The 72,089-nt window shown below is 41.0% G+C and overlaps 4 protein-coding genes across 5 annotated transcripts in view; 2 read left to right on the plus strand and 2 right to left on the minus strand.

The window, feature by feature from the left end:
• Positions 1-5,786: 5,786 nt before the first annotated feature.
• On the minus strand, positions 5,787-23,825 carry LOC311062956 (solute carrier family 22 member 6-A; the record flags this gene model as incomplete). The annotated part of the gene is made up of 10 exons (XM_084082176.1): positions 5,787-5,838; positions 7,411-7,623; positions 9,941-10,049; positions 11,026-11,237; positions 12,866-12,972; positions 13,934-14,057; positions 16,387-16,555; positions 17,156-17,310; positions 21,962-22,065; positions 23,472-23,825. The coding sequence occupies 10 exons, from the start codon at positions 23,823-23,825 to the stop codon at positions 5,787-5,789; spliced, it is 1,599 nt and encodes a 532-aa protein (XP_083938302.1).
• A 14,258-nt stretch (positions 23,826-38,083) lies between these two features.
• ccn6 (cellular communication network factor 6) lies at positions 38,084-47,337 on the plus strand. Of its 2 annotated transcripts, none has more exons than XM_084083528.1 (5): positions 38,084-38,210; positions 41,657-41,936; positions 42,861-43,103; positions 44,640-44,833; positions 45,832-47,337. In XM_084083528.1, exons 1-5 carry the CDS (start codon positions 38,163-38,165, stop codon positions 46,111-46,113), a joined length of 1,047 nt encoding a protein of 348 aa, XP_083939654.1. In that variant the 5' UTR covers positions 38,084-38,162; the 3' UTR covers positions 46,114-47,337. The 2 variants fall into 2 exon arrangements, with proteins under 2 accessions (XP_083939654.1, XP_083939655.1); XM_084083529.1 differs by having other exon boundaries at positions 44,661-44,833.
• A 333-nt stretch (positions 47,338-47,670) lies between these two features.
• On the minus strand, positions 47,671-59,612 carry tube1 (tubulin, epsilon 1). The gene is made up of 12 exons (XM_084083526.1): positions 59,483-59,612; positions 58,760-58,833; positions 57,116-57,168; positions 56,837-56,897; positions 55,747-55,862; positions 54,918-55,039; positions 54,228-54,415; positions 53,228-53,391; positions 52,430-52,570; positions 51,748-51,888; positions 50,593-50,767; positions 47,671-47,962 (listed from the first exon to the last, which is right to left on the minus strand). Exons 1-12 carry the CDS (start codon positions 59,505-59,507, stop codon positions 47,804-47,806), a joined length of 1,419 nt encoding a protein of 472 aa, XP_083939652.1. The 5' UTR covers positions 59,508-59,612; the 3' UTR covers positions 47,671-47,803.
• A 1,207-nt stretch (positions 59,613-60,819) lies between these two features.
• Positions 60,820-72,089, plus strand: part of LOC311062957 (cytosolic phospholipase A2 gamma-like) — a gene marked incomplete at both ends in the record, with an annotated part of 12,435 nt that continues 1,165 nt past the window's right edge. The window contains 11 exons of the mRNA XM_084082177.1: positions 60,820-60,869; positions 62,768-62,960; positions 63,885-63,989; positions 64,237-64,379; positions 65,034-65,247; positions 65,516-65,624; positions 66,569-66,709; positions 67,628-67,720; positions 68,590-68,709; positions 69,930-70,070; positions 71,426-71,616. Of these exons, the coding sequence (XP_083938303.1) occupies positions 60,820-60,869; positions 62,768-62,960; positions 63,885-63,989; positions 64,237-64,379; positions 65,034-65,247; positions 65,516-65,624; positions 66,569-66,709; positions 67,628-67,720; positions 68,590-68,709; positions 69,930-70,070; positions 71,426-71,616 (1,500 nt within the window). The remainder of the gene's footprint in view (positions 60,870-62,767; positions 62,961-63,884; positions 63,990-64,236; positions 64,380-65,033; positions 65,248-65,515; positions 65,625-66,568; positions 66,710-67,627; positions 67,721-68,589; positions 68,710-69,929; positions 70,071-71,425; positions 71,617-72,089) is intronic.

Raw genomic sequence — 72,089 nt, forward strand, 5'->3', positions numbered from 1 at the left:
TTTTCCACCACTGTATACCCCACATTCGGTTTGCCTCTATGGGTGGCGCATCGAGCTGCCAGCAAGTCATCTTTATTTTCCTTTAGAGTAGAGCGCCACCTGCTGTCTAAATAGCTACATAACATTATTCACAAAGATGGAATAATGTTAGAACACAAAACCAGTCATTCTTCTGCTAAGAAAATGTCTTGAGATCATTTTCATTTGAGTAACCATGTTCAACTGTACATAGATAAACTTTATTTCATAAAAAAGAGATACAAAACAGACGATAACACGATAGCCTGAGTTTCACTACATAAAGCCCAGATCAATTAAATGATGCTATATATATAATATATATAATATTGCAACACAACTGACAATACAAAGTTTAGAAAAAAGAACAGGCCTACATAATACAGACAGCCCGTTTTATTGATATTTGTACATTAGGCCTATATGTTGTATTGCACGTATCTATTATTTACTTACAGATTCAATGAACTGCACATGAAATAAAATGTTATACTTGTTCAAATATTTGTATTTGAAATGTTTAAACATGATATGATATGATACTGCACATGTAATCCACAAGACCACAAACAACAAGAATAAACAAAAAACTGCACAATAATAAAATAACATACAAGTTATTGCATATATTATTAGACTATGGAAAGCCTGTTGATGCGAGTTTAAGTTTAATGGTGAGTAGATACTATACCAAATAACTAAAGTAATTAGCTTCTCAGAAGCAAAGAATAATTCAAGCTGCACTATGTAACTTTTCTCTTCTAACCCCGGATTTGTATCTGGTTTCCTGCGCAAGTGCTGACATTTTTACCATTGAGCTAATAGAGCCTGCCTGCTTGCTCAGGGGAGAAATTGATCATCAGGTCAAAATTCGTGTCAGATCCTGTGTCTAAAGGTGAGACATGATATTTGACACGATCTAAAATGTCAAAATGCAACCACCCCAATTTTATAAGTTATATTGAGTTAACATACTCTACCATACAGATTGGATTGGATTAAAATTACATTTTAAAAAATGTAGACAAGTTACATAGTTCTGCTTTAAATTCAAGAAGAATAAACAAGACATTATAAACAAACATTTTAAAACAACTGTCAGAACCTCTTGTCAGGGAGAACCCGGGACCCGCATCATTTGGTTCCCAAAATAAAAATTCCACAATGCCATTTATTTATTTAAATATAGGATTGTCACTATTTTAGACAGGCCTAACATTTGCCTATAAAACAGTAGCTCGGTTGATGCTAGTATCAGTTATTGAGCATGAGCAGCAGATATGTTTGTGTCAGACAACTTGCTTGGCTATCAAACATTCTAGAGTTGGACCCCACTGTACTGAAAGGGTTAAACGTAAGTCTTTGACAACAAACTTGATGACAGGCCTGTGGCATTATGCCTTCCAGATAAGTCGGCCATCCCCACCCAGCCAGCACCCACTGAAAGTAAGCAATGTGAGACGCCAAAAAAAAAAAAAAAATCTTCAAGGTGGCGTTGTAGGGCGTCATTTTTGTAAAAGTAAATTCGTTGCCACGGTCTGGTTACACTTACACTATTCAAATTGTATGAATTTATGCTCTGCATTAGAGGTCCTCTTGTCTAGTTTGGGGATTGAGAGTTAACTGTCACTTCAGCGATCAGATGATACCAGCTTTCTCCAGATGGTGGCAGTGTTCTGTAACAGGTTATGCCTCTGTGCCTTGTGAAAAATACCAAACCTACATTAGTTGGGGCAGCAGAGGGTCAGGAGGTAGGAGCGGCTGCTTGGGATTCGGAAGGTTCCCGCCCGGTTCAATGCCCAGCTCTCCCTGGGTTAGTAAGGGTTGGGTTGTAAAGTACTAAAATAAGCAGTTTAAAAATTCTGGCATTAAACTCCATTTCCAACGCAGAGCATCATTCTATGTACTGTATGCTTGGAGCCAACATAAAAGGGCCATTGAAAGCAACTCTGTGTTAGATGTCATGAAAGAGAACCGGAAAAAGTGTACGAAAACTGTACATTTATGAAAACTATTGCAGATGTGTTCCTATTAACTGCCTGCCACTCCAAAAGAAATTGTGCAGAGAGGTCATCAAGAGTCTGATGACTCTCAGAAGGTTTATTTCTTTGGGACAATCTTAGAATAAATAGTAAAGGATCACACTCTCATGGAGAAAAGGATTAACGCATGAGACAATGCCAAGTACACAAGCTACCGAATCCAGAGCAAAATTATTGAGGGCTTAGCTGGGATGTACTAAGTGAAAAAGAAAGAAGAACTACATAGGATCCATTGGAACACATGTTTCTTTTCCCCCATTTGCTGAAAAATAACTATTTTGGACAAGGTTGCCACCTAACAGCAATGATATTATGCTGTACAATCACAAAAAAAGCTGCTGGATGCCTTTGAGAACCGCCAGCAGGCTCAACAAGCAGCTGCCTTCCCGCGGGCGCGGCAGAGCACTTAAGTCCTGATGACTCCAGAACCACCAAAGTTCTATTCTCATGTGCCCATGAGCCCTAAGGAGAGGCCCTGCTTCGCCCTTATGGATGAACCAATGAGTCTCTTTCCAGGGTTAAAAGACGAGCTCTCGTGTGCCCATGAACCCTGTCAGTACCAGAGCGCACTGTGGTAGGGCTGATTTCGCCCATCTGGTGTCTATGCTGTCCCTGTCGCTGACATCTCACCCACAATGCTAAACCTGACAGGGTAATTATACAACACTGCACGCAAGTCAATCGTCACATATTAAATGCAACAATACAGGGGCGTACAAATAGAAATGCTCACGTGTTGCTTTGAGGCGCGTTGGGAGTTACTGTTATTGTTTCACATCTAATTTTGGCATGAAACGCACAGTGGCGTAGCGCAAAATCGCGGGGCCCCAACGCAAGGACGGGGACGGGGCTTTCGCAAACGGCAATGGAGATGGTGCTGGGTACGCTGCGGTAAATGGGCCCCCCCGCAGTGGGCCCCCCCCCCGTGCGTCGCTTGCTACCCTTCCGCTACGCCACTGGAAACTCATCAATGTACAGAGCCAACCTTTGGAGACAGAGCAGAGACTAGGTCAGTCTGAAAGTAGGATCTTCAAACCCCCACTTGGGTTTTGCAGACTGTCACCTCTGCTCTGTGACAGTGCTTTGTCTCGGAGCAGCAAGGCAGTCAGTCTTTCATGTACTCCAGAGACTCCAACAGAAAAGTGTCATCCGATGACAAATACCAGAGCAGCTATTCTATTTTTAAAAGAGGGGTGAGTGACATAAGGCCCTGTACTAGTTCATAGGCTGGTAGTGAGTTACTGCCCAGTGTGACGGCTTTAAGTCAAGTTAGGTAAAACTGCCCAGTGGTAGGAAATAGACTCCACTCGAGGCGTTCTGATAGGCCTACTGTAGATTTCCACCATGTCTTACAGCTATTCCTGATAGATTACACTGTTCATTTATTTTGTACTGTATGTGTCATTTTGTATGTCCTCCTGCAAACAAAGCAAAAATGATTTTGAAGTTTAGGGTGACTTAAAATGTATCGTTTCAGCTGGGTCCTAAAATGGTATGAGATGTGTTTTAAGGAGGCCCGGGTTCTGAAGGCTAATTTATACTTTGGCGGTTTGTCAGGTTTTGTTAAAAGGTTACGGCTTCTATAGCAGGCAAACCCACAATGCAAGGCTTTGTTTTCAAGAGTATTGCGCGCAGGGGTCATCAACATGTCCGTACATGGACAAACATGCCCGTGGCACTTTTTTCCCGTATTCACGATGTAATCTTAAAACATGCGTTTGTACGTGATACCTGCACGTACAGTACCACGTACGGTATGTGAGTCAAGTCAACGGTATGACCACAGTGGAAAAGAGCAAAAACATGGCATGTCATCTGTTGAGAAGGAGCACCAAGGCAGAGGAGGGAAGAACTTCAAAGTGTACAATAATAACAATAACAGCTAAATTATAATAGCACTCAACAAGCATAATCCATGGAAACCCTTGATCCACAGTCTCACCATCAGACCTCCTCACCTCTGATCAAACTTAGGCACCTTTGCATCAAACTATTGCGACACTGCATTCCTTTAAATCTCGTCATGCCCTTCATCAATGACTCATCATGTACATAATCATCTGTTTTAAGTCTTTTTCCACTGTGCCATCGGCATACTTTCTCATCAACATAGACTTGGCCTACTGTACCCGTTCACCTTAATGGAAACCACAACTATAGACGCTATACGTTGCCAGACAAAAAACTAGTTTAGCTGGAAATTCCTTTCCTCGAGTTACACGGTCCTCTGAAAAGCCATCTGTCTATATACTGTAATAACCATAATTATGAGGTAATACGCACCCACTCACCGTTAAAGCTAAGTGGCCCTTTTGCTCCTGCAATGTACTGTAAGATGGAAGCACCACCTGCCAGTATACAGTGGATAACTTCCCTGTCTCCAGGTTTTCTAAAGTATAGGCTAGCTAACCACTTTAAGCCTGACATCCACATTTTGGGCATTCCATTATAGGCTAGAAATAAAAGTGAATTGCTGATCTACAAGGCTCACAACATGCTGTGATGTGTTGTGAGCTTGTAGATCCCCAAAATTATTTACATTTTATTTCACTTTTCTTTTGATAATTGGCTTGTTTTAAAATGTGTAGTGCAATGGAATAGAGTAGACACTATGGCACATCAAGAGTCCCTTAGTACTGTATACATTTAGGGCTAGGCCTACGTGTTTCTGGTAATATTATTGATCACTTTGTTTTGCATGTAAAAATAAAATATTGATGGAAATGTCCATCACAAGCTGGCATGGTGATGACCCGTGGTTACGTGCAAACGTCAGTAGCATTACAAAGTTATATCAAAATATGCGAGCGCAGAACCCGAAACCCTACCAATTCCATACAGAATGGGAGGAAGACTCCACCCCCCTCACCATTTCCCATTCCAAGTGCTTTTGTCTTACTATGCAATGCGAGCAATGGGATAATATATATTTTTTGGGGTAGATCCTGTTGAGCTGGTCATTTTGAAAGTAGTTCTCAAGTCAAAAAAGTGTCAGCACTCCTGCGTTAGAGTGTTTGTTCAGTCACAGGGCTCTACCTGTCTCTCTAGCTCTTTAATAAACAGAAAATTCATTTTCTGGTAGGTGACACAATTTCAGCCAATCAGAAGAGACTACCCATTTATCGGCTTCATTTTTATAGTGTTCCATTTCCAAATTTGTCTGCTCATTTCTTTGTGTCATCACTTCCAATTTCACTTGTTTAATCTGTATCCTGTTTGAGGTCTCGATCCTGATTTGGTATCCCGACCTGAAAATGCATTTTCTGTTTTTTCCTACCTTTTAAGATGAACAACATCACAAAACAATACTTACAGTACTAATATTTACTAATACTATTTCATTATAAGCTAAACCAAACATGGTGACAAACTGATTATACTGTATATATAGTACATCGTAACACATCAAAGTAAAAAAACAAAGAGATAATACTAAAGCAAGTTTGTACCACAAATTGTCAACTGTTTGACATTTTCTCTAATGTAGAAAGAGGATGAAGTATTTGGATCGCTGGATTCAGTAAAGCAGCCATTTCAGTGTTGTTGTCTGAGCTGAGGGAGGGGGTGGGGGGAGAATACCTGGTTTGACCTCATGAGAGCATGGGCATTTCCTTCTGAAATAGCCTCGAAGACGCTGCCCTGGCTTCAGCTTGGAGACAGTCCGGTGCTGCTTTCCGCGCCGATGGCATCCATCACTCTGTGATGTCTGTGATCCTCAGACAGGGCTCATAGAAGACTGGTTTCAGAGGGCCTCCTCTCCTCCTCCTCCTCCTCCTCACTGCAGTGTGAGAATGAGACAGTATAGCACCTTCACGCCTCTATGATACAACTGTGGAAGACTCAGGTTTGAACAACTGTACATCTACATATGTCTTCTAAATCCGATTCTACATATGTCTTCTAAATCCCAACAGTATTCTGAAAAACGTCTATATCAGTGGTTCTCAAACTTTTTCATGTCAAGGACCCCCAAAATGATATGTATTTGGCCGACCCCCATCTAAATATATTTTGTTCCAGGGACCCCCAGAAGCTTTTTTTTGCTTTAAAAGAATATATATATATATATATATATATATATATATATATATATATATATATATATATATATATATATATATATATATATATATATATATATATATATATATATATATATATACAAGCTACAAGCTCATAGTGCGGCACTATGAGCTTGCAGATCTTCTATTTTTGAATAGCCAAAGTGTAAAATAATGCTTTTTAGCTCAAATCTAAAAATGACACAGATGCTTCTCCAGGTCTAAACGAACCTGAGTTACAATTGTACTTGGACTTCTATAACTGGAAGGTCACAGATGCAATCCTTGCACTATTAACCAAGCACCCTGTTAAAGTGTGGTTGTGTGAAAGTGAGTTTGAACTGTTGGCAGGTGCTGCTCAGTCTGCCTTTACACACACACACACACACACACACACACACACACACACACACACACACACACACACACACACACACACACACACACACACACACACACACACACACACACACACACACACACACACACACACACACACACACACACACACACACACACACACATAAATATACTTTATAACTCATATCCAGTCAATGCAACCTTGCATATCGACACAGTAAAACCCCTAGTGTTCATTTTGTATCCATTTGTAACTCAGTGTATACATATACATGTTCCATTTGGTTCCATGTGTACACTCTGAGTTAAATAACACTTAACCACTTAAACCCTGTAGTCTTAGTGAAACGGACCCGAGTTACAACTGTACTTGGACCGTTTTTTTTTCAGTCTACACCAAATACAGCCGATCTACAAGCTCACAGCTTGTAGATCTGCTATTTTAAGCGGACGTTCCCCTTAGAACAGGGGTCTTCAACGTTTTCAGCCCAAGGACCCCCTAGCTGAGAGAGAGATAAAGCAAGGGTGCAGATTCAACTTTTTCTTTTTCTTGGTCTGCTCTTTTTTCCCCCTCTACACGATATACCTCTTTGCCAAAAACAGCAGATCTACAAGCTCACAACGTCTCGCAGCACGAGGCGTTGTGAGCTTGTAGATCTGCTATTTTTTGGCAAAAATTCTCCTCAGAAAAGGAATGCTAGAGTTTAAGTGGTTAATGTAAAAAAGAAAGTTCCTATCACACAAAGATGTGGCGGACCCCCTATAGTAGGTCTGAGGACCCCCTAGGGGTCCCGGACCCCCTGTTGAAGACCCCTGCCATAGAATATGGATGCTGGGGTTCAAGTGGTTAAGATTTTCTATGTGCCAGATCACCAATATGGTCCTTTGAAGAAAAAAAAAGGACAGAAAAATATAGTAATAATTCAGACCTGGGCTTGGATTGTTCCACATCCGCGATAGTGTCCGGTAGACGCATGTTGGCCGTTTCAGGCAGGAGGAGGGTGAGAAGAGAGCCCAGTATGGTGCCCAGGCCAAACAGAACCATGGGGGCCTTCTCACTGACCTTCCTCAGGAGGTAGATGATGGGAGCCAACACTCCCCCAACCCGGGCACACATGGAGCACAGGCCAATACCATTCTGTCTGTCAGAGAGAAAGACAAAGAAAGACAGAAAAACACAGACAGACAATATGAAATGTATGCAGAAGTAGCTGTGTAGTTCCGATTATTACATTGCAGACCATCGTCCCACCATTCAGATTGGGTAAAATAACCCATTAAGACCTGAGGCCGATTCTACGAAATGTCTTCTAAATACTAACAGTTTTCTGAAAAAACTATGTTTCTATTTCAGTGGTGCTCAAACCTTTTCATGTCAAGGACCACCCAACATTATGCATTTGGCCGCCGACCCCCATCTGAAAATATGTTGTTCCAGGGAAAAGTACTTACAATACAATGGACAAAACCAACAGCAGTGAACCCGTGGCTTAAATTTATATATTCACTCCTTTAAACTAGAAGTCTTCTGGTTATGCCTTCCTCTTGATTCTGAATGAGTTGCACCTGCCTACAATACCACTTAGAGGAGGAAGGCGGAATAGTCCAAGTAGTACTTGCCTTTTTTTATACTGGGGATGTGCAGTGCATGATCACCCAAAGCGATTTCACCAAAATGCCTTTAAATATTCAGTAGCAATTTCTCTGCTTTAAAGTTTGCCAAGTATGAGCAATAAGCTCTCATTTGTGTTTGTTCAGAAGAGGGCTGCACTCCTGACCAACATGCCAAAGGGAGACCAAAGACACTCCATTATAAGTGTAATAAAAGGGGCATTTGAATCAGCAAAGACAACCCAGGCTTTTTTAGATTACATTCTGTGTATTAAAGACCATGTAACAAACTCAGATACAGTATATAGTACAGCAGTAAATTATGGACAGCCACGTGCGCTGAGTGTCATTTGAGGGAAGGAGGACAATACTGGCTCAGTTCATAATGTTTTTGCCTGTCACCCTTCATTTAGCTACATAATAACCACAGTCCATTTAATGTCAAATTACCACGGAGAACAGCACACAGCCATAATTAACTGAAAACCACACTTTCTATCTCCAGAGGACCTTCTTGGAATAGCACCAGCGGTCAGAAGGGGACAATTCTGCCACACGGAGCCCCTAGAGTATACCAGGGGCTCCCAATCTTTTCCATGCCAAGCACCCCCTCAATAGCCATAACCTCTGGCTGCAGACCTGTTACACCTATATGTTATTATACCTTTCCAGCTGGGAACGCCTCTGTCATTTTAGTTGTTGCTATATATCACTGTTGTCGGGCAGAAACCTCTTATCTCCATATTCGAACTTTGTGTTTTTTCATAAATGAATGCCCAGCTTGAAAAAGTAGCAGATCTGCGAGCTCGAAACGTGGGGCAAAGCTTGTAGATCTGCTACTTTTGCTGTTTTTGAATTTGAATCCTGAAAAGTAACTGTTTTGGAGACATGAGGTTTCCACCCGACAGAGGCGAGACAGAGGCGAGACAGTTTTTCAAAGGATTCAGAGGGCGTTTTCAGAATCGGCCTGAGGTCTAAATGGGTTAAAAGTAAAAACAACTTAACAAATTAGAAAGGTGCGCTTGTCTGAGCTCATTAGCTCCACCAGGCCTGTGTAAGTCGTGGGTTGTAGCCGCCAGGGTGCAAAGCTGCTGCTGGAATAACATTTCTAAATCATACTGTACAGTGCAACATAACATATTTGTGGCACCCCCCCCCCCTATGGGCAGAAGTGAAAGTGCTTTTGGAGGTGTGCTATAGAGGCCCCTCAAATTTGAATCACACATTGAGGGGCCTCTATACTTTAGAGGCCCCTCAATGTATGATTAACATTTGGGGTAGATCAGACACAAGGTTGATTTTTTTTTACCAAAAATGGAAGGCCATCCCCTTTGTGGTCCCCCCCTGAGGCTGGAACGCATCTGTGTCGCTTTTTGATTTGAGCTAAAAAGCATTATTTTACACTTTGGCTATTCAAAAATAGCAGATATACAGGCTCATAGCGTGGCACTGAGTGCCGCACTATGAGAAATTTTGAGATATTTTTGAAAAATCGTGAAAATGTGTGCAAATCTTTGAATATATATTGTTTTTTTTTAAAAATCTCAAATCTTTGCTTCTGGGGGTCCCTGGAACAACATATTTTGAGCTGGGGGTCGGCAGCCAAATACGTATCATTTTGGGGGTCCTTGACATGAAAAAGTTTGAGCACCACTGATATAGAAACCTACGTTTTTTTCAGAATACTTTAGATTTAGAAGACATTTGTAGAATCGACTTCGGTCTTAATGGGTTAAAGGGATGTCGACTGATATGGTATGTACAGTATGCTATAGCTTCACCTGCTATGTTAGAGCAGACGGGTTGGACTTGCATGTCTGTCTCAAGGAGTCTTTTTAAGATGCTCACCTGACAACAGTGGGGAAGAGCTCAGCCGAGAAGACGTACACGATGGACAGAGAGGCAGTCACTCCAAACTTCCCAACCATGGCCAGGACAGTTCTTATGATGGAAAGGTCTACAAGAAAGATTCATGGTTGCCTTAATACAGTGTTTCCCAAGCAATGCGGAGGGACCCATTTTTGGGCCACAGAGTGACTCATTTTGTGGGGGTCACGAGTAAATATCACCTTTATATCACCTTTTTCACGCTACCTATATAAAACAAAAACATACATATTTCAAAAGATATAAAAAAATGATATAATCGTTGCTGTCCGGCAGGAACCAGCTAACTCCATTTTTCAGCTTTTGCATTCTTTTCCATAAATCAGGGCCATTGAACACCCTTTACGTCTGTGTGTTGATACAAAAATATTGAACCAATGAAAAGTATTAAAAAGCACTTCTGACAAAACCATCTAACTCCATTGGAACCTCAAACTTTCTGCTAAACCGCTGCTAAAGTTGACCAAAGGGGGGTGGAGTTAGCTAGTTTAGCTGACTTCAGGCTCCACCCCCTTTTGACCTCCAACCTCATTGTGAGCTTGGAGGTCCATTCAGCTGCTCTTATCAATGATGAACAAAACCTCCTAACTTTTTTTTGTTTTAGTCATTTCCTGAAAAATTGACATTTTGGTTCACTGGTTGCTGCCAGACAGAAGAGAAATATATCTTAAACTCACTGAGTGCCATTAACGTGTTTCACGTGTTTTACCGCTATTGCGCAACGTGCCATTAACGTGTTTCACGTGTTTTACCGCTATTGCGCAACGTGCCATTAACGTGTTTCACGGGGTTTTTTTTTTAAATGTTCAGAACCCAAGATATCATTCCTGAAGATGTGCAGCTCCATCCACTCCTTGTTTAACTTAGAACTAAAAAAGGCTATATCTCTCTTCCTAAGCACTTTTTGTTTTCTGTGAAAAAAACTCTGGCACTTTTCAGAATCAATTCTGAAATAATTCTGGCAATCCTGGCACTCAGTGAGTTAAAAACTTTTTAAAAATTGTGAAAATAGACAACGACTGAGCTGGTCCGTCGCCTGCCCATACCATCGGGAATGAAGACGGTGAGCAGGCAGGCGATGCCAGCCACGGCTAGGAAGGCCAGCTGGGAGAACTTGCGGGAACGGTTGAGGGTGAAGAGGGTGATGGTGCGGGCGGGCATCTCCACCAGACCAAAGATCATCTGAGTGAGGTAGATGTTCATCCCAAAGTCTGAGATGTTGAGGGACAAGCCGTAGTAGACCAGAATATTGATGAACCTGAGGCAGAAGGAAAGAGACGCAGGGTGAGGAATGAAAGCAGTGATGAAGAGGTTAACCGCTTTCAACTTGGCGTCCCTATATTGGGGCACGTCATTATAGGTGAATTCTTTCAAAGCGTAGATATTCCACCCCCCTCCCACATTTAAACACTTAAAAGTCATACTCTACGCCTATAGCTCCGTTGTCATTACAGCATTTAGATACGGAAGTACAGTTCAAAAATAAATGATGCAGGGTCCGAGCACTAGATATCTGGGAATGCAACAAGTTGTCAGAAACTGTATTAATTTGTGTTAAAATACATAAATAAATAAATACATTTCCATTACATATTCCGGTGTCTATGTCAAGTGTCAAGACACTTATAGTATTTAATAGTGTTTAGAGTTATTGTGAATTATGTACACCAGTGAAAGATTAAATCAATAGCTGTTCTTTAATTGAAAACGTTACACAGTATAAACCCTATACTTAGTTGACTGTGTTCTCCACTGGGATGTATTAAATTCCAACTATATTCCAGACACACAGGGGGTCCATAGAGTAAATACAAATCATCAACATCACACAACAAATTAAACAATAAATAAAAAAATCATATATACTAAATATCTTCCCCAAAAATCACCGATTTACAAGCTCACAATGCGTCGCGGTGCGCTCTGAGCTTGTAGATCTGCTATTTTCTGCAAATGTTCCTTCCAGAATAGGAATGCTATGATTCAAGTGGTTAAAAAAACTGAAATGCCGCATTGTGGTTGTACGTATGCCTCTACCAACCAGTTGATTACATTCGTGTCAGTCCAGACTAGTACAGTATGTTTTTTTTAATGAAGACTTTGAAGGAATTTAATGAACATGTTTTGTGAGGTCACAGTGACCGTGACCTTTGATATCTGATCAGTGGCGTGCACAGACATTTTGAGGGGCAGGTGCTCAAGTAAATTATACTTTTTTTTGTTTACTTGGTCTGCTCTTTTTTCCCCTCTACACCTATACCTCTTTGCCAAAAATAGCAGATCTACAAGCCCACAACGCCTCGCGCTGCGAGGCGTTGTGGGCTTGTAGATCTGCTATTTTTGGCTAAAGTTCTCCTCAGAAAAGGCATGCTAGGTTTCGAGTGGTTATGGTAAAAAGAAAAATCATATCACATAAAGATTTTTCGGACCCCCTAGTAACTCTGAGGACCCCCTAGGGATCCCAGACCCCCTGTTGAAGACTAAAAAAAAAAAAAAAAATCCCTTTTTTCAAAAGGGCACTTCTGGTCAAGAGGGCAAAGGGCAGATGCTCTAGCGCCACCTAGAGTCTATCTGTGCACGTCCCTGTATCTGATCACCATCAAATACAGAGAGATCTCCATATGGAGCATATCAGTCAGATTGCCTGGCCCGAACTCTAGATGTGAGGGTTACATAGCGGCCCCAAACTCCAGTTTTCTAAAATAGCTACGAGCACAACACGTATGCTATTCCGCCGTACGATGAAGTATATAGGGCTTAAGTGGTTAAAAGGTCGGCCGCTCGATGTTTACCAGGCTAACTTTAACAAGAGGGTCCTTGTTGCCTCTGGTTTGCTGGAGCCCGCCACAGCCTCGCAAACCTCCAGTAAACAGATACTGTACTCACCATAAGTAAAACAGTATCAGCGACTGCTTCCTCATATTTGGAGTTCGGACAAGGTCAATCACAGTGTGCTTTCTCCTCCCTTCAATTTTCACTTCGTCGTTACAGCCCTGTGAAAAGAAAAAAAGCACCTTTTGCATAAGAAGAACCCTGCAGTCAGGGTTTAAAAATGATAATAACTACCGTAATTCTCAGTATACCTAGAGTACTCTATTTTATACTTCAGGCCAACAGTAGGTACATGATAACTTAACCACATGAACCCTACCCTAGCATCCCTATTCTGGGGCAAACATTCTGCGAGATCTACAGGCTAATTGGGCATGTTGGCAGCAGTGTTGATTTTGTACGATGAAAAATGTTCGTCGACTACCTTTTTACACTGATGAAAACTAAATAAAAACTAAGCTATGATGACTAAAACTAAGACTAAATACATTGACAATTTCATCAACAAATATAAACTTGACTAAGATGTTAGTGAGGGATGAGTGGAGAGGAGATCCAGTAGAACTAAAATACGTAATTTTAAGTTTGGTTGCTCGTGGGTGTTGCGCTCTGAAAATAGCAGATCTACAAGCTCACAACGCGTCGTGCTGCGATGCGTTGTGAGCTTGTAGATCGGCTATTTTCAGAATGCAACCAAGTGTAAAATCAGCCATTGCGACGCCATCAAGGCACCACCAAAATACATTTTAGACTAAAACTAGACAAAAACTAAACCATTTTAGATGACTAAAATATGACTAAAACTAGATGGATTTGATTCAAAAGACTACGACTAAAACTAAATTAAAATTTGCTGTCAAAATCAACACTGGTTGGCAGCCTGTCTCGATTCAAAATTCCAATACAAAAACATGTAAGCACACTCTTCCTTGTTGCCTGGACACTGCTGCTGATCGGGAGTGCACCCCGACATCTGTAGGAGGACCATTATGTCAATACCTTTATATTTGTGATAAGACGTTGGAAAATAGGTCATAAATGGGTGAGGTTACAGAGGGTAGGCTATCCTGCCTGTAGCCCACAGCTACATCAAAATCCATAACCACAAATTGACCAGCCTACCTGGCATAGCTCCAGATCCTTCTGGAGCGGCTTTCCGTTCATCCGGGCAGCTTTCCGGATCAGCTCCCATGCTTCCTCATTCCTGTCGTTGGCCATCAACCAGCGAGCTGACTCGGGTACAACCCTGACAATGTAGAGAAGAGGTGTTCTGGTGAGCCACTCATGCACCTTAATCTCATGTACAACGCGCTGATATTCTTCTCGCACCTTAAAAGGGATAGTTCACCCAAAAAATGACTTATTTCAATAATTTGATGACCAGCGAACCGGTAGACAGCGGTTCCGGTAGGAGACACAAAGGAGACTTAGTGTCTCCTACCGGAACCGCTGCCGGTCATCACATTATTTGCTTAGGAATGCGACAAAAACTAAATAAATATCCATGAATTCAAGTGTCCATGGGGTGACTAATCGATAGAAAAAAAGTCATTTTGGGGGCGACTACCTGCTGCTAGGTACATACACTGTACTGTACCGGATGGATAGGCTACAGATGTGTAAATATGTAGATACCTTTATTTAATATTGTTCTTTTTGCTCCCCCTTGCTCTCCCCCCCTCGTTGTGGGCTTGTAGATTTGGTATTTTCAATTTAAGAATAAATGATAATCGATTAACCGTATTCGAGGCAAAAGTTTAAAAAAATCATAATCACTCATAAACACGCCCATATGACCCGTAGGGGATCACTGGTACACCACAGTGGCAAGATATTTACATAGACAAACATACATTCCATCATGAGGCCAGGTTGTTTCTGTCACATTTGATAAGAAGTGTGAGACGAATTTGGAATTTGGAAATTATTTTATCATTTCGTTTGTTTCTTTTTCCCAAAAAGATTATAAAAAAGAAATGAAAAAAAGTAATTGAAAAAACACGGCCGCCTCACACATTAGAAGGACATCAGACACAAGAACCAAGGACATTTGTTTTCAATGAATCTAACATGGTTAAAATGGAGTTTGAAGTTACAATGGGTTTGTACAGGAAGGGGGCGTGTCTGATCAAATTAATATCAAATATCTAAATACTGAATTAAGCCACTTACAAACTGTCACACAAAAGCCATAGAAGATAATAAAATGACCTCAAACATGTTTGAACGTGAAATGTCCCTTTCACACTATTTTAGGCATGTCAATGCATGCTTTTATCACTAGCAGGATAGACTTTTGTAATGCTCTCCTATCTGGTGTGCCGAAAAAAAAAAGAAGTTGTCCAGAACGCAGCAGCACGCGTACTTACTAAGACCAGATGGAGAGCTCACATCACGCCCATTCTAAAGTCCCTCCACTGCCTGCCTGTTAGATTTTAAAAGGTCCCTCGGTTTTTAAATCACTAAATGAAATGCACCTGCCTAATTATCTGCAATGGTCTCTGGTATGTGCCTGGTAGAGCTCTCAGGTCCTCTGGCACTGGTCTCTTAAATGTTCCAGATGCTAGAATCAAAAGGCACGGAGAAGCAGCCTTGAGCCATTAACCATTAAGACCGGGGACGCATCTGCGTCTCATTTTAAGATTTCTTTAGGCTATCTCGGTGCCGCGCTACGAGCTTGTAGATCTGCTATTTTTGAAAAATCTTGAAAAAATATTTTCCAGATTATTTTCAAAAAACTGTTGAGATTTAGAACATTTTTAAGAATCGCCTCAGGTCTTAATGGGTTAAGGTCCTAAGATGTGGAACAGCCTGCCTGTGAACCTGCAGCTCTCCGAATCCATGGACAGTTTTTAAATAAATCTTAAGACACACCTTTTTAGCAGTGCCTTTACCTAGGTTTTAGCATTACTCAATTCTATTGTATTTTTTATTTTCTCCTTTGTGTGTGTTCTTTTTTTAATTGGTTGTCCTTTTTCCTTTCATTAAAAAGGTAGGTTAAGTGATTTACTTTGGTTAAAATAAGTGTTAAATAGCTCTATATTCTGATAGTACTCATTGCTATAGAGTGTTTGTTCAGTAAAAGGAGTCTCTCATGTCTCTCCAGCTCTTCATTAAACAGAAAATGCATTTTCAGTGCCCTTTCCTGATTGGCTTAAATTTTGTCACCTACCTGAAAATGTACCATATTCTGTTTACTAAAGAGCTGGAGAGACCCCTGTGACCGAACAAACGCTCTGTAGCAATGATTACTATCAGAATATAGTACTTTAACCTTTTTAACAAATAAAAACAAATACCCAAAAATATCACTTACCCTACCTTTAATGTTTTTTAAATGTTTTTCTTCTTTTGATCTGTGAGGCGCATTGGGTTGCACTTGCTGTATGAAATGTGCTATATAAAGTTGATCGATTAATTATAGGCAAAAAATAAAACGAAAACCTTCAACTTTAAAAAATAGCAAAACATTGCAGATCGAACTGGTTAAACTAAAAAGTATCATCCATCTACTGGCAAATCTTCCATTACATTTTCCCCATCTCTCTTTTAGTCTCATGTCACAGACGACTCACCAGATGTAGAAAAAGAAGAGGAAGCCTGGTGCTGAGATGGCCAGCTGGAGTTTGCGCCAGTCTCTGATGAGATATGCCACTCCTGCCAGCATGATGTAGCCAAATCCGAAGAAGTAGTCCGTAATGATACCAGCCAGCATCCGCTGCTTAGATCCTGTCCACTCAGTGCCTTCACATGAGGTCAACCACACAGGGACACATGAACTTTTATTGCTCGTGTATAAATATACCATGAAACTATGTGAAGAGCTTGATTCCTCTTCTCAATCAAGATCATCGTTTTAATTATCAACTTTCAACCTCATATCTATGTCATTATAGGCAGAAAGGCTTTTATTTTTTAAATCTTCAAAGATCTTCAAAAATAGTAGATGTACAAGCTCACAATGCAAGCCCAAAACGTGTCAGTGGTTAAAGTGGTTAAAATTTGAAACAAGCTCAGTGCTTTTATGAGTCTTCCAGTTTAGTAGACCTCGTATTGTGAATTTGTACTTCCATGTACTGTTGTTCTCATGTCTTACTAAATAAAGTACATCAATCAATCAATCAATCAATCAATCAATCAAAGCAAACAATATTAGTTCTTCAAGTTTAAGTCATCTTTAAACAGTTTCTTGCACAAAACTATAGATCTATTTTTGAGGATCCTGTAGAAGCATTTGTGTTCTTTGGGTAACATAACCTGAAAATACAGTATATAAATTAAGACTTTCAAATAATACCAATACCAATATTGATATCATTTTATATATGTTTTAGTTGGACTGACCTAAGACGAATGCATTCATGATGACACCAGAGATGGACATTCCAACCACAAAGCGTAGCAGTATGTAGATGTAGTAGTTGGGGGCGAAAGCAGCACCAACCCCGAAGACTGCCTGTATGGTCAGACTGAAGAGGATAACGGGCCTGCGTCCATACCTGCAACAGGAGGTGAAGTATATAGGGCTTAAGTGGTTAAAAGGTCGGCTGCTCGATGTTTACCAGACTAACTTTAACAAGAGGGTCCTTGTTGAGGTGTTTAAAAAAGTTAACACTAACACTAACGTACAGTAGTAGTTGAATGGACAAAAGCAGCACCAATTTACAAATAAGAATTTCACCCACTTCTTCACACCTGTAAACCTGTGATGCAACAATAACATATTACGTGCCCTTCACACAGGACGCGGAAGGGCGGAAACATTACTGCTACCGTGCTACGGTCATTGTAAGCAGAGGGCAAAGTGCCGAGATTTTCTTTTTTAAATTGGCTGTTGTAGATGTGAAACTTATCAAGATTGAGCATGGCCTATTCCTTACCTAAAATGTATTGTTTACAAATAAGCTGGCAAACTGCATCGAGTGTCAGCATTTCTTCTTGTCTGTGTGCTCTGCTTTTGGGCGCAGTTTAGTCCATGGGCCAGACCAGAAGTCAGGGACACGAAAGGTGGCAAAATCTCTTTGGCACCATTTTGTTTGTAGGGTCCATATAAGTACTTTGAAACATGATAGCCTTTTCAAATGAGTAGCTTTAATACTTTTTTAGGATATTCATTTTATTGCCATTATCTCCCCACATTATCTGCACAGTAGTCCTGTACCTGGCCTACAGACCCGTTCGCAATTTGGTGGTAGGATAATTTCTCACTTGAACAATGGGTACCTAGACATGAGAAATCACAGAGGTGCTTGTCCACCATAGTGCCACGAATGGCGCAATGGCCAAATCAAATATGGCTGCCATCGGCTATGATGAAAATCCAACTTCTTTGTTTCTGAGTGTATATACACATGCAATACCTCCATTTTGACTAATTGTGGGGTGGGGAATTCATTTCTGATATTGTTATGACCACTTTGGGTGATGTTGACCTTGAAAGGTCCTTGGCCATAACTTGCCCAGTGTTAGGACTAAAAACAGGTGCAATAAGACTAATTCAACTAATTCTGACATTTATAATTCCTTTCTGAAATAGTTTTGACCATTAAGGAGCATCTTGTCATTGAAATATCAAAGTCAATGTAATTTTTCAATAACCCAGTTACTCAATAATTGTGTTCTTCACAATCACTTTCATTGTATTTTTTTTCAATAATGATTTGTTTTATTTATAACAAAAGACATACAGATGAGACATATAACAATTAGAAATATCCCCTTTAAATTTTATTTCAATTTGGAAATGATAAGAGTGTTATAGACCTACAAAATGAAATACAAATAAAATCATAACACAAAATCAAACTAGAAAAAGTGCTCCTCGGAGCTCAAGTCTCCGCCAGGTCAGGTAGGTTATTATGGCCTCCTGGTAGCGCTATAACAGGCCAATGTGAAAAAGAGGGCATTTCTTCCTTGGCAAAGTGGGAATCTATGCGGAAAATGTAATGGAAATCGCATGCTGCGTTCAGGATTTGAGGCATTTTGTTCAAAACGAACCAATCCTGCAAACTTTGGCAGGTGTGTGTTTATGACGAGGAGCACCCGCGGGATCGGTATCTACGACATCATGTGTGTGTGTTGTGCCTTGGGATATTTAGCTATGCACACTTCTCTGGGGCATGAGATGATCTGTTTTTTCTTTTTTTAACTTTTTTTTATCCCCGATTTTGTAACCCTTTTTTCACCCGGTGCCAATTTGCTAAGTGATCCTGGGCACTACACTCCCCCCACCAGCCTAGGGAGTCCAGGGCCGAGCTCATGCCTCCTTCAATGCATGAGAGCCAACTGACCTTCTTGTCACCTGACAGGGGGGAGTTTCCCTGGTTGGACGTAGCGCGTGGAAGGAACACGTTATTCCAACCAGTTCCCTTCCCCTCCATCAGGCGCCCCGGCTGACCAGGGGGCATGAGATGATCTGTTTACTGGGTTGTAAAAAGAAAAACTCACAAAATGTGGAGGAGAGGATAAAAAGCTAATATGCAGATTATTATATAAAGCGCGAGAACTGAACCCGATCACTCCCTGATGAAGACCATGACACTTGTGTGACGGCATAAAGTCCACCTACCACACAGATGGACTTTTGGTCAAATTGACCTTTTTTTCCTACGTTATCATTGGCCACTGTCTCCCCTCGGGGCTCCACACACGTCCTAACACCTTCTTCCCCACGCAGCGGGGATACCATAGTCTTATAAATATTATTTCAATCCCACTCACATCTCACAGGTATACTACACTTCATTTGGCTTAGAGACAGAAAACTAAATCTGATATATAACTTCAGTTACACGTATTAACTTTTCAAAAAACAAAAAATACAAACATATACCACACACTGTAGGCCTACAGTAGTAGTCACTACAACACTCACTTCTACTGTACAGTACTGTATGTCACAGGAGCAATCCATATGAATTCAACAGTTAAAGCATTATTCCTTTTCACATTGGCAAAGTAATCACCGAAAATCATTATTCAATATACCAACAGTCACACAAAAGTTCTACATCCAGTCCAGTGCTTTTCTATTCCGTACATACAACATACCATCATGTCAACAAAATGTTTCCCTCAATACAACAGTCACAACAGGACTCCTAAAATAATGCTATACTATGGTATTATGAAAACATGGCATCTCTCTACCTAACATGCTATCTAAATTACATTTTAGCCTTTGCATAATCCTGCAAGGTCGTCAAGGCTAGGGAAAGTGCTACAGGCTTTTTAGACAAGTATACGTACAACCCATACAGTAAACAGATCCCGTCATGCCCCAGAGAAGTGTACATAGTTAATATCACAAGGTACAACACACACCTGAGGTCATAGGCGCCGATGCTGTGGGTGCTCCTTGTCATAAACACACACCTGAGGTGGTGCTCAGGGGTGCACTGGGCGCTTCGCGTGACACCACGGCGTTCCGCCAGTTTTCTGAACAAACATATGTTGCTGCCAGTGGTGTAAAGTAACTAACTACATTTACTCAAGTACTGTACTTAAATACACTTTTGAGGAATTTTTACTTTACTGGAGTATTTCCAATTTGCAGTACTTTTACTTCTACTCAGGGGCAAATGTTGTACTTTTACTCTACTACATTTTTTTGCAAACTTTAGTTACCAGTTACTTTGTAGATTTTGATTATTATTACAAAACATACAGTAACCACTTAAACCCACATTTCGGCCATTTGAAATTAGCCGATCTACAAGCTCGATCTACAAGCCGATCTACAAGCTCACAATGCGTCGCTTCGTGACGCATTGTGAGCTTGTAGATCGGCATTCCTGTACAGTAGGCTACCCTTTGATTGTTTGTTATTCTGAAGGAAATGTGCTCAAACGCAACAGATTATTGAGAAACCATTACGCACGCTGCATGCGTTCAATGCTCAAATGGTAATAGGTAATTCATGTATTTGTGCAAGACGACCCAGCTGTAAAATGTGTATATTACTAATTATGTTCAATCCAAAATATCATGCTGTAAGTGTTAGGCTGCATTTACACACCTGCTTGTCATTAATGCTTAAAAATATCTATGACCATTATTTTTATCAGATGTCCGATACATTTTAATCATGCCGGACATTGGGGCCAGCCACCAAAAATCCTAGCGCGACCTCTGAATATCTGATATGATATCTGAATCACTGGCATTATAGCAACACACATATATATATATATATACACACACACATACATACTGTGTACCGATTTGCGTGATTTTTGGACAGAATCTGAAGGAGTAAGAGCAAAAGAATTGTTTTACAAAACTCAGCCTCCTGGTGGCGCTCCAAAAGGCATATGTGAAAAATGCAGGGCAAAGGTGTTTCCTTGGCCTGAGATTGTAGACATGCCATTTGCTGAATGTTCGCCCCAGAATAGGCATGCTAGGGTTCATGTGGTTAAATAAGTGAATGAAAGAGATTGAATAATGTTTTTTTTCCCTCTGTATGACATGTTCTATTCAAAAAAAGTTCGAGATTTTTTTCATTCTTTGGAACTATGGTTGGTGTCATTGAAGGCTGATAACTGGGACAAAGCTACTACTTGGGAAGGGCTATCATGTCGAAATATTATCTAGATAAATAGACCTTTTCAAAATACCAAACTAGAGTTTGCCACCTTGAGTGTCCCTGATTAGTGAAAATTCTGGCCTGGGCCCATGGACTAGTTGCTCGCTTTGAGTCGTTTGGAGCAGCGGAGCTCTTGCTGGACCGCAACTCACTTATTTACGCGAAGGGTTCATTTATACCTCAGACACACCCATTTTTATTACATTTTGCGATAAAACGGAGCCATAGAAATCGCTGCAGCGGCAGTTTAGTCACATTCACTGGTGCGCAATGGTTTACACTGCAACACGATTTGAAGGAATTCAAATTTTACCGATGCAAACTACGGTAACAAGGCATGTATACACCACCTTGCTTATCCAACAAAAGATTGAATATACAAATTACAGTGAACAAATTGATATACTTAGTTGACCGGGGTCCCCTTGGGTTCTAAATTTGATCCTCTCCTTTTTTTGTAGATGTTATATTTTCACCTAATGTTCGCCCCCAAATCAGGTACGCTACAGTTCATGTGGTAAAAAAAAAAGAAAATCCATTCAGAAATAATCTTAAGACAAACTTACTTGTCAGCTAAGGCACCAAAGGCAACAGCCCCAACGAGGAGACCAAACATGTAGATGGAGGACCCGATGTGATTCAAGCTGGCTTTATCACACACCAGATCCCACTGTCAGGAACAGAGGAAAGAACATCATACAAGTGTGAAGCTTTTACAACAACAACAACTGTGCAACCACTTTTCTAATACATTTTTTCTAATACAATTACATTTTTGTCAATATTCACAATGGGAAAAAAATCGTTTTGAATTTCCAGAGGCAACTGTCTGTTGTGAATTTAGGAGACCCTCGGTGTGGTCATAACAGTACTGGGTGGTGCGTGACAATTCAGTTGAAGTAATCCTGCGTGGGCCCGGCGGGCCCGGGAGAACAAGATGACACATACTGTAGGCAGCGGTATCACGTGACAGGTTCACAAAGTTTATTACACACAGCAGGGAATACATAGTGTAGACACATGACGTGACCAGAAGATATGAGACGTAGACAGAACAGAGCGTAATAGGATAAGAATACGTTTGACCTTACTGTAGGCATCTAAACAGATGCATCGCTTATCAATAATGAACATGATGTATTAGGACACCAACAAGATGCATCTCGTATTAAGTGCATAGGCGTCATTAGATGGCCGTGGACTATTCATAACACTGTCGCAGCCTCTAATATTTTGCAGTCTTATCCCTGATGCACAAGACATGGCACAAAAAAAACATGGCACAAGACAATGCCTGGATTAAAACGTTTGTTGTCGTGGTTGAACTCAAGATTTGAACTCAAGAGTTCAACCACATCCTGGACATCCGCAATGATACCAAAGGGTGCTTTGGTATCAATATCATGTCAAAGAGGCCGATAGTTATCTCTCCGTTAGGCTCCAAGGAGGAGGCCACGGGGAAGGGTTCATAAAGGGTTCATAAATCAACTGCTCCACCACCCGCAGGTCCACACGTCAAGGCTGTGGCTCAAAGGAACAGTTGTCAGGTTGTGTAGAGACTAGAGAGGCCTTGATGCCTGCACTAAGGGACCCTCAGCTCTCCCACCAGCCTCGGCCCGTCTCTAATATCACATCACAAGGCTATATACTCTGCATTCCTACATCCTAACCTCTCGTCAAGTTTAAATGTAACGCCCGGGAATCGAACCCGAGTCTACCGCGTGAAAAGCCAACATCTTATCCGCTAGACCAAAGGGAATTCCCTACAAGCCAGGGGGAGATATTAGACTTTTTAGGTCATCAGGCTGAGGTTGTGAGCCACTCACGCCCCCTTTTGAGCTCCTCCCACGGGGAAACCCGACTCGGGTCATGGCACCAATGTAACGGCCGGGATTCGAACCCGGGTCTCCCGCGTGAAAAGCCAACATCTTATTCCCTACAGCCCGGGGGAGATATTAGGTTATCAGGCTGAGGTTGTGAGCCACTCTGCTACATAAACATAGAAATCCTCCATCGCCTGTGAGACGCCCAAAGGTGAGTCTCTGGGTTTCTCCTAGCTGCTGTGGTGCTACTCACCTCTGTCACCACAGTGCTGCGATAGGTCTCTTGGCTATACTCCCAGCCTCCTTGGCAACTCCCAGTGTGATGGCTATGGTTAGGAGCCAGAGCACTATGGTTGAACATGGCCATGCAGGACACCTCTGGTCGGCCCCCTGGGGACAACAGGAGGCTGAAGTTGTAGCCTAAGGGGGTCGGCGTGTCGGCCGAGGGCCGCGCAGAGCGGCACAAATGAGGAGGGACGGCACCGGTGAAGACTGTGACCAGCATGTGGAACGCCAGGAAGATCTGGGGTAGGCTAATCCACACGTACATGATCTTCTGAAACCTCCCAAATCCCCCGATGAGAGAGAGGATTTCGTCAAAATTCATGTCTCGAGCTCTTTAGAGAAGGATCCTTCTGAATGAAAATGCTCTAGAAGATATCAACTCAGAAGGTGGTCTGTCTTACAGTGCTCCTAAAAATCATTAAGACGAAGCCAGCTAGACCGAGCTCAGTGTCTGAACCGGATCGATATTATGAAATCCAAGTCTTTGCATTCAGATGCAGTTACACATGTAGTGCTGTGGCGTAAGAGCAGGCTGCAGCTAACTACCTGCTGTGGACTGACACTGGTGGTTTCACAGTCATATAACCATGCCCTGATGGGAGTGACCCAGAGGCAGGCTGGGCGGGGGGGGCCGGGTCTAGTCTGTGAGGGAGGGGAGTCTTTGTTGATGGCTGAGTGGTTGATCCCTTTCTCTCTCTCCCACCCCCTCACCTCAAGAGATGGAGATTCAAGCAATTTAATTGTTTAAAATGTTTAACAATGTCTACATAAATAATAAAAGTAATCAACTTTATGAATACTGATGTTTTTATTTATTTAACCTTTATCTAACCAGGATATACACATTGAGATTGACAATCTCTTTTGCAAGAACTAACCAAGATAGGCTGCAGCACAAACACATCTATATACACGGCATGAAATTAAACCATAAAACATTACAATACAAAACGGGGAGTAGGCTTGCCAAAACCATAAAAAATAAGCTTACCACTAATTCTTCAATGATTTAAAGGCTGGATGTGAGACCAATTATGCAAGAGAAAGGAAACTAATAAAGGGCAGAGAGAGTGGAGACACGTGAGACAAGACGCCTGGAGGCAGATTCGAACCCGTTCGAACCCTGGTTTTGCAACACACAATTAAGGAGCATGTTATGATGTACTAACAAGTTGAGCCACCAGGCATCCCCAAATCAGCCAATTCCATGTAGAGGAGCAGAGTGCATGAATGCCTTAGTTCGAACATTGGGGACAGAATCCTGAGAGCGCAGACACTAACAGGGAGTTTTTCTGGAACAATATAATGAATACTAGAAAAAGTGATCCTCAGAGCACAGGTCAGGTAGGTTATTGTGTGATGGAATATGAATGCAGCGCATTTTGTTGAAGCTGGTCACTATCGCCTCTCTCCGTTACCTAGGTATAGAGAAGGTGGACAGTGGATTATCGAGATCAACTCTCCCTTCTGGGGACAGGCCCAGAAGGGAGAGTTGATCTCGATAATCCACTGTTAAAAATTGTGGACGTTTTCTTTGAACACTTTAGCCCCTAATGGCCGCAACAGGGAGTTTGATCCCTTTTTATAGAGCTTCATGTCCAGTAGCCACCTCAGCCTGGACGTATTTCCCTCCAACTCTGTCTCTGATTTGTTGATGGCCTATTGTAAACAATTATTTTTGCTTTATTGTATTTTTTATATATAAAAAGACTACCTCAAAACGTAAACCCTAAATGTCTCGAGAAACATGTCTTATATAATCTCATGTTTTTCCACATTATTAAAAAATGTTATTCTATATGATCCAACTAATATTGTATGGTTTATTGTCACATCACAGGTTTACAGAAAAGAAAAAGTGGGTGAAATTTGTTTTCGTGCATAGTTCCCATCGTATCGTTATTTTCATAGAAAAAAAAGAAAGGGTAGAAGAAGAGGAGGGGGGGGGGGGCAAGGGGGAAAGGAGATCAAACAAGAGAACAAAAATAAAACCAAACAAGTTATATTAAGATAAAAGGTGCGTGAGCATAGCAGCAGACGTGTACTGTGCATGATATACTTTGTGCGAGTTTGTGTGAGTTCTCTCTCACAAATCAGTCTCCTTGTCAGACTTGATTGTCTCCCCTCCTTTGGCTTTTTGACAAGAGCAGGATGTGGTTAGATATTTACTACTACGTCATGTTTGTAAGACTACTATTTACTACTATTCTTTTTTTTAGTATTCATTGAGCTGTGTGTATATTAATGTTTTTATACTTGAGGACACTCCCTGATGAGTTCACCTTTGTCCCAGTCTCTATAAATGTAAGCTAGTTATCCATGCCTGTCATACCCTGAAGAAGACATACTTTGTTGAAACGGTGTCTTAAATAAAATTAAAAAGGTTATTGCATCGTGACAAGGAGCTGTGCAACCTCTTCTCTTTGAAACAGTTTATTGGGGGCCAGGAATGTTTGGAATTCAGTCATAAGTGGAATGTGTAGAAGTTGAGGGGTACATGTTGATGAATTTATTGCACAGACGCTCGGACGCTGCGTTCATGATTTGAGGCATTTTGTTCAAAACGAGCCACTCCTGCAAACTTTAGATGCTAATCTTAGCCAATCAGGATGGACTATAAAAAGTCGGACAGACCCTTCTTGAATACATGACTATATAGACATAATGTGTACCGATTTGCGTGATGTTTGGACAAAATGTGTAGGAGCAATAAATAAAAAGTTTTGCACACTGCGTTCATGATTTGAGGTATTTTGTTCAAAGCAAACCATTCCTGCAAACTTTAGATGCATATCTGAGCCAATCAGGATGGAATATGAACTAGAAAAAGCTCCTCGGAGCACAGGTCTATGCCAGGTCAGGTAGGTTGTTGTGGGCCAGCAATGTTCGGAATTCGACAATCAGGTTGGAATGTGAAAAATCTGACAGATACGTCTTGATTTTTGGACAAAATTTGTCCTCCTGGTGGCGCTATAACAGGCCGATCTGAAACATTTGTGGCAGAGGTTCTGCTCTGTCATCCAGGGATGCTCTGTCGTACGCATTTCCCCTGGAAACTATATTTTTCGACCAATCATAACACTCGTTTCATTCACGGAGAATGTTAACACATTTTTAAAGCGTCAACGTCAATTCCCCGGGCGGCACTTCCGCCAAATTCCGGTACTTCCGTTTAGACACTCAACCGGCTAGGTCCTGCCCAGTGTGGTCTTATGGCTAGTAGGGCAATTAAGAGTAGTGGTCACAGGTGTGTAATGAGCTTGGAACTGTTGGGCTGATGTAACCTCGCGTCACCAGTCTTTCCACCTCGGAGGAAAGCCTGGTATGCGTTAATAAAGACCTGTGTGATCCGGTCTAGGCCACGCCATTATTCTCTCTCCCGATTGTCGCGATCCGGTTTTGCGGTGCCGCTTTGTTTTGGTTCCTCAATCCCTATTTAAATGGAATAGAATTTCCCAGTGGGATAATACAGACGCTAAATAGTCTCCGCAAAGTACACTCACATTTATTTTTTTCATTTAAAAAATAAGCTAAACTACGCCGCATCAAGGATTTTATTAGGATGGACTTATTTTGGGGTGAAGTCTTTCCGGATCGTCGCGATCCGGTCACCTGATGACGGGGATGACGCGCCCGGTGACGTAGGGCTACTTCCGCTCCCGACCGGATCATAGATCCGAAAAGCGTTGCTTCCCAGGCTATGGCTGATGTAGCCTGGTATGGCCAGACACTGCGTAGATCTGCCAAGGGCAATTTTCTTTTGCAATGGCAGATTAGTCTTGAACCAGGCAAGGGCTGATGAGGTAATGGAGACAGGTGTGTACCTAGAACTGCAGTGGGCTGTAATGGAATGTGGGAGGACAGAAAGAAACAGACAGAGAGAGAGAGAGACAGACAGACAGGTGAAGAGTCAGACCGAGAGAGAGATGCTAAACTGGTAACACAAAAGAGGAAGATAAACACCATCGGGAGGGATTAAGATTACCAGCCCTGGTTTCTAAACATTTTGACACAACAATGGGCAAGTCAAAACCTCAAGGCACACCTGTATTCATAGCAGATAATAGCCGATTTAAGCTTTAGCTGATAGATCCATCATTATACTTTTTGGTGTGAAAACAAAATAAACATTTCCACCTATAATGACATGCCCAAAATGGGGATGCCAGGTTGAACGTTAGTGGTTCAAATATGTATATATTTTTTAGGGTCTTCTTTGAGACACAAGGGTATTTCGGGGCTTGGCCGAATCCGCCATTCCTTCGCGGGTCAAACACAGCTTTCACCACAGGAATTGCATTACGGAATGGTACACATTGTTACATTTTATGATTTTTTTTCATCATAGCGCAAAATATGGTGAAGTTTTGTAGTGCAGGCAATTGCAACAACCACCGTTCTTGTGAAAAATTAAAAAGAGACCGCCAAATATTAAAAACTTTCCATGATTCTGCCAATAATCATATGCCCAAAAGAGGAACACAGGTTGTCATCTGCTAATTGGACCCTTTAAACAAAGATAAATTCATAAAATAATCTGGGGGAAAAATTAGGAACTTAATCAATTAAACTTAATTTTGGGATAGTTTGCAACTAAACAGGTGCAAGTATTTACAACATCAACAACGCAACGGCTGTTGGTAATCAACCCCAGCGCATCAGAAAACAATGAAATATTTCAATATTTGAATTAATTAAGTGCTACCAGGAAAAGTACTAAAACAATATCCTCAAACTCTATCTACAAGCTCATAGCACGGCACCGAGTGCCGCGCTATGAGCTTGTAGATCTGCTATTTTTGAATAGCCCAAAGTGTAAAATAATGCTTTTTTTAGCTCAAATCAAAAAGCGACCCAGAACGTTTATTCGAAGTCGAAAATGTATTCATAAAAATGAATTAACAATAGCTTAATTAACAAATGCTTATACTACTGGAATCTACTCACCTGCACCCAAATAATGTTAATTACACAGCCAGTGTGCAAAAGTAGGTCAAATAAATTAAACTGTCACTCCAGCGCAAGTCTGTAAAACGTAACATGACATGTAGTACATACCTGTACTACATAATTTCACACCTCAGAGTGTGAGAATCCAGGAGATTTGTGTGGGGGGGTGTAAACCTTTAAACATAGAAGCTGTAAAGCATTCTGGGTGTACATTCTTTTGTCATTTCATCCATTGACAAGCTAAAAGTACGCCTACAGAAATGGATTTGATGACCGAAGCAATTACAGAGCTATTTTTAATAATAACCACTCATTACTATGAGTGTCATTTAATAACCTAAGTAAGTTATAAGCAAGAATTGAATACCTTGAGGACGTAAAAAAATGTCAATAAAGACCGCCTGCCGAGAGAGAGAGAGAGAGAGAGAGAGAGAGAGAGAGAGAGAGAGAGAGAGAGAGAGAGAGAGAGAGAGAGAGAGAGAGAGAGAGAGAGAGAGAGAGAGAGAGAGAGAGAGAGAGAGAGAGAGAGAGAGAGAGAGAGAGAGAGAGAGAGCGAGAGAGCGAGAGAGAGAGAATTCACACCTTCCAACAAAAAATAATCACATACAGCCTGCTACAGTATATGCGATTTGCATGTCGAACCACAAATTAACATTAATAGCCCTGGATGCATACCAGTGGGTATACTGAGTGTTATGTGGGCCTTTGACACGGGTTGCCAAGCAAAGCGGCAGAAATCCCCCAAATTAAGGAAATATCAAGGAGACTCCTTGAGAATCCAGGAGGGTTGGCAGGTATGCATGTAGTAGGCCTATCGGATTTTCGGCCTACTTAACAGTTAACTTGTGATTGAAACGTAGGCCTACATTATCCACGTTCTCACCTCAAAATCTGTATTATTTCTTCAAATCGACCGGATCACAGAGGCAGCGGGCAGTACTGGGTAATTAGTCAGGTCTGTTAACAATAATGTGGACACGGTGGACAAAAGCACCAAATTCTTTCCACATACTCTCTCTATCACCAATAGCTTTCAATGTTTGGTGGAAGCCACGTCATCAAGATGGTGGAAGGCGGCCATCTTGAATTTGAAAGATGGCCACCATATAAGTGCCAATATATTGGCTTCCAAGCCACTTCAATCTTGTCAATCTTGGTGTCAATGCGCTATTGCCTAGGGCCCCAAATTGCCTAGGGCCGGCCCTATCAACTTCTTGAGCGCTTCACAGTCTTGTATGATTTATGATTATACGAGATTAGACCTTGTCTGAACTGGCCTAGCAGCTAACACCCAGGCCAGAAGGAGGGGATGGACACTGGATGTCGACAATCAGGTCTGGCTTCCTGTGTGGAACACTCTACCAATGGCGTCAAAAGCCTGCAGTAAACTGGTCAAGTGGTTGTAAAAGTGGTTGTGGTGCAAGGTGCTCATTACAAGGCACACTGGAATTGCACAGATCTTTGCAGTTGTCAATGTGACAGATCATTTGAATATGTCGTTATAGAAAGTGAAGATAATAAACTTCAATTCACTTGATTCATTTTATCCAGTTTTCAATGTGTCTGTCTGTGTTGAAAATGATGTAAATACATTGCTAGAATGAACATATTTATTTGATATTGGCACAAACAAACATCTAGTAGTATTCTCAATAGCTTTAATGGATTCCTTGACACAGAAATGAGGCATTTTGACACCAAGATTGATCTTCTAAATCTAAGTGGCTTGGAAGCCGAGGTGGCCATCTTTGAAATTCAAGACGGCCGCCTTCCACCCTCTTGGTGACGTGGCTCCCCCCAAAGATTTGAAGCTATGGTAATGGAGAGCATGTGGAAAAAATGTGGTGCTTTTGTCCGCAGCGTCCACATTTTTCTTAAATCTGGTCCTAAGCAACCTGACTTACATATCGACGATTCACATCCAGGTGTTTATATTGGATGTGATTTTTCCATTGTGACTCTATCCCATGGAAATCTAAGTAGCCTACTCACAAACGTTGCTATTTTTTTTTCTTTTCAAACTGACTGACTCTGTAGCTAGAGTAAGCTTCACTAACTGCACTGGGAAGTGACGATGCCAGCAGCCAGGCTGCAGGTGACCAGCACTCGATCATGACCGACACATCACTACTGTGCAAATGATCAGTGTGACAGGCGTGTTAGGATGTTAGATATTTCTGTGCAAAAACTGCAACTCTACACATTTAAGAGGGCACATAATCTCACTCAACATTTTACTAAAATAACAAAACTCTTTGCTCCTTCCCCCTCAATAATTTCCCCACCAAATGGTACTGTACAGAAGAGACATACTATTAGTATTTACATTGACATACTGTACTAAACATAAATGGCAAATATACGCCCGCAGTCCACAGCACCTCCCACTGGGGGTGTCCTTGAATAGGGAACATAATCTCCAAATGCTTCAGTGGAGCTGTCATGCTATCTGGATATTTCCGGGTGTGAGTGTGTATGCAGCCCTGCCGTCCACTAGCAGATAAGTCTACTCCTCCTCCTCTTTCTTGCTATAAATCAAAATGTGTTATTTGCCAGTTTATCTGGCTGATTCAGACGTTCCAACTAGGCACTGTGTATGGAATAACAATGTACATTTAAGCAAAACCACTGTGCCTGTGCCAAAAATGGCATTTCAATATCCTTCAAATAGACATACATACTGGATATACCAGACGGACAGACTGCTAATGTGAAATACACTTCAGTCTTGAAAATAGTAGACAGAGAAATAGGCTGCTGGCCTCACCCAGGAACTAAGCTGGAGGTGCACAATACACAATATTTATTGGGGGTTACCTGTGAATGCAGAACAGGACACAAGACTCCATCCCATTAGAAGAGTCTTGTCACTTCAGTCACCTGCAGTGTAAATGAAAGTATGAGAATATACATCTATAACATTGTATTTGACACACAGTAATAGTCTATTATTGACAGACGGTCTCTGCCTATTGATATGTGTGGCGATATCTACTGTGGAAAAAAAAAACTGCTTTGCCCAACCAATGCAAAGATTTTAGGGCGGTCTTTCACACCGAGACAGTCATATGATTTGTCTTCAAAGCAGTGGGCATAGGTTTATTGTTAGAGGCCATTCTCATTGCTTTTCTAGTTGATATATTGAATTTAGATTTCCACAGAAGTTTCAGTAGGCTGAGATCTCTGATCTTCTGGCTACATGAGACTAACACAGTAAAGCTTTACTCATAGTAATGAGGATAAACAGGGCAAAACTTCTTAGAAGTATACTTCTTAGAATAGAATTGTAAGTCCCTCCTGTGGTCTGTCCCTCCAATACTGTCTCTTCCACGAAATAAAAATACCAAGGAGAGGGGACTGACCACAGCACTTTTGGCAGAAAAGCCAGTGTGCTTAGTCAGGATAAAAATTAAGCACAATGTGGTTGACTAGACTTGGCAAAGAAACAACATCTCTCACATGTAACTTATCAGGTGACCATCTATTAAATGAAGTGAAATTATTTAAGATATAGCCTAAATGTGAAGAATGAATAGCTTGCTCTGCAACATGCATGTGCGTTATAATTGGGCATGGCAATTCCTCATGCACTTCATTCCTAAATGCAGCAAGCGTCGCTTGAACATCCAAAAAAGTTAAACGTATGCCACCTTGTGGCTTATGGAATACATCCCATTGAGACCTGAAGCCGATTCTACATGTCTCCTAAATCTCAACAGTATTCTGAAAAATGTATGTTTCTATATCAGTGGCGCTAAATCTTTTTCATGTCAAGGACCCCCAAAAAACCCATTCTCTAAACAATTTCAGGTGTGTACTACTGTATACACATTGTGACTAATTGGCCTGGCCCTATTAGTCCATGGGCCAGACCAGAAGTCAGGGACACGAAAGGTGGCAAAATCTCTTTGGCACCATTTTGTTTGTAGGGTCCATATAAGTACTTTGAAACATGATAGCCTTTTCAAATGAGTAGCTTTAATACTTTTTTAGGATATTAATTTTATTGCCATTATCTCCCCACATTATCTGCACAGTAGTCCTGTACCTGGCCTACAGACCCGTTCGCAATTTGGTGGTAGGATAATTTCTCACTTGAACAATGGGTACCTAGACATGAGAAATCACAGAGGTGCTTGTCCACCATAGTGCCACGAATGGCGCAATGGCCAAATCAAATATGGCTGCCATCGGCTATGATGAAAATCCAACTTCTTTGTTTCTGAGTGTATATACACATGCAATACCTCCATTTTGACTAATTGTGGGGTGGGGAATTCATTTCTGATATTGTTATGACCACTTTGGGTGATGTTGACCTTGAAAGGTCCTTGGCCATAACTTGCCCAGTGTTAGGACTAAAAACAGGTGCAATAAGACTAATTCAACTAATTCTGACATTTATAATTCCTTTCTGAAATTGTTTTGACCATTAAGGAGCATCTTGTCATTGAAATATCAAAGTCAATGTAATTTTTCAATAACTCAGTTACTCAATAATTGTGTTCTTCACAATCACTTTCATTGTATTTTTTTTTCAATAATGATTTGTTTTATTTATAACAAAAGACATACAGATGAGACATATAACAATTAGAAATATCCCCTTTAAATTTTATTTCAATTTGGAAATGATAAGAGTGTTATAGACCTACAAAATGAAATACAAATAAAATCATAACACAAAATCAAACTAGAAAAAGTGCTCCTCGGAGCTCAAGTCTCCGCCAGGTCAGGTAGGTTATTATGGCCTCCTGGTAGCGCTATAACAGGCCAATGTGAAAAAGAGGGCATTTCTTCCTTGGCAAAGTGGGAATCTACGCGGAAAATGTAATGGAAATAGCATGCTGCGTTCAGGATTTGAGGCATTTTGTTGAAAACGAACCAATCCTGCAAACTTTGGCAGGTGTGTGTTTATGACGAGGAGCACCCGCGGGATCGGTATCTACGACATCATGTGTGTGTGTGTTGTGCCTTGGGATATTTAGCTATGCACACTTCTCTGGGGCATGAGATGATCTGTTTTTTGTTTTTTCAACTTTTTTTTATCCCCGATTTTGTAACCCTTTTTTCACCCGGTGCCAATTTGCTAAGTGGTCCTGGGCACTACACTCCCCCCACCAGCCTAGGGAGGCCAGGGCCGAGCTCATGCCTCCTTCAATGCATGAGAGCCAACTGACCTTCTTGTCACCTGACAGGGGGGAGTTTCCCTGGTTGGGCGTAGCGCGTGGAAGGAACACGTTATTCCAACCAGTTCCCTTCCCCTCCATCAGGCGCCCCGGCTGACCAGGGGGCATGAGATGATCTGTTTACTGGGTTGTAAAAAGAAAAACTCACAAAATGTGGAGGAGAGGATAAAAAGCTAATATGCAGATTATTATATAAAGCGCGAGAACTGAACCCGATCACTCCCTGATGAAGACCATGACACTTGTGTGACGGCATAAAGTCCACCTACCACACAGATGGACTTTTGGTCAAATTGACCTTTTTTTCCTACGTTATCATTGGCCACTGTCTCCCCTCGGGGCTCCACACACGTCCTAACACCTTCTTCCCCACGCAGCGGGGATACCATAGTCTTATAAATATTATTTCAATCCCACTCACATCTCAAAGGTATACTACACTTCATTTGGCTTAGAGACAGAAAACTAAATCTGATATATAACTTCAGTTACACGTATTAACTTTTCAAAAAACAAAAAATACAAACATATACCACACTCTGTAGGCCTACAGTAGTAGTCACTACAACACTCACTTCTACTGTACAGTACTGTATGTCACAGGAGCAATCCATATGAATTCAACAGTTAAAGCATTATTCCTTTTCACATTGGCAAAGTAATCACCGAAAATCATTATTCAATATACCAACAGTCACACAAAAGTTCTACATCCAGTCCAGTGCTTTTCTATTCCGTACATACAACATACCATCATGTCAACAAAATGTTTCCCTCAATACAACAGTCACAACAGGACTCCTAAAATAATGCTATACTATGGTATTATGAAAACATGGCATCTCTCTACCTAACATGCTATCTAAATTACATTTTAGCCTTTGCATAATCCTGCAAGGTCGTCAAGGCTAGGGAAAGTGCTACAGGCTTTTTAGACAAGTATACGTACAACCCATACAGTAAACAGATCCCGTCATGCCCCAGAGAAGTGTACATAGTTAATATCACAAGGTACAACACACACCTGAGGTCATAGGCGCCGATGCTGTGGGTGCTCCTTGTCATAAACACACACCTGAGGTGGTGCTCAGGGGTGCACTGGGCGCTTCGCGTGACACCACGGCGTTCCGCCAGTTTTATGAACAAACATATGTTGCTACCAGTGGTGTAAAGTAACTATGTACATTTACTCAAGTACTGTACTTAAATACACTTTTGAGGAATTTTTACTTTACTGGAGTATTTCCAATTTGCAGTACTTTTACTTCTACTCAGGGGCAAATGTTGTACTTTTACTCTACTACATTTTTTTGCAAACTTTAGTTACCAGTTACTTTGTAGATTTTGATTATTATTACAAAACATACAGTAACCACTTAAACCCACATTTCGGCCATTTGAAATTAGCCGATCTACAAGCTCGATCTACAAGCCGATCTACAAGCTCACAATGCGTCGCTTCGTGACGCATTGTGAGCTTGTAGATCGGCATTCCTGTACAGTAGGCTACCCTTTGATTGTTTGTTATTCTGAAGGAAATGTGTTCAAACGCAACAGATTATTGAGAAACCATTACGCACGCTGCATGCGTTCAATGCTCAAATGGTAATAGGTAATTCATGTATTTGTGCAAGACGACCCAGCTGTAAAATGTGTATATTACTAATTATGTTCAATCCAAAATATCATGCTGTAAGTGTTAGGCTGCATTTACACACCTGCTTGTCATTAATGCTTAAAAATATCTATGACCATTATTTTTATCAGATGTCCGATACATTTTAATCATGCCGGACATTGGGGCCAGCCACCAAAAATCCTAGCGCGACCTCTGAATATCTGATATGATATCTGAATCACTGGCATTATAGCAACACATATATATATATATATATATATATATATACACACACACACACACATACATACTGTGTACCGATTTGTGTGATTTTTGGACAGAATCTGAAGGAGTAAGAGCAAAAGAATTGTTTTACAAAACTCAGCCTCCTGGTGGCGCTCCAAAAGGCATATGTGAAAAATGCAGGGCAAAGGTGTTTCCTTGGCCTGAGGTGTTGTGAGATTGTAGACATGCCATTTGCTGAATGTTCACCCCAGAATAGGCATGCTAGGGTTCATGTGGTTAAATAAGTGAATGAAAGAGATTGAATAATGTTTTTTTTCCCTCTGTATGACATGTTCTATTCAAAAAAAGTTCGAGATTTTTTTCATTCTTTGGAACTATGGCTGGTGTCATTGAAGGCTGATAACTGGGACAAAGCTACTACTTGGGAAGGGCTATCATGTTGAAATATTATCTAGATAAATAGACCTTTTCAAAATACCAAACTAGAGTTTGCCACCTTGAGTGTCCCTGATTAGTGAAAATTCTGGCCTGGGCCCATGGACTATATACAGTCACTTAATAGCCTAGAGTCACAAACAACAAATAAATGAGTGTTCTTGACATGCACAGTACCTTTTGCCAGCTTCTTCTGTGTTGCTGTAGTGGTAGAATTGTTCCTTGGCAGTTAGTAAATGTGCAATATTTAGAATCCATCTTACTTTTGTGTTTCTTAATAGTGTCTATAATTCACTTTACATTTAATTTGGGGTAAAACAGTGACATTTCCTACAGTCCAAACACACTGAAACACACACCTGTCTACTACTTATCAGCTGATTGAGTGAGGCCAATCACCAACAAGGTGTTAACTGCCCCCTTGTGGCGTGGCATAGTAATAACCTAAAAACAAACAGACGAAAAAAAACATATGGCTACAAGCCTCTAACACACAGTATGTGTTGTGAACTTGTGATCATGGAGCCATGATTTTTTTTCTATGCAAGTTATACAGGTATATTATAGGTAACTTGCATAGAATAAGAATGCATCTGTAAACAGTGGATAATACTAGTGATTAGGATTATACAGTACATCCTGTATAGTGTGTTCCTGTCAAACTATCTTCTGTCATATAGAAACGTATTACTGAATTATTGAAAATAAAAAAGCATGATGGTGTCAGAGAACCAACCGAGCCCCCAGCTCTCTTCTCAGCATTCTGTCCACTGTCCACACAGTATATCTTGATGAGGGAGATGCTCACACACTCAGAGGGGGAGCATGTGAATTACTAAAAGGCCCTGTTATCTGGTGAACTACCAACAAGTTAATCCAGTTTCACTTTACAGTCACTCTACAAAATTCAGCCATCTAATTGGGTTGCCTTGCATGTTCAAACACTTTAAACTTGGGAGTCCCTTGGCTTGGACATGTGTATCCTTAGCCCATAGGCGAAAGCACCCGTGGGAATAGTAGAGTGGAAATACTAAAAGCGAAATACTTCATTGATCGGGCTCCCCCAGGGGTCTATATGATTGATTGATTGATTTTGTATTACTTTCATTTGACATGAACAATGAACCAACATGATAATTCACCAACAATGAACAAACTAATAACAAAAATAAACGCTTCATACTGTACATGGGAGATTACATAAATACAACTTAAAATACAGCATTGGGCCTGTTACCTCACACCTTAACACTATCTCTACACTTGGTCTCCTCCTTTTTTCTTCCTTTACACCAAAAAGGCAAAAATATCGACAAGCTCCACAGCACGTTGTGATCTACAAGCTCACAACGTGCCGCAATGAGGCACGTTGTGACCTTGTAGATCGGCTGTTTTTGCCGAATGTTCGCCCCCCCCAGAATGGGGACGGACGGCAGAATTCTGGGAATGCTCTGTGGGCGTACACACGGCAGCAGTTAGCCATTTTTGTTCTAGCCTTTCTACTGTATATGAATGGTGAAAGGGCTCGTGGCTTTAAGGGGACGGAGGTAGAGGGCTGGCTCTGAGGGCCCTCTTTACTCAGTGTAAATAATGAAGGAATGTGAACTCAAATACGGTCCAGTGCCACATAAAGTAGGACCACACTGCTTTAGCACCGCATTCAGACCAAACAGTACACTGCACACTGAACGCCTTTACAGCTACACATTTAACTTCATGAATTGACTTTTTTGTCTCACGGCCTCACGGGTAGTAAAGTAGGCCTACAGTAAATAAAAAGTACATTCGAGAAATGTATCAAAAAGTGAACAGTACACCAAATACTAACTGTTTTATAGAGATCTACTGCAGCCGTTATAGAGTAGACGACCACGTCCGGATAAATCTAATATGAGTGTGGCGATATGTTGAGCAATATGGGTCGGCAGACCGAGAATAAACAGCGAGGCAGGACATGGAGGTTGTAGGAGCAGGCCAGCAGTTATGAAGACACATATTTCTCCTTTGGAAAGGTGTGTTTAGAGAGGAAACAGAGGGGAGCTTTGTCCCCCACTCTCCGACAGGTCAGGCTTTCTCGATCCCCTACCACCCCACACACCCCACCCCCCCCAATCCCCAGTCCCTCCCTTCCTCAATCCCACCTTCTCAACTCTTTTCGCCCCATTGCCTGCTCCTGGAGCTCACACACACACACACCACCAACCTGCATACTTAAAGAGAGATGCTATCTCTACTCTGCCGTTCCCTGCTGTTCCTGCTAGCTCATCAGGTAAGAGTGTTAGCTTTCTTCTTTTCTCGTCCCGGCACGACAAGACAAATTGTGTTTCCTGATGGCGCGACGCTTGATTAAGATGCAAAAAACCTGCCCTGTATGGAGAAACAAGCAAAAGGGGGGTCTTGTAAACACACAGCTGTTGGGATAGCTAGGATGTTGTCAGTGCAGAGCATCAGCTGTTCAAGGTTCAGCTTTCTCTAATATTGAAAGGCTATGTTTTTTTGTCTTACAGTTAAATGTCCATTTCAGACAAAATCTAGTCACAGGCAAAAGTTTGCTGGGTGGTACTACTGTAGGTGGTGCTTTTATAATTTATTGGGGGAAAGGTCATGTTTTTTACATCATATAGGAGCAGTCACTGGCAGACAAATGGAGCAAGGGATGAGGTATGTGTTGTCAGAAGCTCCAGTTGACACAGAGGAATGAGCTCATTATGCAAACCTGACAGAAAGGCTTCAGATTTTTTGGCATGACCTCCGGTGACCCCCTTGGAAGCAAGGGATTGTCAGGGTAGACGGAGCACAAAGGATATCACCCAGGGATTGAGTCACAGAAAATGCCAAGCAGTTTTTTAGAGTATATACGTATACCAAATGCTATGCTGTATTTAAAACTGTGTTGACATGCTTCCAGGGCACTACCAGTAAGCTATTTTGGTACTGTACCTAGGACGGTGTATGGCTGCACAGTTGTGTATACATTTCATTTTCAAAGGGCTGATTGTTTAGATCTGTATCTAGGGAGAGCAGTGGTGGAAAAAGTACTCAGTACCAAAAGTACCAAAAGTAAAAGTACTAAAATGTTTGAAAATAGCAGATCTACAAGCTCACAACGCGTCGCGATGCGACGCGTTGTGAGCTTGTAGATCGGCTATTTTCAAATAGCCTAAGTATAACATAGGGCTGAAGTGGTTAATGTATGTTTTATAATGTAATAATTTACATCTGCAAAGTAACTAGTAACTAAAGTTTTCAAATAATTGTAGTGGAGTAAAAGTACAATATTTGCCTCTGAGATGTAGTGGAGTAGAAGTCAAATTATAGACAATTGGAAATACTCCAGTAAAGTAAAAGTACCTCAAAATTGTACTTAAGTACAGTACTTGAGTAAATGTACTTAGTTACTTTACACCACTGAGGGGGAGTGTGTCAACTATTTCGATTTCAACATTGCTAAACCTAAACTGAATAGAAGAAAAAAGGTTTCTGTTCGATTTAGTTTTTTCATTTAAAAAAAAAATCCAAACCACAACATGTTATTTGTTTGTTGGGAGATATATTTGGCTGAGATGAACAGTAAGCCGAATGAGGCTTGACATTATGTGAACTGCCACAAAGTGCTGTCTGAAAGTACACAACTTTCAGTTCTTCACGGTCAATCTCTTCTGAGAGTGAAGTTTGCTGTAGGATTCTATGGTATTCTATGTTGGGGGCTAATTCAACAGGAAATGTATTTTTTTGGAGGTGGCTTCTCTTTGGTCATAAGGTGCAAATCGAAGCTACTTCATGGAATTGGTTATGGACTTTCAAGTAACATTCACTGACTTGACTTCCATTCATTTGACTTATCCACAACTTTGAGTTAATATTTATGTCAAAATATATAAACATACCTATTAACCTATTAATATTTGAGAAATTAAATGTTTCCTGTTCAAATTCAGTGTAAGAGGTGGTACAGTGTAAAGAATCCTTTTATGTGGTAGGGAGTAATGAGCATCATACAACCCACAAATGATTGCTTCCAAACTTTACAATCTGCCTCAGCACAGCATCAACAAAATGTTGATGCTACTATTCCCCAAGAAAATTACACTTGAATACTTATGATTAATTTATGCTTCGTTGTACAACGATGTGCAGAATATAGCCGATCTACAGTATAAGCTCACAAGTATGCACCCGCAACGTTGTGAGCTTGTAGATTAGCTATTGTCATTGCACGACAGCCTTGGAAACGAATAGTTCCCGAGCCATGTGGCCCATAGGCTCCTCTCCCGTTTATGTAGCGTGAGGCGGCGGCTTGATGTACAAGTAAATCCCCATCCATTATGTACAAGATGTGATTTTTATAGTCTTCGGTATGACCACCGTTGTATGCTTTAGTATAAATCGGGATTTACGCTGAATTCACACAAACACCGGTGAGACGATTTCCTCAGTGCGTTATTCCGCTAAATGGCCGTGTCTGAGGTATGAGCGACACCCTCGGAAATAAGCGAGATGTCGTCCAGTGATAGCTCACTGCTCCAGGAGGCTCAAGCCGGAAGCTGCGTCCGGCAGCAGAGCTCACAGACAGGGAGGAGAAGTGGAGACAGTCGATGCCCATCTCTGGGAGATTGTTTGTAAACGTTCGGTACATTTTAGGCATGAAATAGGCCATGCAGTTGCTCAATCTTGATTAAGTTTGAATCTAAAAACTGTTAATTTAAAGCTCTGATATCAATATTCAGTATTTTCCATACAGTAGACCTATTAGTGTGTGTACGCCTAGTCCATGACTATTTCAGACCACAGTGAGCTTCTGGTTGGCTACCGCTCTGTCTTGCCGCACTTCGGCAGCGGAAAAGTCGAATTTTTCTCAACTTTGCCGCTCCACCTTCTGCCGTCTCCGCTTCCTGCTGCAAGCAAAAGAAAGGCCGCGCCTCGCCATAAACTACTGGTTCTCAACATGGGGTCCGGGGACCACCAGGGGTCCAAATGTTGGACCCTTACGAATCTGTAACTCTGTGAGAGCGTACAAATGGAACCAAATGGGCCCTTAACGGGTCCAATTGGTTGCATTTGCTCACTCTCAGAATTAAATCAACACTGAGGATTTTACAGTGTAGATTGGGGTCCCAGAGATAAAATGGGGGTCCTTGAAATTCAAAAGGTTGAGAACCAATGCTATAGGCCAGTGGTTCTCAAACTTTTTCATGTCAAGGACCCCCAAATTGACACTTATTACCCCGCGGACCCCAATTTGAAAAGATAAGCCAGGGACCCCAATAAGAGAAGTTTTTTTACGGCGGCTCTCTAGCAGTGATTCTCAACCATTTTAATTTCAAGGACCCCCAGTTTGACATGCATTAGGCTACAGACCCCCATTTAATGGCATTTATACCTCTGGGACCCCAATTCATATTGTAAAATCAATGTTAATCTAACTCTGAGAGTGTACAAATGTACATTCGTACACTCTCAGAGTTACAGACCCATAAGGGTCCATTCGGTTCCTGTCCATCATTTAGCTGGGTACCCCCTGGAACCCCCTCAAGTACCCCTGGGGGTCTCCGGACCCCACTTTGAGAACCAATGCCATAGGCGATCCAATAAACCTCGACCACATTTTCAGAACACGGAAGCGTTCTGACAAAAAGCCAATTCCACCACTGCTTGTGTGAATTCAGCCTATATATGTCTCATTTCAAAGCAAACTGTCCCTATATGTTTCCCCAGGGTTTGAGCAGGGCCCAGAACAATGGTCGGGTGCCGGTTCCTCGGGACGGGCGGGCGGCTGCCGAGAGGAAGCAGTTCTGCCACTGGCCCTGCAAGTGTCGGGCGAAGCCGCAGTGCGCGCCCGGTGTGAGCTCCGTGCTGGACGGGTGCGGCTGCTGCAAGAGCTGCGCCCGGCAGATAGGGGAGCCGTGCAACGAGCGGGACGTGTGCGACCCGCACAAGGGCATGTACTGCGACTTCTCGGCCGACCGGCCGAAGTTCGAGGTCGGAGTTTGTGCCTGTGAGCGAGTCTTTACTTTTGTCACTGTCACTGATTATGCCTTTTTAAGACTTGGAACGCATCTGTGTCACTTTTTCATTTGAGTTAAAAAAACATTATTTTACACTTTGGCTATTCAAAAATAGCAGATATACAAGCTCATAGCGCGGCACTGAGTGCCGCGCTATGAGCTTGTAGATCTGCTATTTTTGAAAAATCTTGAAAATGTGTGAAAATCTTTGAATATATATTGTTTTAAAGCAAACATTTTGAACTCAAATCTTTGCTTCTGGGGGTCCCTGGAACAACATATTTTGAGATGGGGGTTGACATGAAAAAGTTTGAGCATCACTTATATAGAAACATACGTTTTTCAGAATATTGTTGGGATTTAGAAGACATTCGTAGAATCGGCCTCAGGTCAAAAATGGGTTAACCTCTTCCACCCTGGTGTCACTATTTGTCATGTCATTATACTGTAGGTGATACATTTTCAAAAGAATTCCAAAAAACAGCTGATCTACAAACTTGCAAATCGGTTTTTAGATTTTTTAAAATACGGATTAAGTGGTTAAGCCGTTTCGTTATGCTTCCTACGAACAATTGATCAACTGTCACAATATGTGAAAACCCCACCGACACGTGACATTTTCTCATTATGAATTCAAAATGTGTTTACATTTATTAAACAATTATTAACAAGAATATAATTCCATCAAAACCATTGCGTGATATAGGTATTTTGACCATATTACCCAGCTCTGATCTGCATGTATTTCTATACGAAACAAGATAATTACTGAATAACTGCCGATTCCTTTGATGACACACACACAGACACGAACGAACAAACACACTCACTCACTCTCTCACACACACACACACACACACACACAAAATTCGGTACCACTAGAGTCCTGACTTGTATTTTCCTCATTCTTGCAGACATGATGGGAGTGGGGTGTGACCTGAACGGGGCCCACTATGACAACGGTCAAGCCTTCCAGACCAGCCCCCTCTATAAGTGCACATGTATCGCCGGCGCCATCGGATGCACCCCTGCTTTCATCCAGAAACCGGCGGGTCTGCTGAGCCCTGCCTCGCTGATGGGCAACATGCCAGCCGGCCTGCGGAGCAGCCAGGGCTCCAGGAAGCACCAGCAGGATACTACCTACATGGCCATGCCAGGTGTGTGTTTGTAGAGCAAACCGGGAGGGGAGAATTGCCAGCTTGTCTTGGCCTGGAATGCTAATTGCTGTCAAAGTGGCTTGGGGAGGGACTGGGGAGGGAGAGGGCGTTTCACTGCTTTGTAGAGTGCAGTGTGGTGGAAAGGAAGTACAACTTTGAGGTACAATTTTTCGATACTTCGATACTACGTCTCAGAGGCAAATATTGTTCGCAAAATTTTAGTAGTTACTTTGCAGAATTGTATTATTAAGAAAAAAAAAACAATTCCATACTTCAGCTTGTCGTAAATAGCCAAGCTTGTAGATTAGACTATGCAATTTTAGCCTTTTTTTTGTTTTTTACACATTTTAAAATATTTTCAGAAAATGTGTATGAGTACTTTCACTTTTGGTACTTTAACCCATTTTGGCCAGGAACCCCTATCTGTGACTATACTGTACCTTTCAGGACAGAAACCCCTTTTGGGGTATGTACAGTATAGCAACATACATTTTTTGTAATTTTTGAATAAATATTTGTTTGACCTTTTCTGTTTTTCAGTAAACTTAGGTTAGGATTTAGAAGGTGTTCTTATAATCGACCTCAGGTCTAAATGGGTTAAGTATATTTTGATATGCTTTTGTACGTGTACTCAGGTAAAATTTAAAAAATCGAGGACTTTTACTTGTAACAGAGCTATACATTGTGATATTGTTGCTATTACTTAAGAAAAAATGTGAGTACTTCCACCCCTGTAGTAGAGTGCATGTGAGAGCGACCGGGCTGCGGTCAGCCGGCCTCATAGAGGGAAAACAGAGGGTGGAGTCGCTCACTTTTCATCCAAAGATCTTAAACAACTTCACTTTCATGTATTTTGAGGCAAATCTTTTTTGCTTTGCTTGGCACGAAAGAAAGAAAAAAAATAAACCCCAGAAAGGTTCTAGTTTCTCGGGACCTTCAGCCACACAACCGACACTTCTTAGGAAGATATTTTTTTTTTTTTTGGATTGCGAGACATAAATTCAATTCCACTTCAATCACATAGGGAGAACCATTCAAGGTGATTTAACCACTTGAACCCTGGCGTCCGTATTCTGGGGGCGAACATTCGGTGAAAACATAGGAGATCTACAAGCTCAGAACACATTGCGTTTTTGACTGTGAGCTTGTGTTTGGTGAGAGATTTAGTACAAAAATTGCAAAAATAGCATATCTACAAGCCCACCAAGGGTTGCAGTCAGATGCGTTGTGTGCTTGTAGACTGGCTATTTCTGCTATTTGTCTGTCTATAATAGCTTAGTGTGCATTGTTCCGGAAGGAGGGGGGGACTGGGCAGATTGTTTGTTTGACACAAGGTGACATTTAACCACTTAAACCCTATATGGTCGACCGGAGTCCCTCAGGGCTCTATACTAGGGTCAGTTTTCCGTTATTGTGGGGAAAGCTTTTTGCAGAGAAAATAGCAGATGGCAGATAGCGGCTATTACTCAGCAAAAAAGCTTTCCCCCACAATATGGATGCTGGGGGGTTTTAAGTGGTTAACTGTAATACTGAAAGCTTACAGGGATCCTCCTTTAGCCTGGAAGAAGAACTGCCTGATCCAGACCACGGGATGGAGCCCTTGCTCCAAGACCTGCGGCCTGGGCATCTCCGTGCGCGTCAACAACGACAACGGCAAGTGTGAGATGAGGAAGGACCGCCGCCTGTGTCTGCTGCGGCCATGCGACAAGCGCCTGATCAAGAGCATCAAGGTGACCCAGTAGGGATACTATCCACTACTTTTGTATATTGTTGTATATTGTTGCTGTCGGGCAGAAACCTCTTATTTCCATAGTTTCACTTTTTGTGTTTTATCGTGAATTAAATAATGCCCTACTTGATACTGCAGCGTCACACAAAAGCATCAAAAGTAGCAGATCTGCAAGCTCAAAACGCGTTTTGAACTTGTCGATCTGCTACTTTTGATGCATGTTTGCATGTACATCAATGTATCAGTGTGAAAACATTCTACTGTATTCCCATTTAATATTCTATACTTTGTTGTACAACGGTGGCGTGCAAAAATATCGAAAACAATGATCTACAAGCTCGGAGATCAGCGATTTTATATACGTATAAGTTATAAGAAAACAAAATTTCACCCAAAATTGATTAGAATATTGTAAATTGAATAATGATTTGGAATAAATGATTATATTGATTAGTTTCATTAACAGTTGCACCCTAGTGATGAGGAAGCCAAGCTCCCCCGAGTTACTGAGAGGTCACTCTGTGAGATGGATGAAACACTGTATTAAAACATGAGTGATCTTGCCAAGGCTATCTGTGGAAAATAAGTGAAACATTTGTACATCAGTGGTTTTAATAATACATCCAATGTATAAAGTGCTTTTCTTGGTACTCAAAGTCGCTTTACACAACAGAACAAATAGTAGTAGTTAAAAGGCTAAAAACTAAGCCAAGAGAAAGGGGGATTAGAATTAGGCGGGGAATGCCAGTCTGAAAATCCAGAAGATATATCTACAAGACATACAGTAGTTTGCAATACTGTCAATGAAAAAAAAACTATACCCTGGTGAAATGTCAGAAGGGTACAGTATGAATAATATATAAAGAATAGATACCAACCAAGCCTATTGGAGACTGTCTGAAACTGCTTTTTTTGTGCATCCACTGTATGCACTTAAGATATAAAAATCTGCATTTAGCAGTGGCTGTATTAATTCTGAAATATCAATCTCCTCTCTAGATGCCAAAGGGAAAGACTTGCCGCGCAAAGTTCCAGGCAAAGAAAGCAGAGAAGCTGTCTCTCTCCGGCTGCACCAGCACCAAGAAGTACAAGCCCATGTACTGCGGCGTGTGCACGGACAAGCGCTGCTGCGTCCCCAACAAGTCCAAAATGATAACCGTCAACTTCAGCTGCAAGGGAGGCTCCAACACGCGCTGGAAGATGCAGTGGATCTCTTCCTGCGTGTGCCAGAAGAAGTGCCACGACCCCGAAGACATGTTCGCCGACCTGCGCTTCCTTTAGCCACATGAACCATACCGCCCCCTATTATGGGCAGGTCATAATAGGCGAACATTCGCATTAAAATAGGCCAACATTCGCCGAAAATAACCGATCAATAAGCTCACAACGCATCGCAGTGCGACGTGTTGTGAGCTTGCGGATCGACCATTTTCGCCGAAGAGATTTGGTGTAGAGGGAAAAAGGAGGGGACTAAGTAGGGACCCCTGGGGAACCCCCAAAGACAGGAGGACAGACAGGTGTCGCTGGGATTACCGTGACAGACTATGGGGAGGACTGAACCCATGTGCCTCTGGACAACTTAAAAAGAAAACAACCAAAAAAACTAACTCAAAACACACAAAACCTCAATTCATTAAGAAAGAAATGGATTGGAAAAAAATATATGTATGAAGAGAAATATTATGTTAGGAAAAAAAAGAGTCACGAATCCTGTCTTCAGGCTATGTGTGTGCTTTGCAACAACAGCCTAGAGCTGCACGCATGATCATTTAAGTGACAATCCCAAATATTTAACCCACTTGACCATGACCAATACTCACTTATTGGTCTTGATGGTTTTGGGGAGCAAGATTATTTCATGGCACTTGTATGAATCTAATATTATGATTTTTGACTGTTTTCCAACTAAGCTGGAAATTGTAAATGAAAGGAAATGTTTCAATATTGCTGATATTCCGATATTCTACAAATATAAAATATGGGGGGAAGAGAATGGTTGCATATGATTAACCGTGGCATCATATCATTTTTTTCAAGAATACTTTAATGGCCACGCCCAGGGCAATTTTCATTGGATAACATTGCCCGCACCAGGCGAGTCCGCCTCTTCTTGTTAAGCTAAGTCAAGTAGAGGTGAATTACATGAAGATAGGTTGAAAATGGGTTAAGTGGTCCTGTGCAACTCTAGCAGCATGGATTGTGGACAGGGTAACAGCTTTAATAGTAGATGTTCACTGATTAACCATACCTCAATAAGACACTGTGGATGTCAGGGAGCCCAGCAGTGGCAAAATGATCACGCTAGTGGATAATCTAATCTGTAGCTCAAATGTTCCGATATTTTCTGCTCATCCATTCATTTCATTGCCATAAGTTGCTGCCCATAGTTTTTCATGTAGTGTGTATTTATTTTTTCATCAATATAAAACTTTCTGAAATCACCTCATGAGCTGGATATACAACATGTATAACGTACAAATAGAATTTATAAAAATACACGCAAAACGCTTTTGGTTGTACCAAGTATTATTTGCAAAATGAAGACTATTGTATTTCTATGCATGTACAGTATATGACCACATACATATTGTAGGCATACACTCAGCAAACACGCACACACACACACACGCACACGCACACGCACACACACACACACAGTGTAAATGTTTAGACATAACAACCCTGGTGCCTAATTTATGCACGGTCACATGACGGTCACACACCAAAAATAGCAGATCTATAAGCTCACACCGTGTTGTGGGTGCAACGCGCTGTGAGCTTATAGATGAGTAATTATGGTGTGTCCTACAACGCTGCCATTTTTCGCAAAGTGGCATCAAAGCGGGTCTGTAGAAACCAATGGGTGACGTCACGGCTCCCTTTTCTTTTTACAGTCTATATGGTGTGAATATGGTCAAATACAAACACCCTCAAACAAAGTGCATGTAGTACAGACAGTGTGTGTGGACCTTCAAATGGCGACGGCGAGTCGAGGTGCGTCGGGTACGAGTCTCCTCTTCGTGGCGTCCAACTGACTGTACTCCTCGATCAGTGAGCTGAGGGAGGCTGCGGCCTCCGAGAAGGAGCTCTGCTCCATGCCCTCCACCTGAAGGTAGTGATGTAAATGAGCCTGAAAACAGACAACGACAAAGAACATAATGTCAAACTGTGTTGCTTTAAGTCTCTATGAATCCAAGTCCAGAACAATGGTTCTCAACCTTATCGGTCAGGGACCACTTGATAAAAATAAGTCCTATTTTAAACTACATTTGTCTAAGCCTATAGATCGGTGATTAGCAGAAATAAGAAATTCTAAAATGTATTTGCAACTTCTTTAAAAATACATTTTCACGGATGGAAATGACAAACAGATGACAGCTTCCTCCAGTGTGGAACTTTTAGGAGGCAGCAGTACAAACTCTCTGTAGCGTTCAAAGAGCGTGGAACAGTTGTCTGGCTTGAGAGACTGAGACTACTGTGTTCTGAGATACTTTGATATCGTTGCTGTTGGGAAACCTTTTATCTCCATATTCTAGCTTTTTGGGTGTTTTTTCGTAAATTAATGCCTACTTGATCATACTACAGCATCACACAATAGTATCAAATGTAGCAGATCCGGAAGCTCGAAACACGGTGCGTTTCCTGAAAAGTAACAGTTAATTGGACATATAAGGCAGACAAAGGAGGTATGTCTTTATGTCTTTCTGATATTAGGTGAATATTTTGAAAGTAAATAGCCTAAGTTGTTGCTCAATGTTGAGATGTATGAGCTGTTCTCTGTGTCATGTAACCTCTGGAATATGATGTTTAATGGTCATTTAGTTATGTTTTTTTAAAAGGTTAAGAATGTACAGTGTGCATACTTTTGCTGTCAACACAGAACATCATTTCGGTTGCACATAAAAAACTGAAGCCAAATGTGGGGGGAAAAAAGAAAAAAAAAGACACAAACCACAGAATCTGTCCCTGGCCGTCATTTTTCAAGTCAACGCACGCTCATGTGGTCAACCGATCGAAGACTCTTGTCACATTTGATTTGTCTGCCTTTGTCATAGCTTCGGTTTGAATGCAAAATGCAGCCCAACATTTTGGCAGTGACCTCCAGAACGCATAACGTTAGAAATAGACCTGTCCTGCGGTAACCTAAACACAATATTGGAAGAGTTACTGCAGCATTTTTTGCTGTGCAAGTGAAAGAGAAGTGTCGGTTGTGATTCCTGTCATACCAATGCAGCTACTACAACATTTACTTGTTATTATCCTTGTGAGTAAAATACAGTGGAAGACAACTGTCTGGAAGTGCAGTAAACATTAAGCCTGATTTATACTTCGCTACTGAAAATAGCTGATCTACTTGAGATCAGCTATTTTTGGTGCGCCTGCGACTTGAAGCCAATTCTACAAATGTCTTCTAAATCCCAACAGTTAACTCAAAAACCTATGTTTCTAGATCAGTGGTGCTCAAACTTTTTCATGTCAAGGACCCCCAAAATGATATGTATTTGGTCGCCGACTCCCATCTCAAAATATGTTGTTCCAGGGACCCCCAGAAGCAAAGATTTGAGTTACAAATGTTCGCTTTAAAAATATATATATTCAAAGATTTGCACACATTTTCAAGATTTTTCAAAAATAGCAGATCTACAAGCTCATAGCGTGGCACTCGGTGCCGCGCTATGAGCTTGTATATCTGCTATTTTTGAATAGCCCAAAGTGTAAAATAATGCTTTTTAGCTCAAATCAAAAAATGACACAGATGCGTTCCAGGTCTTAATGGGTTAAACAGACTGAAGTGGTGTTTTTTGGTAATAAAGCATGTTAGCGTGTATACTCTATGGTAGTGGTTTTCAAAGTTTTTGTGCCCACGGCACACCCATGGGCAAGTCGAAATCTCAAGGCACCCCTGTATTCATATCTGATATCTGATCTATAAGCTCACAACGTGGCGTGATCTTGAAGATCAGCTATTTTAGTTATTTTCTTTATTGTCTTAGACCCCTTTTGCAATAGGCGGCCGCAACCAGAGGCTATGGCTATTTGGGGGTCCTTGGCATGGAAAAGGTTTTGGAAACCCTGCATTACTGTACCAATTCCACTGCTGTGTGTCCAACTTGTGAACCATATTAGAAGTAGAATTCTGGTATTTCTTTTTATTATTACATGGCCTAAACCAGGGGGTATTGCAGGTGGTCCCTGGCCATGCATTCAGAAATGAAGTAAAAATCATGATGTGCTTTATGTGCTACTCTCGTTTCTTGTTTGTGAATAGTCAACTTAAGTCGAATCTTACATTTCAAAACGTCCAGTGACCTCTGATGATGTAAACATCCGAAAAAATAAATAGTTGATGCATTCAAATGCGGCAGTATATCCAAAAGAATGTCGTGATTCTTGCCAAATGATATCCCTCCTTTTTACTGATTATAAAACACTTTGAAAACATGTTTTTTTGTCCAGCTCATGAATGTAGCCTATGTTAGTATGATTAGTGAGTAACAAGTAAGACAGTGGTTCTCAAACTTTGAAATTTCAAGGACCCACCTTAACTCTGACAGTGTACAAATGGAACCAAATGGACCCGTTAGGGTCCATTTGGTTCCATTTGTATACTGTCAGATTTACAGACTTGTAAGGGTCAATTTAGACCCCCCAAAGGAACCCTGAGTCCCTAGACCCTGGACTTTGAGAACCACTGAAGTAAGAAAAAAAACAAAAAAAAACCCTGGCCTAAAAACACATAAGAGTGTATAAGGGGAGAACCTTCTTCCGGTAGAGCTTGGTAAAGCGGTCTCTCAGGTCCATGAACGTGGCCTTCACACAGGTGTTGTTAGCCAGGGCCAGCAGGGAGTGGGAGTGGCCCACTGGAGGCACTGAACACAGGCCCGTCTTCCAGCCTTCCTGGTTCCATGAGACGAAGGGCAGCGAGGGCCTCAGTCTGGGAAGGGGTTCAGAACAGGGAGATTACAGTCAACCTGCACACTATTATGGAATGTTACGCCCGATGACGTCATCGTGCCGGGACATAGGGTATTTTTTTGGCACACCATATCATTTATCAGAATAATGGGATTTATGTTGAGAATCAGTGAAGTTAGCCTTTAACTCTGAGAGCTCTCAGATGGACGCATTTGGTTACATTTGTACAAAGGGACACATGAACACTGCGGTTTTTACTGTGACCCTCAATGAAGAAAATAATATAGAAAATCTTAACATTTTAATATGATTATTCATTCTTTCACAGTGTTGTTTTATATCCCTTCAGGAAGCAATATGAAACTAATCAATACAACTACAGTATAGCTCCATGTTAAAGAACAAACATTTGGCAAAAATAACCCATCTGTTTGAATTAAGAAGAAAAATGCCAATACAGAAGTGCCCAGTGAAGAAAATCTGTTACACAACCCCCAAAAAAACAAAAATACTGCCATAATACAAGCTTGCCTCAAGTATGTGTGCCACGACGAGGCCCGTCTCGTGTGGAACATTTCTCCCCTTTCAACACTAAATCACTGGTCATGTGCAAATATGTCCTCTAATACCACCTCATGTTTCAGATTCTCTTGACAACACGCCACACGAAAACAAGGTCTAGAGAGGGAGAGATGGAGAAAGAGAGAGAGAGCGAGAAAGAGAGAGCTGAGTGGAGAGGTGGGAGCTGAATGGGCTAGTCATGAATCATGGCTGTCGTTGAAGAAAAGAAGAAGAAAAAAACACACACACACCCGGTTGCTGAATGAGGCCAGTATTTGAGCAGCATGGCTGCGAAGGTCATCTTTGGGCCTATTAGTGGGCAGGGTTGCCATATCTGATTATTATAATTTCCCCGCAAGATTCTATTTGAAAATAGCCGATCTACAAGCTCACAACGCGTCACCCAGTGTGTGTGTGTGTAAATGGGTGTTGTCTGACCTCTCGATATTCCTGCGGAGGTCGGACACCTGGACGTTGCCCCTGACCATGAGGGCACAGGCCAGGTAGAGGCTGTGCTTTGGGTCGGCCCGGATCAGCTGGTGGTCTTTGCTGAAGGCGTCACTGAACATCTGATCCAGTCTAGGAGGACATATGTGGAAGGTTGTTTTAGCTAGCAGATCTGTTATTTTCACCATTTTAGTGAAATTATTTGTTATAAATAATCGATTAAATCCATTAGTTAGATTAACTATTGCAGTGGTTCTCAAACTTTTTCTTGCCAAGGACCCCCAAATTGATATGTATTTGGCCGCGGACCCCCACCTGAAAATATGTTGTACCAGGGACCCCCAGAAGCAAAGATTTGAGTTCAAAATGTTCGCCTTTAAAAAAAGAATAGATTTAAAGATTTGCACACATTTTCAAGATTTTTCAAAAATAATCTACAAGCTCATCTACAAGCTCATAGCGCGGCACCGAGTGCCGCGCTATGAGCTTGTAGATCTGCTATTTTTGAAAAGCCAAAGTATAACATATGGATGAAGTGGTTAAAAATGATTGTGACGCTTTATTAACTAATCTTCTGACCCCACTTTGAGAACCAATGAACTATCGCATCCCTAATCAAAAAACTAGGAGGCAGGAACAGTGACGTAGGAACGCAGACAGTGGGGCAGCATACCTTCTGGTGGGGATGTTGACATCGGCCAGCGTGTACAGAGGAGTGAGGCTTGGTACCAGATAGTGCAGACGAGGAAAGGGCACCAGGTTCATGGCGATCTCGTTGAGGTCCATGTTGAGAGAGCCCTCGAAACGAGCCGAGCTGCAAAAGGAGAGGAGCACGGGCGTCAATCACATGATGATGATGATGTGAGGATGTCGATCCATCAGCAACGAGAAGGAGACGACGATGTGGCCAATTATTTTTTCACACAGAACCAGGAGATAACCTGATCCCAAGATTTACCGCTCCATTCACTTCCTGGTTAAAGTATTTGGGAAATATTCTGTATCTCGGCTCCTGTGTTTTAATATGTATTTTTGGCGAGAAAAGCTATTTTCAACGGCGTATAACAAGCAAACAGGAGGTCGCAATGACGTGATTAGCAACCATCAGGGGATCGATCATACTGGAGATAAATATTCCGTGACTACTTGAAAAGGTAAAAAAAAGCGAAAAATCGCTGGCAGTGGATGATTTATTTATTCTGGCTGTTTTGGTTCTTAGAAAATTGCATAACATAAACAAAAGAGCAAGCAGACAGTATCATTGTGGCTCTAACCACTTGTCTTACAGTAATATTTTATACTTCATGACAATGTGGCGAAGTGAAAATAGCTGGTTTACAAGCTCTGCTGATTGGAAAATAATCAGGAGGGGGAGAGGGGGCTACAACCTTGGTTATACGCCATGATGACAGTATAACCAGAGGTCAGCAAATCCCACAACAAATAATTCCTCTGCTAGTGCCATACATACCTGGTCATATTGAGCAGCAAGTTGGCCACGATGTTATTCATGGCATCAAAGGGCTTCTCTGCCCCACTGACTCCACCCTGACCAGAGATGACCGCGCTGTCTCTCTTGATAAAGGAGCCACTTTGAGACATGTGCTTGATCTTGTTCACAATGTCAACCAAGGACTGGATGGGAGGAATCATAATACATTTTTATGGAGTTAGGAACGATCGTTATCAACACTAACCCATTAAGACCTGGAACGCATCTGTGTCATTTTAGATTTCTTTGGCTATTCAAAAATAGCAGATATACAAGCTCGAGCTTGTAGATCTGCTAAAGAAGAATCGTGAACATTTTTGCAAATCTTTGCATAAATATTTTTTCAAAGCAAACATTTCTTACTCAAATCTTTGCTTCAAGGGGTACCTGGAAAAAAATATTTTTGAGATGGGGGTCCACGGCAATACATATAATTTTGGGGGTCCCTAACATGAAAAGGTGTATATATATATACTGCTCAAAAAATAAAGGGAACACTTTGATCCCTTAATTCTTTTGAGTTTTTTCGTTAGCAGTATGTACACAGTTCATGAAAAAACTCAAAAGAATTAAGGGATCAAAGTGTTCCCTTTATTTTTTTGAGCAGTGTGTGTGTGTGTGTGTGTGTGTGTGTGTGTGTGTGTGTGTGTGTGTGTGTGTGTATATATATATATATATATATATATATATATATAGGGATGATTATGGCTGATCAAGAATGAAATAAGAATTAAATGATGGGGAGAAAAAAAGAAAAGGAATCCTTCTTTGAAATGTATTGGTGTTTGTCAATCAGTTTAGTCAATCCAACACATTTATATAAATACAATATATATATATATATATATATATATATATATATATATATATATATATATATATATATATATATATACCTAAATAAGTACTATCTAGATGAAGATTTCATAAAGATACACAGAAAGACGGGCAAATAAAACCACTGACAAAATACACACACCTGGTTTTCCACAGGCAGAACACAGTCGGCGTGCTCTGTGAGCTCTCTCATGGCCAGGACGCTGTTGTAAGGGGAAGTGACCACGTCGTCCTCGGCAGACGGGTAGACCGAGGTGACGATTCGACACACCTCAGGGAACTCTTCCTCCAGCAGGTTGAGCACTCTGGTCCCCAGGCCCGAGCCCGTCCCTGCATGGCGGTCACCAACCGGGGAGAAACTTCAAATTAGAAACACAATGACGGCTACTGCCTTCCAAGTCCGGTGAAGAACTCAAAGTCGCACAAATAATTGCGATTAACAATCTTAATTGTGTTTTTGTCGTTGATCACTGAAGCCTATGAATAAATAATTACATTTCTGTTTGGCTTTTAGGCTTTGAAGTTACACAGGGCAGATATGACAAATAACCTAAATATTCTAAGAAATGACTGGCATATTTAATAACTTTATACAAAAAAGAAAAACATAAATAGTGGAAATAGCCTGTCTACAAGCTCACAACGGATTGCGTTGTGAGCTTGTAGATCTGCTATTTCCAGTACTTTTTGAAAATGTGAGACGGTGCAAAAGCATGTTTACGTTAACATTGCCTATTTCTCACCTCAAATGTTTTCAGATACATACATTAGTGTACCGTTTTAAGTTTAAAATGGGAACATTTGCGATGCACCGTCCGTTTTTGTGCCTCACCTCCTCCCATGGAGTGAATGAGGAAGAAACACTGCAGACAGTCACAATGTTCTGCCGCTCTCCGTAGCTTGTCCACTATCTGCTCCCTGTAGGCTGAACCATACGTCATGTGTCCTACTGCCCTGGGGACAGATGAAGAGCAGGCAGCTTGATTATAGCATCTGCTGATATATGCCCCAGTGTCTAAACCACTTTAACCTATAACGTCCATATTCTGGACATGTCAGTCGTAATAGGTGAACATTCGGCAAAAATAGCAGAACTACAAGCTTGTAGATTGGCTATTTTTGCCGAATACATTTGGTGTAGAGGGAGAAAAGGAGGGGACCAACTTAAAGTATAGTCCCCTGGGGGACCCCGGTCAACAAAGTGTACAGGATTTAAGAGGTTAAACTATGAGCTGAGAGAGCAGAGAGTAATTGGATAAGATGAAATAAGACGAAATCTTATCATCTTGGGTTTGACCAATATTCCTTTTTTTGGGTGCCCTACAAGCACCGGAGCTGTATGATTGATTGATTGACATTTTTATTATAGTGTCCTGCGCCATAAGATGACCGGCCAACACAGGCTTACAAGACACATAATAGACTCATACATTCACATACATACACCAAGACATCCACAAAAGAAGAAAAATACATTAACATATTAATAGTCCAGGCTGTGAGTTCTCCAACTGCCATGTTTTTTTACTGAACAGCCAACTTAACATACAACATTCAGACATTCAAAACAAAATCAGGATTCTTATCCTGGATCTTTTTCAAATAAAGCTCAGATTTCTTCCGGTTCCGGATCCCAAAACCTAGGTATCCTGTCTCCTCACCAGTTGTTTCCTGACCCCGACACATCGGTGAGGAGCTGCGTGCTGTCAAACACCTCTCGCAGTGGTCCCTGCAGGATCTGGTTCACCACGCCCTCCTCCATGTCCACCAGCACCGCCTGCGTGGACACAAACACAACAAATGTCATCTTTTGGGGGGGACTGGGTCTCAATGTTGGGTCCGGGGACCCCCCTCAGGGATCCTTGAGGGGGGTTCCCCTACAGCTAAATAATTGATCGATAGGAATAGGGACCAAATGGATCTTTATGAGTCTGTGTGGACCCAGAGATAGAACTCATCAAATGGCCAAATGCATCAAATGGCCCAGGGCCTAATGCATATCAAACTGGGGGTCACTTAAATCATTCAGTTTCAGGTTAGGATACCCATTCTATCCAATCAGAGGAGAGAGAACTCATACAGCATACAGGATAAACAAGTGACATTGGAAGTGATGACAAAAAGAAATGAGTAAACAAAATTGGAACTGGATATAAACAATATAAAGTTGAAGCTGATAAATGTGATTGGTTGAAAATGTGCAATCCATCCGAATTTTTTGTTTTTTTGTTTATTAAAGAGCTGGCAGAGGGGACTATTAGTGTCATATATATCAGAATATAGTGCTTTAGCGTTCTCGCAATAAAATGAGAAACTGAGCCACTGTCTTGCAGCATTTGTTTTGGTGCCGCTTTTTCCACTTTTTTGATTTGATAGTGCTTTAACCTTTTAACAAAATACTTTTTGTTTTGACCAAAAAATATCACTTGCCCTACCTGTAAGATTTGTAGGTCTATCTATATACAGTCGAGTGTCAGCTCAATACCTGCATTTATTCGTAATTCAACCTATTTTGGTGACTAACGCTGATTTTTTTCTGGTCAAGACCAGTAAAGAATTAATAGGTTGTTTTTTTGTGTGCAAATTCTACACTATATAAACATACACAAATATAAATGATATACATACAAACATAAATACAAACAGTAAATACATGCATACATACTGTACATCCTGTAATGTACTCACACACAGTTTTTCATGTAAAACAGCATTTATCGGGCAAGCCAAAAAGGAATGAGGAGAATTTACCCTGGCCTTCAGACAGCGGATCCTCCCACCAATGACATCACAGGCTCCTCCATCACTTCTCCTGGAACAATATGGACACAGCAGAGAACAACTGAAAGAAGGACTGCAGAGTAACGCTGTGACACGTTATGAGCTTGTAGATGTGTAGATTTTGGGGCGCACGACACAATAATATATATATATATATAATATAATTCGGGCTTAAAAGACATGTTGTCAACCCATGGGGTTACGTTGACATGGAATAGAAGTTTATTGCATCAAAGGGAGTGTGGTTACCTTGATTCCACATTCCGAAAAAAGCTACTCAGGGATTCGTCGTACACACCTTTCTAACAGAAACAAGAAAAAACAAAATGGATGTCACACTTACACTTTAGCCACATGAACCCTAGCATCCCTATTCTGGGCATGTCATAATAGGTGAACATTTATGTGGAAATAGCAGAACTACAAGCTCACAACGCGGCACATTGCGATGCGTTGTGAGCTTGTAGATCGGCTATTTCCCATGAACTAAATTGGTGTAGAGGGGAAAAAGGAGGGGACCAAGTATAGACCCCTGGGGGACCCCGATCATCAATCGTCTGATGCATATAGGGTTTAAGTCAGGGTTCTTCAACAGGGGGTCCTCAGAGCTACTATAGGGGGTCCACCAAATCTTTGTGTGATAGGATTTCGTTTTTTTTACATTAACCAGTGCCACTTGAACCCTAGAATTCCTTTTCTGAGGGGAACATTAGCCGAAAATAGCAGATCTACAAGCTCTGAGCGAGGCGTTCAGAGCTTGTAGATCGGCTATTTTTGGCAACGAGGCTATAGGTGTACAGGGAAAAAAGAGCAGACTAAGTGAAAAAAAAAAACTTTCATCTGAAACACAATTTTATACAATATAGAGGGGGTCCCTGCTTCATCTCTTTCTCAGCTAGGGGGTCCTTGGCCTGAAAACGTTGAAGACCCCTGGCTTAAGTGGTAAATGAGGCAACAATTATCTACTGTACATTTACACGTTATGAGCTTATAGATTGGCTATGGGTAAGGCGATGCCCAAGATAGGGCCCCTGGTATGTTTCTGACTTCCAAACCAGTGCGATAAACATTGGACCATGATGGGTTAACCGATAATTCCACCAGAAACAAATATACAACAATACATGTTTGCATCAGTTTGCAGTTTGACATGGACACAGTGTGTATAGTGTCTAGCTTTCCTCATATATGTATTAGCCTCTTGTCTAGGAGGTGATCCACTTGTACTGAATGCTATGCAGAATGCAGATAGTTGTCGACGTACATTATATTTTGTGCACTAAAATGTATTACTAAAACTTGCACTGTGTAGGATTTAACTTGCACTATATAGCATTGGTTCTCAAAGTGGGGTCCGGGGACCCCCAGGGGTCCTTGAGGGAGTTCCAGGGGGTCCCCAGCTAATTGATAGATTAGGCACCAAATGGACCCTTATGGGTCTGTAACTCTGAGTGTACAAATGGAACCAAATGGACCCTAACTGGTCCATTTGGTTCCATGTACACTCTCAGAGTTAAATTAACATAGATTTTACAATAAATATTGGGGTCCAAGAGATAGAAATGCCATTAAATGGGGGTCCGTAGCCGTGTATGTCAAACTGGGGGTCCTTGAAATTATAATGGTTGAGAATCACTTCTAGTTCTAGAGCCGTAAAAAAATCTTCTCTTGTGGGGGTCCCTGGCATATCTTTTCAAATGGGAGTCCGCGGGCTAATAAGTGTCACTTTGGGGGTCCTTGACATGAAAAAGTTTGAGAACCACTGCTATATAGGATCCAATGAAAAACAGTTACTCACTCAGTGCAGGAAAACAAGTCATGTAGCTGGATACAGATTACTGTATGACCTATACTTTGTGCAGTGTTGTAGTTTTATTAGGTGTATATACTTACTTTATTGACATGTGCATGTTCTCTCAAAGCAAGATCCCAGAACCTACAGCCAACCTGGTTGCCACACTGCCCAACTGAAGGAAGAAAGTTTGTGGTAACGTTAAGCTATAGAAATAAAAGCAATACGATTGCGATTGAAATTAGAACCTGAAACGCACAGATAAGATAACACGATCCTTGCTTGGCGGTTTCACACCCCCCCACCCCACCCCACCCTGTTTGCCACCAGTAAAGCCCGTATTTGGCTTGCCCCAAATGTTAACTAGGTGTCCGGAGTATTTGTGCAATCTATTAGTCCATCTTTTTCAATAAATAAGTGTTTTAATCCCGTCTGTGGCCGAACGCCATTCCCCCCACCCTCGTTTACTTCCTGTTTACATTGAGTGTAATTCCGTCTTTCACCGGATGCGCCCCGTCACTCTTCCGTCAGAATCGGCCACAGACGGGATTAAAACACTTCTTTATTGAAATATATGGACTAATACATTGCACAAATACTCCGGACACCTAGTTAACATTTGGCACCTTATAGTTTGCATTTGTAAGCACCTTATAGTTTGCATTTGTACATGTTCGGAGAATACGGGCTTTACTGGGGACATTCCAGGGCAAACTGGACGGGTGTTCGCTAAGACTCTCTCGTAGATACGAAAGTAAAAGTAAGACTCGATTAAATACATCTACGATAGTCTTGATCTAGGGCTACCAAGTCACTATACTCACCCTGAACAACTATTGATTGTGTCATCACCGCCGCAGGAACTCAAACAACAACTTTACAACTCTAACATAATTCAGAGAAATCAAAATGTGTATAACTTGAAGATATCGAAGACTGTCTGTGGCGTTTCAGTTCCGCGCGCTTGTTTTGGTCCAGACCGTCGGATGTTGATGACGTTTTGCCATGGAAACCAAGGAAACCATGGAAACGATGGACGCACGTGTAGTATAAACTAAACTGTGTGTGTGTGTGTGTGTGTGTGTGTGTGTGTGTGTGTGTGTGTGTGTGTGTGTGTGTGTGTGTGTGTGTGTGTGTGTGTGTGTGTGTGTGTGTGTGTGTGTGTGTGTGTACTGCACTGTTTGATATTGTATCATGTACATAGATATTGAATATGTGATACACAATCTTTGTCACATACATTCAATATCTAGATGATTAAAGTAGTGCAGTTTTTCCCTCATATGGGTTGTGCCATAACAAAACACATCATACTGCAATTGGCCTTCTATACTGCTCAAAAAAATAAAAACACTTTGATCCCTTAATTGTTTTGAGTTTTTTCATGAACTGTGTACATACTGCTAACGAAAAAACTCAAAAGAATTAAGGGATCAAAGTGTTCCCTTTATTTTTTTGAGCAGTGTATATGTATTACCGACTAAACATTAATCAGTAAAACATACAACAGACAGACAGACAACATTGCTTTTGAATAGCTTTTATTGACAGGAATGGTATGAATAGGAGCATTATGTTGGCCTGCCAAACAGTCATATATCTTTAAAGTAATGCTGGTATCACTGAATGTGGTGTGATGGTATTGTACAATCAATGCATGTTATCACCTAGATTACAACCAGCAGGTAAATGCTTGTTAACTCTGTCCCCCTTCTCCAGCGCTATGTTCATTCCATTAGATACTGTAGGTATAATTATGAAGTAAATAGCCGACTCTCACGTGTAATGAAGAGAATACGAATTTTGTTTACAGTTTAACCTCACGACCAAAGGCTAATAAAACTTGGAATAGATATTATATTGTTACATCCCCGTCTAGGGGAAAAAGAGATGCAATAAGGTGGGAGTGAAACCCGTTTTTATTTAGAACTTAATATATATTTACATGAACTTAAACACACGTGTTGCATGATGAACTACATGTAAAAACGTCAGAGGCTTGACATGTTTGACATTTCAAATCCGTTTCAATATGCAAATAACTCGACCTGTATTGTTAGAAGGGTGCATTCCAGATAATTTAAGGAGTGCTGCATACATCCCTAGGTATGTGCAGAAACCGGTATATAATTTCATGGTACAGAAAGTACATGACGCGAACATGCGTGCAAAATGCACATGCAACGGCCACGTGAATGGCAATGACGTGCCGTACAGCACGTTAAGTTACATTTCTTTAATAAGACTTTCAGAGGTCCTCTCTCTCTCTCTCTCTCTCTCTCTCTTTCTCTCTCTCTCTCTCTCTCTCTCTCTCTTTCTCTCTCTTCTATCTACTCAGATAACACCCAATACAAATTCATTAATATTAATATATAATAGTTTTGTTTTAAATGTTCTAGCCTTGACACCAGGTAAAATGCTGCCTATAGGCATCAAATTCCTCAGGGCCAGCTCTGACTACTGGTTACCAAATACTCAACTTTCTTCAATCTGACCAGGATTCAATGGGTTTCCCATATCTAAGTTGAGAACACTATCCATTCTGCTGCCACTACTACAGATACCACACTGTGCATTTAGCCAGACTGACTACAGTAATGTTCTAATCAATGTTAAAAGCAAAACATCGGACAGGGATGATGGGGAGGGTTAGGGGTGTCAAGATACACTAATTTCACGATACAATACATGATGTTGGGCATATGATATTGATATGATACATTATTAATGTTCTTTTCTCATGTATCATCAACATTGGCCATCATCTTTAGTTTAAACTAACTTTATAAAGCACTTTAAAAAACAATTACAAAGTGCTTTGTACACACAAATAAATACATTTGTGCAAGCTTAGGGGAGAAGTGAAGTTCTCACTCTCAACTATAAACCCATTGTTTCAGAGGACAGATAGACACTAATATAACAAATATAATATAACACTGCATTATAATACCAGATACAGTATAATACCATGTAAACCATCTTAGATTAGATGTAGGCCTATTTGAGAGTGCAGAGGCATAATTTCTTTGATTAAAAAGCGTCAACGAGCATCAGCTGACACACAACACCTCCTCTCTGCAGTGCTTTAAACTGAAAGTGAGTCTGTTTCTCCAAAATACATCGAATATGATGGAAGACATGATTAATAATTGCTGTGATTATGATAAGCTTTACATTTCATATCATACACCATACAGTAAGAACTCCTATAACTTTCATCGAAAAAAAGGAAAGTGTTTTTTTTTATCAAAAAAACAACAAAAAAAATATTACGATACAGTATGACATCGTCACATTTTAAAACGTTTTGCGTAGACGGAGTTAGGCAAGACAGCATTTTATGTCAGTGCTCCATCTGCCTGGAATGAGCTCCAGAGGTCCTTGAAAATCGAATCACTTCCATCTTTAGATAGTTTCAGGGAAATGATTTCCAACATTTTTGTTCAGGATTGTAACTGCTTTATTTAATTAATTGATTATCATATATATGTTCTAGTTCTTTGACTATTTTAGTTTTTGAGTTCTTTCTGTATTCTGATTCATGTATTTATTGCTGTATGTGAATGTCTATTCCTGTTGAATTACTGTGTTCTGTATCTCGGCTACATTGAAAATGAGGGCCTGCCCCTCAACCGTACTCAAAGCTGAAATAAAGGTTATGATGATGAAAACCATGATAGGCTATATCGTGGGACAATATATCGTGACACTCCTAGGCGGGGAGGTTTTTTTTAATCACTTGGGGAGGGTCATTGATTTTTTTTTTTTTGTCAAAGGGAGGGTCATGCCATTTTAGATCAGGGCACATACATTTTCTCCGGGGGTACCCTTCTTTAAAAATCGCCCTGTCCCTTAACTCTTTAAAATTGTATTCAAATAAAAAAAAAAGTTTAAGGTGTTGTCGTCCCCCCCCCCCCCCCCCCACCATGTTCCCAAGGATCATCAGGTATTCATCTGCTGGCCTTTGTTATGTTCTGCTCACGCCGTGTGACCTGTGACTTCAATGGCGAGTGGTCACCTCCGCGTCCAGAATGCAACAAGAATTAATTTGATATAAACATATCCAATTTAACTGTGTATGTGTTGTGCATGACACATACACTCAGAAATGACTCCATCCTCATTCACTCACTCACATTCAACCTGGGGCAGAGATTTGAGCTGATGGTGGAGGAGCGCCACCGTGTGGCATCAGGCGTGCTACTGCATGTGTACACTGCCGAGCAGGAGTATCTCACCCTGGCCTGTCATTATCAACAATGGGACATTATCAAGTTCAGCTGCGCTGCTTATCTCTCAGTCAATCCACGTTGCAATCACCACAGTATAAATACACCTGCGATATTGTAACACCTACCTGTTTGATTTCACTGATCTAACTACTCAAGTTCACCTTACTATTTTGACTGACAGCTCACAGAGAACATGGAGAAATTGGTAAGTCACCTTATTTATTAAAAAGTATCAATACTGCAATGTAGAAAGTACTGTTAAGTACTTTACTTAAGTAAAAGCCCAGAATTCAAAATGTACTTGAGTAAAACTACAAAAGTATTGGTATCAAAATGTACCTAAAGTAGAAAGTTCTCATAATGCAGAATGTGCCATTTCAGTTTTCAAATGTATTTAGAAAATACTTTAGAATTGCCAAAATGTATATACTGTTGGGCTTAAGTGGGTAGGCCTAATGTATGTTTTGTAATAATAATACAAATCTACAAAGTAACCAGTAACTGCCTTTTTCAAATAATTGTAGTGGAGTAAAAGTATAATATTTGCCTCCGAGATGTAGTGGCGTAGAAGTAAAGTACTGACATTTGGAAATACTCAAAAAGTAAAGTAAAAATATCTCAAAATTGTACTTAAGTATGGTAAATGTACTTTACACCACTGACTGATACTAACTACTACTACTACTAAAGGGCTAGTTTGGCCAAATTGACATGTAAGTGCTGTAATTATAACTAAGTGGATGACACCACAGCTAATGGTTAACGATATAGATATTATCGTTACAATGCTTGGAGTGAACCCTTTAGTTGTTAATTTTGGCGTTATAACTGAATGCCAAGGTCCCCACATGGCCACACCCTCTCTGTTTTTAGAGGGAAATGTGACGTGAAATATGTATTTCAACTGTCACATACACAACACAAAAAAAACGATATAAAATGTGTAACTTTATCATACATTGTTTATTAACTTTTTTTTCTCCCCATCAAGATTCGTATGGGTCATTCTCTGAATAGGGAGGAGGAGCAGAATGTCGCCAAGAGAAGACTCACGGTTCTAGAATGTCTGAAGAAGAACCAAATCTCCTGCCCAACGGTATGAGTCTGTCAGCTCTTCTAGGGTGCAACAGTCCATTGAAGTAATCCATTATAAATATAAATAAAAAACAGTCAATCATTTAAAGCTGCACTTTGTAACTTTCCTATTCTACCCTGGATTTGAACCCGGTTTCTTGCGCAAGTGCTGACATTTTGCCTAGCAGAGTATTTCTACACTGCAGTATTGATACTTTTACTTAGTCAAAGATGTGAACACTTTTTCCCACCATGGCCTTTTTTTAAAGGACAAGGTTCCCAACATCGCTCTGATTGGCTCTGGGGGAGGAGAGAGAGCCATGGTGGCTCTGCTTGGATCTCTGCTCCAACTGAAGAAAGAGAACCTGCTGGACTCTGTGACGTACCTGAGTGGAGTGTCTGGATCTACCTGGTAGAGAGATGAAATTATACATTGTGGTTCTGAACCTCTGGGTCAGGTCCCCACGTGATTCTTTTTTTTTGGGGGGGGTGGGTCCCCAGATGACAGTAAAATGACAATTTAACCCATTAAGACCTGAGGCCGCGTCTAAAAAAAATCTAAAACCTAACAATTTTTCGGGGGAAAAAAAATCACTATTTTTGAATAACCCAAGAAATCTAAAGTGACTTAGATGCGTTCCAGGTCTGAAAGGGTTTAAGGACTTGTCAGACCTTTTTAATACAAAAAAAAAGGAAGAAAAGGGACTATTACCGCATCAAAAGTAATCAACAAACTACTATAAAAAATTGTCAAACATTGGCCAAATTGTCAAATAATATAACATAAATTGTGAAAATGCCTGAGCTACAAGCTCAGAACGCCTCGCAAAGCGTTGTGAGCTTGTAGATGGCTATTTTCACAATATTTCCATGTGGAACCGCGTCAAACTAAAATGTAATGCCTCAACTCCTACACTTCAAGTGCTTGTCAGGGTGGGGGGTCCCCCAGTTCACATATGATTATTTAACCCCGCTTTGAATGGGATAAATGGAAATTAATTTACATACATTTTTATCATCGATGAAATTACATCATGCATTTTTTTGGTCTCTTCTCCTTTTCCAGGTGCATGTCCTCTCTGTACAGAGAAAGCAACTGGTCATCCAGTCTGGAGTCTATGGAGTCTATCACAAATGACATCGCTAAGAGGCTGGCTGGTCCCGACGTGACCTGGGCAGAGAGTGGAGCAAAACTGCAAAAATACTTCCTGGAAAATGAGTCCAACTACAACTTGACTCATTTCTGGTCTGCAGTGGTGGTCCCCACCATGCTGAAAGAGGTCAGAGGGGTTATCAAACATTTTCATGTCCAGGACCCCCAAATTGTTATGCTATTTGGCCGGGGACCCCCATCTGCAAATACTTTGTGCCAGGGACCCCCAGAAGAGAAAAGACATTCAAAATTATTATTTTCTTTCTCCAAAAATTGCAACATGTACATCTGTTTCTGAATTGCCAAAGCATAAAATATGGATAAAGTGGTCAAAATAATTGTGATAGTATATTTACTAATTCTGCCTGGAACACTTACTGCGGATGTCTCTTCAGATAGATGAACGCGTTATGTCAGAGCAGAGAGGAAAGTGCAGCAAGGATCCCTATCCCATCTTCAATGTGATTGACAAGGACATCAAACCAAACCAACATGCCTTAAAAGGTAAAGTCCAATTATCATCTGTTAAATTAATTGGTTGGTTGGTTGATATTAATATTATATATAATGTATGATGTTATTATTATTATGATTGACCCCGGACCCCGGATGAGGCGGCCTACTTGTTGTTAACTAGTTGTAGGAACTATTAGTGGCAGTGGTGGCCTAGTGGTTAGAGGGGCGGCCTTGATACCGGAAGGTCCCTAGTTCGATTCCCCAATTCATCACATCAATCATGAATCACCGCTGAATAGCCCTTGAGCAAGGCTTCCATGCAGGGTCCGGCTGGAAACAAGTTTCGTACTTAGTCCGACACCCTGGGTAAACAACAAACTTTGCTTTGCTTTGCTTTTGTTGTATTGGATCTATTAGCTCGTGCTCATTTGATTTGGCTATTTTATCTCATGTGTTTATGAAAGTAGATAGCTGATATATTAAACTTTTACCTTAGCGCTAGGTGTACTCTTGGTTGCTTGTTTTTACAGGAAATGCACTTAAGACCTCTGGTGATTAGTAGTTTCGTTCCCTACCTATGTTGAATGCACTTATTGTAAGTCGCTTTGGATAAAAGCGTCTGCTAAATGACTGTAATGTAATGATTATTATATTAATTTCTATTGAAATGAGGGATCAGACACCGTTTTTCCCTTTTCTCCTCTGTAAATATATTTATGTGTTAATATTCTATGCTCTGTTGATGAATTGAATACATAGGACTGCAATGGTCCCCGGGACTTTTTTGTGGTATCCTTTTAGCCTAAATGTTTTACTGTACCTCTGTGCTGTTTACACTTTTTGACTAATAAAGTATGGCCAGTTGAGGTGGGGTATTCTCTAGCTAGCTAACTACTGTAGGTAACTAACTATCTACATGACTGAATGAAAAATGACCATGACTTGATAAAACACTTGACAGATTCAGTGAAGTGACTGAGTTTTCTTGGCAGACATGTGGCTTGAAATGACCCCGGATGAGGCGGGCTACTCTCTAAGTGGGGGCTACGTGGACCAGGCTTACCTCGGCAGTAAGTTTGACCAGGGGAAGCTGACGAAGAAGCATCCAGAGATGGACATGGCCTACGTGCAAGGTGATTTCCTTTTTCTCCTCCTTAATGTGTTAATATTCTGTGCTCTATTGATTAATTGAATACATAAGGACTTTTTATTGTGTTATCCTTTTAGCCAAAATGTTTTTTACTGTACCTCCATGCTGTTTACAGTATATCTTTTGACTAATAAAGTGTTCAATCAATTTCTACTTAACCCAGAGACCGTGGTGAAAGAACAAGTAATAGGCCTGTATTAAAAGTTTTATTTGAGTGAAAGTACAAAAGTATTGGCATTAAAATATTTATAGTACCAAAGTAAAAGTACTCAAATCTGTCCACATTTCTCCTATCTTTTTCAAGAATAGCCCAGCAACCCTATGTAAAGCACAGGTTGCACATGAACTCTGCAGCTGCACTGGGGCCACTGCTGGAAATCATCCCAGCACAAACATTAACGTAACTAATAATTGGGCCACGTGGAAATTTCCGTAATAAACCTAGAACGGGAGCAAAAAACACTTTTTTTTTTTTTTTTTTTTTTTTTTGGGTGGCCCAGCGGCCCACTGGCCCAGCTCCCCACCGGGCATATGCAAAATGGCCAGTCCGCCCCTGGTCCCACCGCACTTTTATTTTACCTCTGGGGTGGAATTTGTCAATGCAAATGCGTGGATTCATGGAAAAAAATGTGCATCTGCATTTGTTAATGCAAATGCATGGATTCACCATGAATCCATGCATTTGCATTAACAAAGCATTGGCAGATTCCGCCCCATAGGTAAAATAAAAGTGCGGTGGGACCGCGCCCTAACAGAGTATTTCTACATTGCAGTATTGATACTATTACTAGTATTGATAAACATTTGAGTACTTTTTTTCCACCACTGCTCATCACCCACTGGTTGTTAAACAGTGTATTACGGTATCATTGTGAGCTCTGTGTTGATCTGTTATTTGCAGGCATCTGTGGCAGCGCCCTAGGTGATATGGAAGAAACTAAGCAACAGATGTGGACAATGCTAAAGGACGCCATGAAGAACTGGGTCCATGCCGGTATGACATTTGACATGTATTGATTTAGTCCTTTAAAAAATGTGTCCATTTAATCATTTACTCGTTTTTTTTATTGGTTCAGTGCACACACACGCAGGTTTGTATTATTTGTGAAGAGATCAACGCTTTAGGACATTGATTTTATGAATGCAATTTTTGCTACGTTTTCAACCCTAAACCTGAAGCCGAAAATAGCCGATCTACAAGCTCACGACGCCAGCGTGTAGGTCTGCTATTTTCGGGGTGTGACACAGACGCAAGGCTGTAGGCTAAGTATAAATCAGGCATAACTCCCAATCTTTTTTTTTACCTTAAAGCCTTTATAGTTTGGTAAGAATAAAAAAATACACAGGCCCACATGAGTGCTTTGGTCTCTTCTCTCTATTGCCAGTCAATGTTGTCACCCATCTGTACCAGAATTTCACTTTGCCAAACAGATGCGCTCCTTTCTCTCTTACTTCGACTAGTCATCTTATCAGGAAGATGACCCTCACAATGACTATTTCTCAAATGCACATTGGCTGCCAAAAACGCAGATCTGCGTTCTATTGAGCCCCTTAGAACGCAGGCTGCCAAAGATGCAGATCTGTCTTTTATTTTGAAAATTGGATTTAAAAAAAATAAATAATTTGACCCAAAGACCAAGGAGATATGATTTTTCGAAGATTTAGACTCCCATCCACTTCCTTAACTTTAAACTTAAAAATTCTGTATCTCGGCTCCTGAGTACTTTTTTTTTTTCATTGAAAAAGTCTGGCAGTCTACTGTAGAGAAAAAAAAATGCTGGCAGCCAAATATACTTGTGGGGACATTTGGCCTTCACAAGTCTAGTAATACAAGAGCGCACACACGTGCACCTTTTCTTCTAGATGTGCTGTGCGGCTGCCAGCCGTGTGAAGTGTTCCGGACGCTGGTGGACATCAATCTTCAGGCCGCACATGATCAGGATTACACTGCTGACGCTGAAAGGATTAACCTGCTGCTTCAAGGTACACTTTGAATGTAGCGACCACGTTTTAAAAGTCCTCGTGATCTCCATAAACCGGTGGTTGTCTTTTGAAAATAGCAGATCTACAAGCTCACAACATGTGTCATCGCGATGCGCTGTGAGCTTGTAAGATCAGCTGTTTGTAAATAGGCTGATGTATGTAGGGTTAAAGTGGTTGAACTGATTTTGGTCTTATATTAGCCTTGATTTTTCAAAAATAGCAGATTTACAAGCTCATAGTGTGACGCGCTATGAGCTTGCATATCTGCTATTTTTGAGTAGCCAAATAAAAAATAATTAAAGAAGTTAACACATTGACTGCCAGAGTTTTTTCAGAACAGTCTGTAGCCTCTGCCAGGGTTTTGCCATGATTTTGGTACCTGTTCGCGTAGCCACAGATTTTTTTCCTCCCCAGATTTTTTACCCCCCCCCTCTCTCCTTCTCCTTTTGTACATATTTCTCACTCTTCATACCAGTAACGTGTAAACTGATTGTATGACATTCTATAGTAGTTGTGTATATCTGTCTGTCTCTTATATGTATCATGATTTGTGTGCATGGGGAACTCATTTGAAACAAGCCCAGTGCTTTTATGAGTCTTCCAGTTTAGTAGACCTTGTATTGTGAATTTGTACTTCCATGTACTGTTGTTCTCATGTCTTACTAAATAAAGTACATCAATCAATCAATCAATTGCTCCCCAGATGGTTTCTAATCACAGATGAGATTCAGGTGTGGTTTCACAAATGTCAACGAGGTCATTTTGACCTCGTTAACATGTGGTGTTTGATGTTTGAATATAGCTCAGAACCAGTAGTTTTAAACCAAAAAACAATGTGAATTGTTTGTCCGTTTGAATTTTAACATTGAAGTGAATGGAGCAGCAAATCTTTGAACATTTTTAGCTCCTAATCTGTTCGAAATTCGAAAAGGGTTGCAATTATAAAAAAATAAATAAAAATTAAAAAAAAACATTTTTGATTTTTTATTTTTTTCCCCTTTTTTTTCAAAGACGTATATATACGTCATTGGCAGGCAACAGCTGATTATTAAAAGACGTGTATATATACGTCATTGGCAGCTATATAGTTAAAAATGACTGATGCTTTCCCGGTTTTAATGGGTTAATCATTTTGCTACTTGAATTTTGGCTCGGCACCAAAGACGGAGGACGTACGTTGTTTCTTTTGGTCTTTGACAGCTCTGTTTTCGTCCCTGTAGGAAACAGAGCTGTATCGACGTACAGCTTACCAGTGGAACTAGACCCAAGCGGAGGAACGGAGGAGCTCAAGCGCTTCACGCAGCTGGTCTGTGAGCAATACGATGGCTTGTTCCCGGTGCCGTGTTCCGTTCGTGTCGGTGGTGAGTTGTGTCAGTCTCCCCTTGCGGCCTCTCTAAAGGTTCTCAAACTTTTTTGGGGTTGATATGAATTTGTCTTCTGATCAAAATATTAACCCCATGCTACATTTTTGTTAAAATGTTCCACATCTTTTACATTAAAAAAAAATAGCCGATCTACAAGGTCACAACTCGCCGCATTGCAACGTGTTGTTCGGCTATTTTTTCAAATATCAGAGGTTTATAGAGCACCAAGTCTGACATCACTGCCGCTAGAGGGCGCAATCCCCCTGGGTCACAGCGTTATTTTTTTTGTATTGGAATTCCCATAGGGTCATCTTAGATTGCGTCACGTAAGAACTGTGTTCCAGAAATAAACAAATCAGCCGGGCGATTTTAACTCATAATTCGTAGTGATCCAAAGATAACATGAGGATGGATTATTCAGATCCAAAGATGAGCAACATTAATGACCGGTGCGGAAAAATATATTTATTTTTGCTTATACATCAGAGCCATCCATTTCATCCAAACCCTAATTCATTTACTTAATAAAAATGCCATGAACTACATTATTGTGTTTGGCTGTGCTTTGAAAAAAAAAAGTGTTGTTAAAACTTTATGTTTTATGATAGTAGAATAATGTTTAATAATTGCTTATTTGTCTCGTACCAATGTACGGAATACTTCTAATTTCAGGCTCTGGGGACTGGTACACAATAATTAGAAGAACCATAATATGCCTCAGTAGCTGGACCTGGGGAACCACACACAACTTCCTGCAGAACATGCCAGGTGAGCATGCTGACCTGTGTATTCAATTCTTTAGGCTAGGGGTCTGTTTATGGGCAGTGGTGGAAGAAGTACTCACATTTTTACTTGAGTAAAACGATACCACAATGTAGAAATACTATGTTACAAGTAAAAGGCATCAAAGTATAGGCTACTTAAAGTTCCAAAAGTACTCATTGTAAATGTCCCATTTTAAGTTTTCATAATGTATACAAATCTTTTGGAAATAGCAGATCTAAAAGCTCACAAGAAAATAAGTCCCTTGCATATCTTTTCTCAGTGTCTTTATAGCATGCTTTCCAATGCCACCGCCAAAGGGTGAGAGGCCACGCCCCTGGAATCCAAACACCGGCGCTTTTCCGTCTCGTTTATTTGCAGAAATTAAATTCTTCTGTTTTTAACTCTTTATGTGCTAATAAATAAAACTCAAACTCAACAATAGCTGATGACCCGAGTCAAGACGATGATGAGGCACCTTAGACATTTCTAATTAATTAACATGCTGTCTGTCCTGACCCTTTTTTAACCGTAGTCTAGTGTTCTGACAATGTAAAGATATTGTAATGTATATTATGCATTTTGTACAGTTCAAGAAGTAGACTCCAATGGCCTGGCAGAAGTAGACTCCAATGTCCCGGCAGCAAAGACAACGGGAGAGACGAGGGACTACATAGATGCTGGGCTGCGGCTGAACTCTCCCTACTTCTCTGTGCTCAGAAAAGCGAGAAACATCGACCTCATCATCTCCCTTGACTTCAGTGCTGGGGACCCCATGCTGGTAACGCACGCACACACGCACGCACACACGTGTTGCCATTTGCGGATTTCTGCAAAAAAAAAACGCTCCATTCCCATTGAAAAGCAATGGCAAAATCCGCCCTCATAGACAGAATAGAAGTTTGGTCTGGCCGCACCCTAAGGACGCGGTCACGCAGCAATTTAGTTTTACCTATGAGGCGGAATCTGCCAGTGCTTTTTCAATGAGAATCGCGTGGATTGATGGCCTTGCGCATCTTTCCGTGCGCTCTATCCTGCTTTTACCCCCTCTGTCCTACCCCCTCTGTCCAATCAGGTGAGTCGAAGGCGGACCGTCCCAAGACTCAGGAAGCGACATGGTGCTTGCGATCAGTGGTGGAAAGTAACTAAGTACATTTACTTAAGTACAATTTTGAGGTATTTATACTTTACTTGAGTATTTCCAATACTTTTACTTCTACTCCACTACATCGCAGAGAAAAATATTGTACTTTT

The sequence above is a fragment of the Gymnoscopelus microlampas genome (genome assembly GCF_963454915.1).
Source record: "Gymnoscopelus microlampas genome assembly, chromosome: 16".
NCBI classification, from domain to species: Eukaryota; Metazoa; Chordata; class Actinopteri; order Myctophiformes; family Myctophidae; genus Gymnoscopelus; species Gymnoscopelus microlampas.

Coding starts and splice junctions, on each gene's coding strand:
- tube1 (XM_084083526.1), bottom strand. CDS start 59,507: ATGACACAATCAATAGTTGTTCAGG. Junction 55,863..56,836: donor TCCGCTGTCTGAAGGCCAGG/GTAAATTCTCCT, acceptor GTGTCCACGCAG/GCGGTGCTGGTGGACATGGA. Junction 54,416..54,917: donor CATTCACTCCATGGGAGGAG/GTGAGGCACAAA, acceptor ACCGCCATGCAG/GGACGGGCTCGGGCCTGGGG.
- ccn6 (XM_084083528.1), top strand. CDS start 38,163: ATGCTATCTCTACTCTGCCGTTCCCTGCTGTTCCTGCTAGCTCATCAG. Junction 38,211..41,656: donor TGTTCCTGCTAGCTCATCAG/GTAAGAGTGTTA, acceptor ATGTTTCCCCAG/GGTTTGAGCAGGGCCCAGAA. Junction 41,937..42,860: donor CGAGGTCGGAGTTTGTGCCT/GTGAGCGAGTCT, acceptor TCATTCTTGCAG/ACATGATGGGAGTGGGGTGT.